At 42.1% G+C, this 64,562-nt stretch overlaps 2 protein-coding genes and 1 long non-coding RNA gene across 5 annotated transcripts; 1 reads left to right on the forward strand and 2 right to left on the reverse strand.

Moving 5' to 3' along the window:
* Positions 1 to 14,458: 14,458 nt before the first annotated feature.
* Positions 14,459 to 19,909, reverse strand: LOC114565085 (uncharacterized). The gene is made up of 3 exons (XR_003693879.1): positions 19,768 to 19,909; positions 18,223 to 18,503; positions 14,459 to 14,554 (listed from the first exon to the last, which is right to left on the reverse strand). It is a non-coding gene; the product is annotated as an uncharacterized LOC114565085 (long non-coding RNA).
* Positions 18,398 to 21,721, forward strand: gadd45aa (growth arrest and DNA-damage-inducible, alpha, a). 3 transcript variants are annotated; one of them, XM_028592916.1, is made up of 5 exons: positions 18,429 to 18,490; positions 18,976 to 19,129; positions 20,008 to 20,109; positions 20,370 to 20,589; positions 20,908 to 21,721. In XM_028592916.1, exons 2-5 carry the CDS (start codon positions 19,080 to 19,082, stop codon positions 21,019 to 21,021), a joined length of 486 nt encoding a protein of 161 aa, XP_028448717.1. In that variant the 5' UTR covers positions 18,429 to 18,490; positions 18,976 to 19,079; the 3' UTR covers positions 21,022 to 21,721. The 3 variants fall into 3 exon arrangements, with proteins under 3 accessions (XP_028448719.1, XP_028448717.1, XP_028448718.1); XM_028592918.1 differs by lacking the exon at positions 18,976 to 19,129 and having other exon boundaries at positions 18,398 to 18,490; XM_028592917.1 differs by lacking the exons at positions 18,429 to 18,490; positions 18,976 to 19,129 and adding an exon at positions 19,433 to 19,707.
* A 6,924-nt stretch (positions 21,722 to 28,645) lies between these two features.
* gng12a (guanine nucleotide binding protein (G protein), gamma 12a) lies at positions 28,646 to 60,186 on the reverse strand. The gene is made up of 3 exons (XM_028593140.1): positions 60,022 to 60,186; positions 30,288 to 30,396; positions 28,646 to 29,574 (listed from the first exon to the last, which is right to left on the reverse strand). Exons 2-3 carry the CDS (start codon positions 30,378 to 30,380, stop codon positions 29,449 to 29,451), a joined length of 219 nt encoding a protein of 72 aa, XP_028448941.1. The 5' UTR covers positions 30,381 to 30,396; positions 60,022 to 60,186; the 3' UTR covers positions 28,646 to 29,448.
* Positions 60,187 to 64,562: the final 4,376 nt, after the last annotated feature.

Here is a 64,562-nt window from a genome sequence, read left to right on the forward strand (position 1 = left end):
GGCATCAGATTGGTACATTCATCACGGGAGAAATAGATCATGTCACTGTTGTCTGTTCTGCGGAGGCCTGTGTGCTGCTGCTGCTGCTGCTGCTGTGGGCCTACGGACGGGGCGGCCCGAGCACTACATCAAACACAACTGTAGGAAATGAGGCCTTCATGACAAGTAATAGGTTTTATTGAGTGGATGATGAGTGTGTTTGAAATATATCAGGACGGTGTCAGTGTGGCACACTTTGTACTTTTCTCACAGAACACATAAAGTTCAGCTTTTTTCCTCTGGAAGGCTGATGGATGACTGATCACTGAGGTGAGCAGGAAGATTGATTAGTGGTTATCCAGTCACCTGCGGTACTGAAACCTCACAAAGAAAAAAGTTTGAGCGTGCATAATGTGTTTTAATTGGCCTCTAAAATGAAATCTTTCAGTGTGTCGAAGCATGTAAGCGAAACCAAACCAGCTATCAGCATTCTCAAATCAAAGCCCATTATGGAGGGCGTGTGATTGCTTGTGTCTCAATGTCCCGATATCCTTTTGTAAAACAGGACTGATAAATTCCCTTTTTGTAACCTCTGCGGGGTTCAGTGGCCACGTTCAATGACTGTGAGAGAGAAAGAGACAGGGAGAGGAAGAGCGACAGGCAATCATTTCTCTGTGCGAGCGGCAGAGCGGGTAGGCGAGCAGATGAAAGCCCATTTTCCTCTGATTAAGTCCTCTGAAAATATTCCATTTGTCAGTGCCACTGCAGCTGAGACAGGCCCCGGCCTGCACAGCCAGCCGACTGTATCTGTTGACTATGTAGCCGCCGCGATTTACATCGCTCACTGGCAACATCATCATTTCCTCCTTTAATGTCCTCTTTCACTTCAGTCTCCACCTCCCTTCCCATCCCTCCATCCCTCCACCTTTGCCACTGCTTTCCCTCCTTCATTCCCCTCTCTCAGCCCATCCACAGTGCCCCCCAACAGCCTATTTTTGTTTGATCTGCCCTCATTGCAAGGTTGACTGCTACCAAAGAGGGGGAGAGCAAAGCGGGACCCGGCTCTGTCTTCGTCATAGTCATTTTCAATGTCATAAATTTCAATTTCCAATCTTTCTGCCCTCCCCCTCCTCCCCCTTATCTCATGGCATACCCATCATGGGAATTTGTCAATTCTGTTTCTCTCTTGTCTTTCCTTCTCATTCATTCTGACTCCCCTGTCTCCAAACACCTATTGGCTATTATCCTGTCTCATGTCCTCCCCCAGACTTCTGCCGCACAGAATGCAATTTTCCCCCGGCCGCATCTGTGATGAGATCCAAATGAAAGATCATTAATATTTTTGCTCAAAAAGAAATGGATTCGTGTCTCCTATTTTAAATATTGTCATTTTCCCTCCCCGCGCTCGTCTGCCGTTGTGAGATGCTCTCTCTCACCTCCACCGACATAAGGGGGGATGCAGATGATCAACTTTTTTTTCTGCTTCTGCACCATCTCCGTCTCCACCCCAGCTCTGATGAATGCACACACGTGCACGTGTTGGCCTGTAAAAGCTGTGGAAAACCCGACAGGCACATAAAAAGATATTTTGCCCTTTGTCTCTTCAGAAGGTCTTTAACGTGGAGACAGTGACAGGAGCAGATGAAGCCGCTGTGAGTGTTGTTGTGTCAGGAAAGACGGAGTGGCGCCATTACCAGAGCCCCGGCCCAGTCCCTCTGACTCACTGACTGACTCAAGTATGAAGAGAATAACTGTTGGAGGCGAGTTTATTTATCGACGGCATTGACGAACAGGGGAGGCTTTGTTTAGTTGTGTGGGTGAAATGAAATACACTCTAAAATATAAAAAAGACTCGTGGTTGTCAGGGTATCTCAACAATGCACAGACACAATGAAGAAAAAAAAGCATTATGTGTCACTATTCTGTGGTGTGTAAAGCATGGGCCACTTTAATTCCTTTGGTTTAGGAGATTGGTTTAGGAGCTTTGCAGCAGTAATTTGTCTTTATTAGGAAAATGAAAGTGAACCGCTGGAAGTCTTTGAATAAGTAAAAACTCCACGCACAACAATAGAAGAAAAATGAGCACACAAGGTAATAATAACGTGTCTGAATCCGATTATGAATGACTCTCTTGTTTCATAAATGCTGAATATGAGGCATTGTGGTAACACTTTATTTTACCCTATTTAGCATTTGTAAGCACTATATAAACATGTAATAAATAGTTTATAATACGCTATAAACAGATACAAGGACAAGATACAAGTGTTTAAACTTCTATGAACATTCATAACTGGTTAATATAGAAAATACTGGATAACACATTTGTAATAACCAATCGTATTCAGTACGTAGTTGTACATCCGATAAATAGTTTTGAAACTGGTGTACAGGTGTGTGAACTGGGAATAAAAGTGACACACATTGCTAGACAACCCATTCTCACTCCGAACTCGTAAAATACCGACGTCTGGACGGTGGCTGTCAGCGTCTGAAGCGACGAAAAAAACGCCCTTCGGCGCGTTTCTATAACGTACCAGGGAGAAAAGCAGCTACACGCGGTTTAGCGAGTAGTGTGTAAGGGGGAAATATCGCATAGGGAGGTTGGATCTTATCCCACGTGTGTCTTTAACCGTCCCGCTATTGCCGCGTGTCACGGAAGCCGCTTTCTTCTTTAACCGGCCCGTTATTCCCGCGAGTCACGGGAACGTAAGTCCACCCACGACCTTTCCCTAAACTCAACCGGCAAGGTTGAGTTTAGGGAAAGCCCACCCACGAGCTTTTCCTGAACCTTACTGCGTGAAAAGGGACACCAATAGTCCTGACCCAGCGTGTTCAGTTAAAGCGCGTTATATGACGTTAAAGGAGACTTTTAACGCCAATAACAACGGCGAAGGCCCAAGCATCCATATTTTACGAGATGGGAGTGAGAAGCCAGTTGCATTTTTAACACCTTTTGATGCAGATAGATAGATAGTAGGGGTGTAACGATTCGTTTTAACAACGATTCGATTTGTATCCCGATTCGTGGTTGTCAATACGATTCAAGGACGATATTTGTTCATTTAGAACGATACGATCCGAAACGATTCAGTGACTTGAAATCGATTCAGTAACTTTTTAGCCAAAAATTCAACCAGTGTGACTGAAATAAATACCTGGATACTGGACAGCGCAGGTGAAGTTTCCTAGATTCCTGTTGTTTCTTGTAATGGAATCAGGTATCAATTAATTATGAATATAAATAAACACGTAAACAACAATGAATGGCAAATACATTCACATTTTATTTGAATAAAGTGCAAACAACACTTTAGGTTGAATTAACAGGAAGTTAAAATGTTCTGCTCTCATTTTCAATATTCAATACATTTTCAATAAAAGTACAGTACATTTCAACAGTAGGTTTACCTGCTACTTCTGCTTTTCTTTTTCAACATTAACTTGCTTACAATAAATCTGATTAGGCAGTGGTAACATGGTTGGCTATGCAAATTAATAGAATAGTTGTCTTTGGCCAGCCTGTTAAAGAATAATGATTGAACATACAGCATGCAAATTCTCCACGTACTGTATACAACCATGATTTTCAACCGCAGAGTAACTTCAGGCAATGTGCTTCCTGTTTACACCGGCATGCGCAGGTCATGTGATATGCGTCGTCAGACGTGTTAATAAGGACGGAGATTAATTCTCCTACAGAGCTAAAATGCAAAAAGAGATCATTTTTGTTTCAATACGCCGTTTAAAAATGAAAGCCTAGTGGTTATGGATGTAGCCTAAGACTGCAGCTTTCCGGGGCCCTGGAGTTCTGAAATCTCAGAGAAGTTGCCCCACTTTGTCTGGTTGAAAATCCAGCCTTGCACCCAACATTCAAGTCCGTGTTAAACATGAGGAACACTAGCCAGCTTTCCAAATATAGTAATACAGTTGTGAGGAACCTGAGGATTTACTTTGCTGAATAGTTGTTGCTGCAGACTAGTGCTTCAGGTGGCATTGAACCTACATTTAATGGAGCTTTAAAATACAAATTAACGAGCAAAGAATATGATTTAACAGACAATGTGCACCACAGGAAAAAGACACAATAAAGTTGTGAAATGTAATTTGAGAATTAATCAGCATTCATTAGCCCACAGGGCCTTTCCTCCAAGTCTCTCTCTCCATCTCTCGGTCCTTCTATCGCTTAATGTTCCCTTTCATATCGAGGCATCATTGGTAGCCCGCTCACTGCTCACCCGAGCGTTGCACATTTGCCTGCTTTCTCGCCAGCTCGCTCTCTAACCAAACTTTACCTCCTACCTGACAATCCCCCCTCCTCCCTCCTTGCCTCCCTCCCTCCCTCCCTCTGCTCATTAGCATCACATTACCATTTTATTTGCATGGCCTCCAATCTGATTCAATTCATTCTATTCTGTTTCTCACTTTCTTTTTGGTTGATTTTTAACTTCTTGGCCCTCAGTAGAATTTGTACCTTCTTGTGTTCTGCATTGTGATGCTAAACTTGTGTTATTGTGACTTTTAGTTTTGGAAATTTGAAATATATTCAGAGGGAACAATGTCTTTACTGCTGCCATTTTTTCAATGCACAAAGTTTAAAGGGCCATACCAGTGTTTCTGCATGTTTGTCAACCACTTATACTTTACTTAACCCTACAATTCATAAACAGCAATAGGTTAGTCAATATAACCCTCACCATCATAATACCAACAATTCCACAAGAATGAAAGTATAATACATTGTCCTCGGGTCAAATTTGACCCCCTTTCAAAACGTTTCTATAGTAGAAATTTGGTTTTCTTTCAACCGAAATGTCCCAAAAAATGATAGAAGAACATTGAAAAAAGCTTCAAAAATTATGGAAAAAGTTTCAAAAAGTGTTGGAAAAGGCGTGGAAAAAAATCATAGGAAAAAGTGACCAAAAAAATGAAAAAGAAACGGACAAAAACATTGCAAAAAATGACAAAAGCTTAAAAAAACATCTGGAAAAGTGACAAAAACGTTTAACCCAGGAAAACACAAAGTTGCATGGTCCACGGGACGACAACACAAAGGTTACAAAAACCATTTCAAACGAAATGGTGAAATGTGGATGATGACAGCAGATCGGCGTATCAGTTTAACAAGACTTGTCTTTCAACGTCAGCATTTGTTAGCCAGACAGCGATGAAGCTCTCGTAGTAAATTATCACTGGAAGGACAAACCCACTGTACTGTACTGTACTGTACTGTACTTTATTATGACAATGTCAGTAACCTCACTTTTCATGCCACTGAAGCTTGAATGGAGTCAAATTCATTTCAATCTCTTGGCTGGAAAGACACAGTAATTAGCCAGGTGAGTAGAGTGGGGCGGGGTCACGCTCAGGCAATTAACAAAGTGACAGCCCATCCAGCACAGTGACAGGCTGAGGCCTCACACACACACACACACACACACACACACACACACACACAGACATGCAGAAATACAAATGTACGCAAAACCTACAGCCTCACAATAATTTGATATATTTTATAATATATGACTATCAGCGAGCAACCTAATTAACTTGTTATTACCAGTCACGTGGAGCCTAGTTTCATTATTTGACTGATTCTTTTAACATGTAGAAACAAAAGCTTTTGCCACATTGAGGTCTGCAAAGTGAGAAGAAGTTGATCATAATCGTCACTGGAAATTGTGGATGCCAGCTCACTAGAGGCAGTTAGATCTGAGCTTTCAATCCTATGACAAGACTTAAGATGTGATTCCAAACAGGTTTGGAGTTTTGCCACAAGAACAGTTCCTTACCGACTTCTTCTTCCCCTTTCAATCATGTCTCATGGCTGGATGATACGTTCTTAATGTTAAGATTATGTCATATAATTGAAAGCTTCAGAACGGATTGAATGAGATTGTACGGAAGAGGATTAGGACCAATGTGAAAAGATGTTTTTGGGTTCTGAGTTTAAAGTCAGAATTCCCAGTTTTATGTGTTTGGGGAAAAAGTCAGAATTCAGAAAATAAAGTTCTGATTTTCATCTCACAATTCTGACTTTAAACTCAGAACTCAAATACATTTTTCACGTGTGGCCCTAATCCTCTTCAGTAAGATTGTTTTGTCCACAACTGTATTGTTTTTTGACATGATCAGAAAGAATAAAAAGTTATAAAATGTGCTCCAACTGATTCCATTTCCTCAGTTCTGTTAACCAATCAGAAGACAAACTATGCACAAAGGAAAATGAATAGCCAGAGTTAACTGAACAGTGATGTGGTATTTATTTATTGTTATCAAATTAAATATTTCCCTCATTTCGCGTATGAGGGACACACCTGCTCCGGTACTGCATGCTCTCTCTCACACACACACACACACACACACACACATATTACACAGTCATCTAAGAAACACACTGTTTGGATGTGATGCGACATGTTTGTACAGTGCTCATCTGTGCAGTTAAGTGTTAAACGTGTGTGTGTGTGTGTGTGTGTGTGTGTGTGTGTGTGTGTGACATTAGCCAGGAGAAGGGTGCTTTCGCCCTTTGTCTCCCATCTCTCCTTTGCCACCCCAGCACCAAACTCTGTGTGTGTGTGTGTGTGTGTGTGTGTGTGTGTGTGTGTGTGTGTGTGTGTGTGTGTGTGTGTGTGTGTGTGTGTGTGTGTGTGTGAGATACAGCGTCAGGCAGTTATAAATGGCCATCATTTCCCAAACCACTCTGTTCTCCATTGTGGAGCGCATGTCGCCGCGGGGCAGGAGGGAGGTGATGTGTGTGTGTGTGTGTGTGTGTGTGTGTGTGTGTGTGTGTGTGTGTGCGTAGGAGGATGTAAGGGTGTGTGAGGGGGTAATAGAGGAAGTGAAGGGGCTGTTAGTCCCAGAGGGAAACTGTGACGGTAGAGAGTAGCGGAGACGCACCACTTCTGGAAAGCTGTACTGGAATCAGTGAGAGACAATTGTCTAAATATAAAGACATGATATGTCTATATATATATATATATATATATATATATATATATATATATATATATATATATATGCCAATGGGATATATATCCCATTGGCATTTGTAACAATTCTAATAACTGAAATATTGCCTTGGAACAGAGCCGTTTTATATATATATATTGTGCCACTCCATATGTAATATAAGATAAGGACAGTGTTTTTTTGTTTATCAAAATAAAATATAGATTTTTTTTTTCTATTTCATGTTTTAATATTTTTTAGCAGCTTCTATTCCCCATAATTCCCCGTAATCACTAGCCTAAAAATCTAGACGCACTCTAGTGGCAGCAAATGTAACTTGCAACTCTCCGTTGGCTTGCGAGCTGGAAAAAACCAAGTTCTGGTCAGGCCAATCACATCGTGTATAGAGTCGGTGGGCGGGCTTAACATAAGGACGGCAGAGTTGCGACGGTTCTGCGTGAATTCCCTGCTACTTGAAAACAAAGAAGAGGCTGCTGCTGCTGCTGCTGCTGCTGGCAAACGACTCTGGAAGACTTGGAGATAAGCTTTTCTTTGAGAAAAAGAATTCTTAAAAAAGGAAGATGTGTTCGGAGTTTTGCTGACCGGATAAAGCAAAAGTTGAATCTATCAACTAGCATTGCTCTGGTTGGCTGTAGTGCTATCTACTGCGTGCAGAGGAAACTTGAAAGACAACCGTTTATCCCGCCCCTCGGATTGAGCCCTGCCAATGGTGAGTTCCCAGACCCAACATCTTGATGTGGGTCTGGCTTGTCAGGCTACGTAATCACAGTTTAACAGTTCAAATCAAGGTGAAGGTGTCAAATTCTAATAGAAAGTGTTGCAATGGATGCCAATTCTTCTTAGAATATGGACAGCAAACCCCAAGAACACGGTTCCTTTTTTCAGAAAGACCAATGAAAGAAATGCCAAATGAGCGATTGCATTGAGTTATCAGAAGATAACAGAACCGAGGCCAGCGTGGATATAGTCTTGAATTGCACATACAATCATTCCCAGAGAGAGCCAGGCAGGCCTGCCTTGTTGCACAATCCAAATGCTCTTCAAAACTTGCCATTTTCAGCGTGTAGCTTGCTAGCTCGAAATTTGGTGTTTTGAAGCAAACCGAGTTTAAGAACGGCAACACACAGAGAGCGGAAGGTGAGGGAGAATTATCCTGTGAATGTACTTCCGTTGATCCAGACTAGCCCCATTATTATGTCGGCTCTCATGCTACTGTAGCGGTTGTGTACGCTTCTGTGCGTTGTGTACCCCTTTTTATCTTTGTCTCCGACCAGCTGTGAGTAACACAGGATAACAGTTACAGTAGTTCTCCACAGTTCAGCCAGTCTCACATGGAATGCATGTAAATACATTTCGGGGTGCACCAGCACTTGACCCACTACACTTCTTTTAATTTTTTTATACTATCGGGTACCAGGGATGTAACGTTACTCACATGAGCAGAGGCTCTCGCTTGTTCTTTTGCTTCTAGGCTGAAAACACTTCACTGGATAAAACCCATCGGGTACGATAACGTTACATGTGTTGTGGAACAGAGCTAAGCTAGCTAGCTAGCGAGCAAGTTGAGCATCAAGCTAGGTGACGTAGATTGTGTGAGACGAGAGATGTAGTTCACTGAGCGGTTTCACACAAAACTAAGTGGTCACATGACAAACCTACGTCTAACTGAGACTTTCTTCAGCTGAAAAGTGTTCTTTTAAATTGACGAACATCATATGTTGTAATCCATGGCTCAATTCAAACGGGATAAGAAAATAATTTGCCTCTCCCCGTTCACTACCGTTCATATTTTTTTCCGAATTAAGGTCCCATGAGGTCCACCAGAAGGGGCGTGACCCCGGCTCTCTATTCCACCCCTGGTTGGGCGTCACTGGATTATGTTAATAAACATTAAGAGATGTTGGAAAAACATTCTGAGTGTTTTCATTTGTGTGATTCATTTCATTGCTTAATATCTGTGCCGCAGTGCTGAGTCTTCTATTTTCGACTTTTGTCCAAGGTTCATTGAAAGTGTTACTTTTTTAATACTGCGGAGGCCATTTTTGGCGCCAGCTAAACCTTAGGATATCATCGTCTTTTGTTTTATTCTTATATCCCTCTTTTCCATCTCCATCTCTCCAAGCATTTAATTCACTCATTCTTATAACTTAAGAATCTTTTGTTAATGGTATTGTGCTTTCTTTTTGGCAGTCGTCAAATTTGGGATTTAAAACTGTTAATGACGTTTGGCTGTGGTTGCCCACTGTGATCTTATATTATCCTCTTTTCTTTTAAACAGTTAAAGCAGTTGGGTTGCACCGCGAGTCCAACCATCGGGATTAAATTGAAAGCAACTCTTGGCCAGGTTCATCTAGTGATTTGGATTGGCGTCAGTGGATGTAATCTCAAGAGTTATTGTCCTCTTCTGCATAGAAACAATAAAGCAGTTCTGTGAAATATATTATTTCCTCAATGCTGCACTTTGTTTCATAAAGTAAGTAACTTTCTTTTCCTTCCTCTCTTCCTCTCTCACACTCGCCATATGTGTGTGCTATCTTTCCTTAGACAGATAGCCTTTATTGTCATTCTATATGGTAACATACACTGACATTTGGAGAGCTCTTCGTTTAGTGAAGACAGTTTTAACAATAAAAAAACATAATAAGATGTTCCATATATTCAGACATTACATATAAATAAATAGATGAAGAAAAAAAATAAGTTGCACTTGAGAGGGGGGCAGCAACATAAGACGGCAAGTGCATTTCATATTTCATATTAAATTCTATTGTTTAAACACATTCACAAATCACAAATACCAACTGAGACTCCTGCTAGTGGTCTCATTTCTCCACGGACCAGTGTCACAGGACAGCATATGAATATGATGTGACCACTACACCGCTCTCGTTCTCAGACAACCCCCCCATCTTTCCTTCTCTCCTTTAAAAGAGGTTAGAAATTAAATGGCAAAAACAGCAGGGGACACTCTTGAGTATGTGTGTACACCCACTTCGATATATTACAAATGTCTTCCACTTAGGCCTATTTCAACCAGGGGCCTGATATGGTTTTGATACAAGAGACAAGTGAGGAAAAGGAGGGCCGGTTAAGGAGGGGAAAGGGCCGGTGTTTGACAGGAGGCCTTTCTAAATCCCACACTCATCCATCATAAGTGGCATTTGTGCACTCTGAAGGCCTGATAATAGCCTTTTGCATTTTCACACTGCGCTTTGCCTTCTGGATTTGATCGGGGAGCGAGAGAACGATGGAGGGAAAAAGGGTGTGGGATGGACACACACACACACACACACACACATATAAATATACTGCGGTTTCATTCATTCCCTTCTCTTTTTTTCTCTTCTAACTCCTCATCACCCTCGCTCCTTCAAGGCTGCTTCTCTTCTCTTCCCTTCTCTTCCCTTCTACATTTTGGGCAAATCACTCTCTGAATTGGAAAAGGGACCCTGGGGCTACAAGCGCAGGGTCCATGTTTCGTTTTTTTTCCTTTGGATAATTGACTCTGGTTGCCTGGTAATTCATCGCTTGCATATGCCAGCTAATTCATCAGGAGAAGAGAAGCTGCCGACCTCACAACCTTGCATGCCCCACCACCCCACAAGCCCCCAAACACACACACACACACACCCCTCCATTCCCCCACCCGCCCCAGAAGAGCCAAGAGCTTGGAATGAGAGTAGGGAGCAAGCGGCAAGTTAGTGGATGAAAAACCTGAGATGATAGATGGGGCACATTGTGGCATTATGAATGAATTATACCTCCCAAATACCTTGAGCAGTGCAGACTGTCAGCCTGTATCTATACTAATCTGGGAGAAAATATAGCTGTTTCCACATTAAAGGGGGCCGGCAAAGAACGGGCCGCAGAATTAATTGAGCAATCAGGCCATTAGAGAGAAACATCATACTGAGCCCTGTTTCTGATGTGGCAACATTTATCACTGCTGACCACAAATCTGCATCATTCCTATCTGCTTTTTTCCCCCTCTCTCTCTCTCTCTCTCTCTCGTTCTCTCTAATGTGGCCCCATCTTCAAACAGATTAGGATTATTGTGACAAGACAAAGGTATCTTTTGTCTTTTTCCGTAGCCGTGTCAGAGCCGGCTGCATTTATCACGGTTGTCACACAGTCTTAAGGCTTTCAGCTTGCACACCTTGTCCCATTTTTCTCCCAGCGGTGGGTCCATGTTAAATCTGCAAAGAAAAGTACATTATTGGAAAATGTCTCCTGATAAATTCTAGGCCTGTCGGATACATGAGCATTTGTTTGCTTTTTTTTTTTTTTTTTTTTTTTTTTTTTTTTTTATCAGGTGGATCTTAAAGAAATGTGATTCCGATTTTTCTTCCTCAAAATCGCTGTGACATTTTAACTTAGATTTTGGTAAATGTTGGTATTATAGGTGCTCAGTGGTATTTGAAATATAACGTCAAGGCCGAGAAACAGATAAAGAAAAGTAAAAAAAGAGAGACAATTTACTGAGTCAAATACACAGTGTGTAACAAATACAGTAATCTCAACTTTTATAATGTATTACATTATTTAATACATAATAAAAGTTGAGATTACTGTATTGTACTGTAATGTATTACATTATTTAATACATAATAAAAGTTGAGATTACTGTATTATACTGTGTATTAAATGATTTAATACATAATACAAGTTGAGATTACTGGTTTCAGTGACTGATACAAGTCAGTTTTTTGGGGACTTTTTTTATTCCTATATGAGAAATCCACATTTCAGATTAATATCACATTTTACAGATTTATACAGCAAATGTTATATTTACTTAATTACATATTTTGTCACCATCATGATGAATAATTATGTATTTGAATTCACGGAAACGGAGTTTAGGTGCATCAGTTGTTACTCTATTATTATTATTATAATAATAATAATAATAATATTATTATTATAGCATTATGGTAAACTATATTGATCAGTGCCAGATGTTGGCCAGATGCAGTCGATGCAGATATGGAAACCATTGGTGTAGTCTACGTGATATACGTGATATACCCACTAAGAAAGCTCCAGGATTTCCATATACCCACTTAAAAATGCCCAATGACACGCAACAACATACTTTCCATTATAATTTTGATATATTTTGAATTGTCATCTGTTATTTTCTTCTTCACATAGGCTAAATAAAGGTATTTTTCCACCGTAAATTGGTGCATAAAAGTGTATCCAAATACAGGAAATGAAGTCGATGCTGAAAACTTCCTTGGGGGAGGACACCCAGACCCAGTTACATCCTCATTACTGTATCATGCACGCCGGAGTACTTCAAAGTACTGCAAAGCACTCTGGCACAGTGAAGACAAATCACCAACAGTCTATCAATATCTGGATTTACAGCCAGGCCATGTGTGTTACTTTGTGTGCGTCGCTCTGTGTGCTACAGGTGCATGTTCATAAAGTAGACAGTTTGAAAGGAATTCAATTAAATGAGAAGCAAATAAAGATGTTGCAAGCCTTTTGAACTTTCACAGACAGGTGCATATCATAGTGGGGGGTCTGGGTGTCCTCCCCCCGGAAGATTTGAGCGTTAAAGACTTCATTTCTTGTATTCTGATAAACTTTTATGCACCAATTACGGGGGAAATACCTTTATTTAGCCTATGCGAAGAAAAAAACACAGATGACAATTCAAAATTATAATGGAAAGTATATTGTTGCATGTTATTGCACATTTTTAAGTGGGTATATGGAAATCCTGCAGTTTTCTTTTTTTAGGGGGCTTTTCCGCCTTTAATTTTTTTGACAGCTAGGTGAGAAAGGGGGAAGACATGCAGGAAATCGTCACAGGTCGGATTCCAACCCTGGACCTCTGCGTCGAGGCATAAACCTCTTAGTATATGTGCGCCTGCTCTACCCACTGATCCAACCGGGCCACATCCTGGAGCTTTACCTGCGTATCACGTAGACTACACCACTGTGCGCATGTGCCAGTAAAAGTGTGACACCTGCAGTGAATGAACCCTACAACATGTCTGGTAAGCATGCGCCTTCAATCCAAAATAAACACTCACTGATAAACCCATTATAACTAAAGATCCGTAATGAATATGTGCATAATAAAAACGAGTCTCCTCACAGCTACGGACCAGACGGAACAGTTGCCTTGGTGATCCAATACCTAACATCTATCCCCCTCTGCTGGACAAATCTGAGAACTGTACCAAGCTCAGTGTTCAGGCTGCAGAAGAAGAATTCACAACTTTCACTCTGTTAGTACAACTGTACACAGGCCTGAATTACAAACATGCTAATGTTAAACAATCACACTAATGGAGAGATGTCAGAGTGAGGGGGTCAGAGTGAGGGGGATGCTCCTTGGAGGAGCGCCCTGAGCAGTTGGGGGGGTGGAGGGAGGGGGGGGAGATTCAGTACCTTGCTCAAGAGCACCTTGGCAGTGCCCAGGAGGTGAACTGGCACCTCTCCAGCTACCAGTCCACACTCCGTACTTCGGTCCGTACGGGGACTTGAACCGGCGACCCTCCGGTTCCTAACCCAACGGGCCTGGAGGTGAGGCTGAGGGCCCTGGAGGTCAAGGCCCCGCCATAGAGGCACTAACTTGGGCTTGGGAGGGAGCACGAGGGGCATGGAGCATGTTAACCCAGGCTAAGAGCCACTTACTGGGGCCTGGAGGTGAGGCTGAGGGCCCTGGAGGTCAAGGCCCAGCCATAGAGGCTCTAACTTGGGCTTGGGATGGAGCATGAGGAACTCCCTACGGACTGAGCTACTGCCACCCCCATCAGTGACATCAGTGATTGTATCTCCCTTTTTTATAAACACCTCAAATCTGCACTTAAAAAAGCTTGAAGTATACATAGCTTGGATTAGCCTGGATGGATTATTTATTTATTCAATTCATTCTTACTTGAATGTACAGCGCTCGACTTTAACTCTTAACTCTTAACTTAAATTAATGTATTTATTTACTGTGCTGTTTCTAATGTTTTTAGCTTCTGGTTCAGCGTGGCAGGCGTACCTTGTTTTCATTTGTGATGTGGAATTTTTTATGTATTTTTGCTGTTGCCACTATTTTATGTTTGTCCACCTTATTGTGATTTGATGCTTGCTGCAGATCAAGCTTAAAGAAAGTTAAATTTCGCCCACACTGAAAATGAAGTTAATACTTTACTTACTTGATTGGTTCACGTACTCGCTAGAGGTTAAGTAAAACACTCTCTCTCACACACACACACACACACACACACACACACACACACACACACACACACACGAGCACTGTAAATGCATGCATTTGACCATGTGCAATAAGGTTAAATAAATACATTTGTTACATGTGTTTAAAAGTGGATGTTAATCACCTTAGTCACCTCAAAGTCATCAAGCTGTCAGAAGAAAAACATGTTTGCATTATATAATGTCGACATGCTGTTATATTTCAGACCATTTTTAAATAATATTATAAAATTAATAAAATTAATATTTTTTCAGTCGTGATCAAGCACACCGTTCATGTTCTTTTTAGGAAGGACTTGTTTCAGGGTTTAGAGTTTTCTTCGGTTGGTACTCTGAACAGGTCCTCTTCTGGAGTGGTCATCACTTTCAGTCTCTGCGAGGAGAAAAGGAAAGTTAGTTCTCATCCCTTACAGGCTGAATTTCAGATGTTGCCATCTGGATCACGCTTTAAACTCCCAAAATTCAGAACCAACAAATGTAAACACTCTATCGTACCTGCAGCCACTCTACTTCTTAATTCTATAAAGAACCATAGATAACTTATTGCAGAGGGGTGGGGTGCGCCAAATTGTTGTATTGATACCTATTTTTTTTTTTTATTCCCCCCAAAATGAAAATATGTCTGAAAATATAAATTAACATGAATCCAACATATTATTAGCAAAGATAAATCAGCCCTATCTGTAAAAGAACCAACAACAACCTCAACAACATTGACGATAGGCTTACCGGCCTAAAGGTAAGGTAGTTACTATGGTAGCCATCCATAGATACAGTTAAGATGCCTTCCACATTAAAACATGAATATATATGAATATGTAAATACTAGCTAGTATGGCACCATAAAAAAAAGTATGTGTCAAGGCTTTAGGCCACCGTACACGCCCTTAGGCCCAGTTTATTATGCAACTCAATTTTATACAATACATGTACAGTAGTAGGTTAGGCGTCCTTGGCCTAAAACACGTTGAAGACCCCTGGCTTAGAGTAACAATATTTCAATGCATTTACTTCTTTTTTTTTTATCAATTTTTCACTGTATGTAGTGATGAACCTCCAGCAATATTTCATAGAGCATGGGGTGATAGCCAGTCATGTCTGTAACATTATTGTAGTAGCGATCAGCACCTTGGAGACAGACATTCATGTTACTGTCAGGTCATTCATACTAAAAATGTAAGCATGGTTACATGCAAATGGGGAAATAAAGTTTAATTTTGAATCTCAGGAGTAAAAACATCAATCAAATCGACAGGTGCCGGTAGCTGATGTGAAACTGGTGTGGAACTGGACATAGGTGCATCAATCCCTGGGGTGGTGTGTTTATGGACAGGAGGAGAGAAGATAAAAGGTTCTTGTGGTTCATGTGTATGGTTTGAGGTGTTCTAGTGCTGCCCCCTGCTGCAGGCTCCTGGAACACATTCGTTTATTCAGTTCCTATATTAGAAATTCTTTGGTTCCATCAACTGCCACCATGAGGTAAATATGTAAATGAAATGTTATAAAAACAAAGTAATTTATACAAAAACCAAATAAAATAATAATAACATATGGTTAGTATGTAAGTAAAATCAGTTATGCATTGTGTAACAGTGAGTTATGAAAAGTGATTTGAAGGATTTAATCGAGCCAACTAGTGAAAGAAGTATTCACAGTATCAAGTGTTGCATTTGAAATCTCACTTATGTACAAGTACAGAAGTAATAGTAGCAAAATGTACTTTAAGTATTAAAATAAAAGTACTGATTAGGCAGCAGAATGTGTCATATTATTGGATTCTTATTACATATACATTACTGCGATAAGCAGCATTTTATGTGGTAGGTCAAAAGGAAGCTATTTCTAACTACCTTTTATTCGTTTGTGTAAGGCAAGGCAAGGCAGCTTTATTTGTATAGCACATATCAGCAGCAAGGCAATTCAAAGTGCTTTACGTAAAACATTAAAGAGCAGTTAAAAACAGTTACAAAATAAAGTTAAATCTATAACAATAAATCTATAATTAATCTGGTGATTCTTTGTCCATATAGTGCTGGCCTTCAACAGTTACTAAGGGTCTGCTCCCAATGTGGCTAAGTACAATTCTAAGAAGAGTAATATTATGATTGCTAGAGGACAATAAACTGTCATTTCCTGCTTTCTCTCTGACTGGTACTGTCCTTAAAGTGTGTGTGATGAGGTCAAATACTTAGGGCACTATATAACTGATGACCTGTCTGATGATACGGACATTCATAGACAGTACTATATGATGTATGCACGAGCTAATATGCTGAATCGCAAATTTAGTATGTGTTCATTGTCTGTGAAGGCCACACTTTTTAAAGCTTTTCGCACCCCAATGTATACTGCCCACTTGTGGTGACGCTATAAAAAAAAGCAGTATGCAGAAACTTAATGTGGCATATAATGATGGCATGAGGCTGCTGCTTAAAATGCCACGATGGAGCAAATGTTTGTACTGTAAGTGTTGATGTATCCACCTGTCCTGCTGTACTCAGGGATCTCATGTACAGATCTGAGTCATTCAACAGCACCATTGCAACACTAGTGAACCCTGCAATGAGTGCGGTTGGGTTCCCTTCGAGATTGTGGAACCATTGGCGTTTTATTCTATATGCTAATATCTGAACACTCTTTTTGTGTATTGTGGAACTCAGACTGTTGTAGTAATTTTTTTATTGTATGTGTTTTGTCTTGTATTTGTCTGTCTTTTGCTATGTTTGGTATTGTGCTACGGACCGTTTTTTTTTTTGTGTCCTGAATAAAAAATATGATGATGATGAATCTATAACGCATCAAAATGTAACTAACAGCCTAACTTCAGCTGTCAGATTGATGTAATGTAGTGAAAAGTATTAAGTAGCATAAAATGGTAACATAAAAGTACCTCAAATTGAAACTTAAGTACCTGCTTGAGTAAATGTGCTAGGCTGCTCTGTACAATGCTTCACTGATATACTGTGTTTGAGTGTGCAGCCATGCCTTTTTACTGTGAGTTTTGGCTTCAGCCACCAGGGGGCAGCATAACATCCCATAACATCCACAGCATGGCTTCATTTCACTTCCCCCGAGGCATTTCTTTGCATCAGAGTGTATGAATTGCCTTCTCTGAAGTGATTCATTGTTTTAAGCTATTTCACAAGCAAAAGTGCCACAAAAAAAATCAATGTTGTAGAAATAATTTTGAAAGAACGAGGTCTGTTACATCACATTGAAAAGGATGAACTACAACAAAACTGTCTTAAGAGAAATATGGATTTTTATTTCACCAGTTACTGTGGATAAATAATTATTTCTAGTAAGGTGGGTGGGTGGTTTGATTATCACTGTATTACTATGTTATACCACTTATACTACACTTTTATATAACTGAGATTTAAACAATTTGTTGTTCATAATTGTCTTTTTATTGGCAAAAATCAATGAAATGTGTTTAAAAAAGAAAGAAAAAGAAGAAGAAAAATTTATTTTTTATTTAAATATTTATCAATCTGCTATGTTGAAATTCAAAAGCACGTAAAACGGATTAAATGTTAATTGTGCAAGGGCTCTGTCATAATGTGAGTGTCAGAAACTAGTGGTCTAATAAAAATGTATATTTCAACTTGTCCCCATTCACTTTATTTGGGATTGTTCTTTGCCTCAATACATTTGACTGTTTATGTATATAGTATATTTCATACCATGTACGTTTTAAGCTTATAAACATGATAATGATAATGTATATAGTATAACATATTTGGCTGTTTAAAACTAATCTATGCATCTGTTCTTTGCTGTGACACTTCAATGCCCCTGTGTGGAATCAGTTTATTATCTGTTATCTCATTTTTTCTTATTTCACATTATTTGATTAAATCAATGAGCCCCCCACCCCTCACCCCCCATTCCCCAATGTGACCCCCCACATCTGGACATCATCATACCCAGAAGTATGTGTATGTTATTATAGTGTTATATGAACTTTACTTCTGTATTCAAATGTAGACCTGAATTAAAACAGAAACCAATCAAGTAGAAGCAAGGAATGCTACTGACCTAGTTTTTAAGCAGTGCCAGGCAGGTGTATAATAATTGTCTTGGTCGGTGTTGGCTCCATGATCCTGTCTTTCTCGCGCCAGTCCTTTGGATCTCGCGCGGAGTTTCACTGGGTTTTCGCACGCTTCACAGCGGACCAATCAGAGAGCAGTGTTTCTTCAGAAGCGTCCCGTTGCCATGCAGTTGTCCTGAAAACCTGTCCCAAAGATCCTTTGTAGTTTACTATTTGTTCTAAACCGTCTCTGTCTGTCCCTGTCCGGCAGAGAGGGTGAGTTCCGCATCTGTGTAAACAGAAATTAATTTACTTTGAGCAAATATATTTCAAATATTTATGTTCAGGTTGTTCTTGCATTGACAGAAAAAACTTTTACGTTCAGGTTGTTCTTACATTGCCAGAAATCATTATTGTAGTGTCTTTGTGCAATGTTTTGGGGATGCTAGATGTTCACCAGTAAAACTAACGTTTCAGCTGTGCAAAAGTTATTAGAACAGGACTGGCTAGCGATGTTTTGCAGCGAAGCTACTGAATAGATTTTTTCATTGTAACGTTAGCCTAAATGTTAGAAGACAGCAGGCAGCTGCAGTTAACCCGGTTGGAGACAGGCACGCCTGTTGCTGTGTGTCTGTCCAATCCCACTTGAGAGCACACTCGAAGAATTAGCATACGACCAATGATCACAGCTATGCAAATATTCGACTGACTAGCATTGTCTCGGACAGTTTTAATGTGAAGCTGCCAGATTTATCTCTCAGTTGCAGCACAGCGGACAACAGATAAAGTGTGTGTGTTTAGTCGAGAAGATACCCGGATAACTCGCCAGTACTACACTCTTTGCTCTAACGTGGATTAGGATTTTATGTACAACATGACATTTGAGGAACTAAGTGGGGATTACTCTCAAGAAAGGTAAATAATATAGATTTTTGACTAATTCCATGTATTCTAGTCGATGCATAACGTTAATGTTATTTTAGCGGACGTCGACCGGCTAAAGTTACGCTGATTATCGCCACCATACAATTGTGTGTGTGCAGCAACATTGCATGCATTAAACAGATGTATGCACAATAAAGGCGATTTCAAAGAAATGTGTGTTCTAACTAACGTTAACGTTACTTACGGGCACCGCCTACGGATATTAAAATACGGTAGCCTCTTTGATCGGTTAGCTTAGTGGCTTCCAAAGTGGGGTCCGGGGACCCCCAGGGGCCCTTGAGGGGGGTTCCACGAGGTCCCCAACAAAAAGGGGAATATTTCATGTTCAGTATAGTTTCATCCATAAGTAACGCAATGACAGAATGGCTATCTTATCCGATGGGATACCCTGACAAAATCGTTATCAAATGAGGGTCCTGAAGTTAACCTAATTTAGCTAAGTTAGCTAACCCAACTTAGCTAAGTTAGGTTAACTGTTTTTCTGTTAAGACCATGTCGCGAGACAGTCTTCGATAACCAGCTAACACAACGCTGCACACTGGTTAAAGGTGAACAAAAACTATCAGGATACTTGACACGTTAAGTCTTCAATACGCCGGTTTACTTACCCGCAGCTGTCAAAACGATTTGAACCGTAAAATTGATAACGCTTAGCTTGTAACGTCGCGAAACTAAACTTGTGCACATCTGTCAGTTGTGTTTGAGACGACGCCGGGTGGTTAGCTAGCAGTCCGGCTAACGTTAGCCAGAAAAAAAAAAAAATGGGACACGGTGGAAAGTTTTTGTTTGTTTGTTGTTGGTACAGTTGTAACGACGTTAACGTCAAGTTATTTGTCTCTGTGTTGCAGAATGGATTCAGTGGCGAAAGCTTTGGAAGAAGTCCTCACCTCTGCGTTGCCACAGGGCTGCATCACAGTCGGAGTCTACGAGGCTGCCAAATCACTCAATGTGTAAGTACAAGGTTATGTCGGCTAACACTAAGTTATTGTTCTACTGACAGTTGTTAAGACATCTGGTCCACTGAAACCACCTCGTTAAGTACACGTTGATTGACGTATGACTAGCTGGAAATGTACTGTACTACTTGATGTTACTTTGGCAACATTGTTATTGAAACTTCCCAGCCGATAAAGCCCCTTTCAACTGGATTGGATTGAACAATATACAGTAAATGGACTAAGAGCATCTATTTTCTTTTCCTCCTCTTCAGGGACCCTGATAATGTGGTCTTGTGCATCCTCGCCACTGACGACGAAGATGTGAAAGATGTGGCACTGCAGATCCACTTTACCCTAATTCAGGCTTTCTGCTGTGAGAATGACATCAACATCCTGAGAGTCAACAACACCCGGCGCCTGGCAGAAATACTGGAGGGAGAAGGGAAACAGAGTGGGGGTGAACCTATGGACCTCCACTGTGTCCTGGTCACTGTAAGTACCTTTTCTCATCAATCTACGTCTTTTATAGGGTTATGTGAATCTTGTAATGTTGCGATATCGTACACGGTGTTGACCCCATGTGCAGAACTTGTCAGTACTTGTTCCTGTGCATTAGATAAGCATATATTTGACTCCTCCCTAGTGTGACTTCCTTGGAATTTCAGTAGAGGGAAATAACTTGGTAGGAGTATCTGCACACAAACCGGGACTGTAACAGGGAATCTGTGACTTTATGTAACCTGTAACTATATATATTGAACTATATGCATTTGAATCATGTATTTTCTTTTTTTTAATTCATATTTTCAGAGCCCACATTCCACATCGTGGAAGGACCCCGCTTTGAGCAAAGTGAACCGATTCTGCAGGGAGAGCCGCTGTATGGACCAGTGGGTACCCATCATCAACCTGCCCGAACGATGAACTTTTTAGCTGCTGAAACCTGTGGAAGGACTTGTATCTGCACATTAAGAGTGGTGTGAACCCTGATGGACACATTACCACCCAGAGATCAAATTCCAAAAGTACTGCTGATGGGGAAAGAACATTTTGGAGAGAGAGAAAAAAAAAAAAAGACCCCACTGTCTTACGTGGGATGTATTTAAAAGAAGACACAAAAAGAGCTGAAGGGGGGAAGGATTTCCACTTTGGACAGGACTGTTTGGAGTTGCGTCTGTCAGCCTTGGCAACGGAGATGAGATGGGCGAGGCATGTGAAGTTGGACACTGTACAGAAGGATTATATCATGTATGTTTGGTAAAAGCCTCTGTGACGAGTCGGAGAAGTGGGGAGAAACCAGATGTTGAGTGGACCAAGGCCTCGGCCTCTCTCCGCAGAAACAAAGCACTTGTTGAAACACTGGACCTTTTGCAATTTCACTTATTTGATTCCAAATTGTTAATGTTGACGTTGCTATTGTCCTAATTTAAAAAGGGAAAGGGCTACACATCCAGTGCAGACATTCTGTGTATTTCGTGTTTCCTATTGCCAGCTGGTTTTCTGCCACGTGTAAAATAATTTTGTTACAGTTTAAGTTATTTCTAATGATATTTAAGTGTATTTATGTTTATTTCTTTTTTTTTTTTTACCTTTAAATATTTGCAAAAATCTGAATACTTATGTATTGCTGTCAATAAAAAGTTTTTTTTTTTTTTTTTTTTTTTTTTGAAACCAAAACTGCAAGTGTTCTCTTTTCTTCCATTTCTGGAAATGTTGGCAAAGCCAATTCTAACCTTTAGCCGTTGCAGTTGTAAAGAGGAGTCACGTGCGGATCACAGGGGTCATGTTGGCCTCTGTGGCCTCGCTGCCATCTCTGAGCTGAAGAGAACAATAATCCTCAGCGCTCTCTCTGCACGGGCTTCTGCCTCGGTCAGCAGGACCCTGTTCATTCATCCACACAGGTTCCCCTTTTCACCGATTCTCACTGATTTGTTGGGACAGTTTGGTTTGCATTCTCACCAGCTGATTTCCTAGAAAAGAGCATGTGACATCTGCACACATGCTGCACAGTTAAGGGGAAGGAGTATATGGACACGCAATACCAAAATTTCACACATTTCATTACACTGAGAATTCATAATGGAACAGTTGCATGTGTATCAATAAGACAGTGGGGTAACATCAGGTGATTTCATGCTATTTGTGTCACCGGCTGCCTCTGCCCTTGGGACCAGAAAATGTGGTGTAGCTTACAGCAGAGCACATGACTATTTCATAAGGGAGGCATTGCCATGCAGGCCGTTCTTAACTGCTCCACTCCCCCGCTCCTTTTTGTTTTTCCAACTGTCTCATGCATGCGCACACACACACACACACACACACACACACACACAGGTGATCTCTCTGTAATTGAATGACGGTGATGTCACTGGGCTGCTGTGAAAGGCAGGCAATCCCCTCTTGAAAGTGCCGAGTCATGATCACGAGAAGAGGGAATGTCAGAGGCTGTCCTTGAGTTGCACAACCCAGTTTTCGTGTGAGAGAGAGAGAGATCATGTGACAATATTTAATATCGCTAAATAAAATGTTAAATGACATTACATGTCATTTAGCTGACACTAATCCAAAGCGACTTACAATTGCTATATATGTCAGAGGTCGCACGCCTCTAGAGCAACCCGAGTCTCCCACACCAAAGGCATGTGTCATATATATTAGATATATTAGATTTTATACTGTGCCCCTGTTGTCATTTAATGTAGTCTGCTTGATTGCATGGGTTTTCTTTAGGTGCTCTTGTTTCCTCCAAATACGTGCAGGTTAGGTGAACCAGAAACTCAAAACCCCCAACAGGATAAAGAATGGATGGATGGATGGATGGATGGCTGGATGGTGTCAGTGACTTCAGACAGTTGGTTACTCTCACTACATTATGCGGAAGCCCCCACTACAGACATTAATGATAATAATGGTGAACTTAAAGGCAAACTAAATGCACTAAAACCAGTGATGGACTGGGATAAAAAAAAAAAATGGCATGTGCAACACAGCTTTATTTTTGTCAATAGCTAGCTTGGAGTGACTCATTCCACCCACTCCACTGCAGTAACATCTTGAATATGTGTGGCTGCATGCATCAAATAACTTCAAAATTAACCAAAGACAAATTATCAGTAGTGGCCTATAGGGAGGCGGCCTTTCTGGCATTTGCCCGAAATTCCAGATGGCCAGTCCGTCACTGACTAAAACTGTCTATTTTCCTCCCACAACTACTATTAAACATAACCAGGTTCACTGGGTATACTGATATACTGTATGAGGTCAACATGCAGGCCTTCATGTACATGCAGGCAGTACTAATGAAGTCTAATGGCAAAGGATACCAGACGCACAGTAGGTCAAATAAACAGTAATACATTATAAGATGATGTAAACATGCTCTTGGAGCAGCTAATGACCATGTTAGCACTGTGTGAACGGTTGCCAGGCATGCGTGTGACTGCAGGGCGTGTCACTGACGATGTTGTTGGGATCGAAGGTAAAAAGGTTTTTTAAGGAGCAGTGTAGGGCTGATGTAAGTGTTAATATGCCACTTTGGCCTTCGGTAAAGTCCAAGACAGATTTCTGGTTTGCATACAGTCATTCATACTGGCTGTGCTGCATTGTGGGTTAAAGTTCAGGTGCAGCATTATCAATGTGTTTCTAAAAATAGAGCAGATTTCACCATCTTGACAAGTCATAGTTTACTTTGACTTGTTTGAGCCATTACCTTCATCAAGGAGGGAGCTAGGCCGTTCTCAACCAAAATACCAAAGCCAAAAATATAATGGAAAGTATGTTGTTGCGTGTCATTGGGCATTTTTAAGTGGGTATATGGAAATCCTGGAGCTTTCTTAGTGGCTATACTGCGTATCACGTAGACTACACCGCTGCGTGGGAAGGAGGCTGCAGGTCCCAGAGGTGGTGCACGCAACATGGGAAATACTCAAGTTAAGTACAAGTACCTCAACATTGCACTTACAGTATGTACAACACTTAGATGTGACAATGAGAATGTATGGGAGGGTTGGCGGCAAAGGCAGTTACAGAGTCCAAATGGGCTCAAATGTCTCCTTTGTGTATTTCTATACACAGCTGAGCTTACCAGAGGAACAGAGGTGCCACTGCAGTCAGCCCACACCCTCCCCCCTCCACCCTCACCCTCAGGTCCTCTGTCCCTCCCCTTCCTCTCCCCCTCATCAGCACATTCCAACACACTGACACTGTAACTGCCAGTGCAGATTTCCACATTGAGGCACATGGTCAGTGAGCCGGCCTGCCAGACCCCCCCTCCATGATTCTCACATTGTTGCACAATGACAAACTAGGATTACTGCAGAGGCTGTGCTCATGCATCAGGCCTTCAGGGGCACATAAAGAGAGCATCCAGGCAGTCTGTGCACAGCTCTTTCTGCTTAAAAAGTGAGCTTCAGAGCACGCGTTAGGATTTCTTCCACCGTGTGTGCACTATATTTGGCATTCAATGAAGGTGTTCTGCAGCCTACACAATGCTGACGCACCTGGCCTTTCCTGCGGTCACATTTGAGCTTTCAAGTGAAAACGGCACAATCTGTGAGAAAGGGACGAGAGGGAAGCAAAGTCCTTAACAATGAATAATAGGTGACAATGATATTTCATCATCGGGCCAGTTTTAAGTGTGAGAGCTGTAATGTGCAATTCAGTATTTCTGCAGTTGTTACAATGGGTGACAATGAGTATTATTCCTGTGTGATCTTCCCATTGTGTGCAGGGGAAAATTAAACACGCTGTTTATCCACCAGCTGGCCGGAAACAAGGTCAGAGAGACCCGAGTGGCCACCAACGCAGAGCGAAAAACACACGCTCTCAGGCTAAGCAGACATTTTCCCAAAATAGTTACTAGACTCTCCAAGAGCGGAAATAAGGGTTGGGTACTTTCTATATTTAGCTCTCTTCTCTTGTGCTTTCTGGTTTCTGACAGCCATGGCGAGAGGCCCGAGGTCTCTCCCATCTTGACTGAGGTATAAATAACGGCTAATGAGAGGAAATGGGCCTCAGATACACCGTGGGCAGATCTCTCTGGCTAGGCTCCATCTGAACAATAGGAGTTTTTTTTTCCTACCATTATAAGGCTTAGGCGCAGCAACTAAGCCAAATGTAAAATCCACGCAAGCATCAAAACTAACCAAGTAACGCTTCTCGGATCTAATGATTGTAGTCGGTCCCTAAATGGACTTCTTTAGCAAGTTTTGTCTTTAGGCGTCTAACCCTTATCCTCTCTAGTTTTTTTTTTTCCAATGGTCAAATTAAAAATCAATTGCTGACATTAGGAGAAACTCATAAGAGGTAAAAACAGGAGGGTATACATCAAAAAGGGCAACGGTGGTCCAAAATGATGTAAAATTGTATTTTTGTTTATTGAAAAATGTAAATAAATTCTTGATGGACTCCTCTTGTGGCCCTATTTTAATGGTCTAAGCGCACAGCGTGAAGCGCATGGCGCAGGTGCGTTCAGGGCGTGTCCAAATCCACTTTTGCTAGTTTGACAGCGGAAAAAAGGGTCTGCGCGCCGGGCGCATTGGTTCCAAAGGGTTGTACTTCATTGTCTTCATTAATTCATAGGTGTGTTTTGGGCGTAACATGCAAGAGTGTCCTCTCCCATTCCCTTTAAAAGCCAGGCGCGTTTGGACTTTGGCACATTGCTATTATGATGGCAGATTTGCACCGTAATATTTTTATTTGTAATCTTTTGCATGTTTGTGTGCTGCTGCGGGTCCCTGTGTGTTTAACAAGCAGTGTGTGCGTGCTGTGCGTGAGCCTAGCTGCATTTTACTAATGCGCTGTGAAAATAACAATGAAATGCTGCGCTGTTGACTTTAGACCAGGTTTTTGTTGGTCGATGGCGCGATCACTTCCTGCTGCCTCAAGACAGCAATGCGCCAAGAATGCACCTGAACACACCTCCCTGTAAGACCAAGACTATCATGGGCGCCCAGATAGGCGCAGGTGCATTTGCTGTTTAAACGACGCAGGCGCTGGACGGGAAACTGACAACTGCGTCGGTCCTAAACTAGCAAAGACACTTGCGCCGGGCTTTGCGCTGCGCCCGGGTACGAGATAGGGCCCTCAAACTCCCCGCCAAGTACATGCGCCCAAGTCTTCAAAAAACCTCGGGGGGGAAAACACCGACCCATATCAGGTTTCTATTACATGAAATACGGTAAATCTGAGGATGCGTAAGAGGTATCAAGACAGCAATTGTCATCACAAGCTCAAATCTTCTGACTGTGCAGCACAACACATCTTTATTGAGATATTTGGACAGTGTTGGACCGTAGGAATGCTTCACTTTATTAATCTTAGTTAAGTCTTCATACAAAGGTTGGTATATTAATAAAGACATTTATCAAAATGCAGATTTTTGACAGTTAAATGAATCTTTCGATGGAACAATAAAGGATGTTACGGAGTTGCTGAATGGACAGAAATCATGACATGGCAGTAGCATTCTCTACATTTCCTTAAGAGGCATACAGGAGTGATTTATTGCAAGTAAGAAGAAACCGACTGGAAAAAAAATACAACTGGATAACAAACACCGGATCTCGCTGATTTGAAGACCTGAAAGTATCCTTTGGAGAAGGCAACTGAAAAGCAGAGCACCAGGTAAGTGAAACACGATCTAACATGTTTTGCTCGTGACACGTAGACAGAAACAGATGGCACAATATTGTTACAAATCACTTTCATCCCACAGATAAAAACATTTGATTGAAACATCTTTCTTTCTTTTAGTTTTTTTAATAGCCGAGACACACCAACCAGACGGCCGACCGTCGACAGAAAAGCCAGTCGGACTGATCGGTCGGGTCCCCGAGGTTGAAAAAACTGCCTCGGAACACACTGACGCGACACCGACTTGAGAAACGTAATACGTCTCCATAGCAGCAGCAGGCGGCGCTAACTCTGTATTGTTGCCCAAAGAAATGAAAACCGGCAGCTGATTGGCCGAACGAGTCACGTGGATTTGTTGGAAATTCAAAGCCAGACTATCATGGCAGCCGTTCAGAATACGATCTCATATTGTACTAAAATAGTTCACCGAAACGTGTTTCTGAGAACATTTTAAGCGAGAAAAAGCAGTTGCTTGTTTTCATTTCAGATCAACAAAAGGTCAGTTTAAAAGATTTTCGCCAGATTTTGAGAGACTCTAGTCACGCTCATCCCGCTCGCCATTTCCAGGTGAGTCCCGACTGTCCTGCCTCCGACTAAACATGTCAGGTCGGCCAAAACGAACGCCGACAGCCCCCCCCCAAGACTGACGACGGCACGGGACACACCAAACAGAATCGAGTCACCGACCTCGCCAGACTGTCCCAACGGCTGATTGTCGGCTCGGTGTGTCTCGGGCTTTAAGGTACTCCCAAGTTAGAATATTCTTCATGATACAAGGCAAACATAAGTAAGGCTTTAGATTGTAAAATTTAAAAAAAAAAAGTCTTCATTTATGCTATCTATTCAGTTCCCCCAGAGAATCAAAACATGAAGGACATGTTAGACTGGAGATTGAAAACCCCCCCACCGACACAAATGTTTTAGTTTAAATTAACACGAAAGATTTAAGAGAGTGGTTTTATCATCAATGCGCACTACTGTTTGCGCCTGTACCTACAACACTTGGGCCAAGAACACTTTTAAGACAACAATGTGCACAATTTGCCGGACTAAGACACTTGTGAGGAGCAAGTAGGCGTGGCTCACGGTGCGTTGCGTAACACTGGCTGACGTGCTCCGTGGCGTCACCGTGTTGAACGTATCGTACCACAGAACGTTTTCAGATGCAAATGGCTACAGTCTCATTCAGACGCTTATTTCGATGCTTTTTAAATGCAGTACCATTGGTTTGGCTTGGTCCCCCGGGTCTTCATTACACAGTTGTTGCCCTGCAAAGAAATTCAGCAATGCATAAAGCATTTTCATTTATGCTCCACTCACTCTGTTTTTTTTTTTTTTTTTTTACATATACAGCTGACAAAAGCATCACAGCACCGGGGTCACATTTATCCCAATGGCTTGAAATCTGAGCATAGATGATGGTGGATTAGAGATGTTTCTATGGAATGTATCTCCAAATGATGGTTCATTAAAATCAGATACAGACAACAATGCATCACAGTAATCATACTGCCAATACCAGACAGGAAAACGATGGATTTAAACAGCAATGAGGATTGTCCTGAACCAGTCAGAGCTGGGTTGCAGAATACTTTGAGCATCTGAATTTCACACCCGATATAGGGACATTACTGCCCCCCCACCCCCCCCTCCATCCCCCAAATCGAAGATACATCATGGTAACATTCAATTAGAGGCTCCATGTAAACCCTGACCACTGAATTCAAGCAGTGTTGTAGTCAAGACCACCTAAACCAAGACCAAGTAATCACCAAGACCAGAGTTTATCGAGACCAAGACCAAGATCAAGGAATGGCGAGAAAGAGTCAAGACCAAGACCAGACCAGTGCCAGACTGCCTGTCTCTCGCATTCACTTTCTTGGGAGTGCATGATAGAAGGAGGGGGGGGCTTAACAGTAACACATTTTCAAATTAGAAATGAGATTGGTTGCATTTGAAGCTTTGTGATTGGAAGTTTTACATCCAATCATAACGACAATTAGGCCACTTAGTGATATCCCTGCAGTTGTGGTCCTGACCGGTCTTGAAATACATTCCCAAGTCCACTTTATCCGAGTCAGAGACCAGCCCGAGTAAATATGAGGTCGATTCCGAGACGAGACAGAGACATTCAAAAAGTGGTCTTGAGACCAAGACCGATCTTGAGTACTACAACACTGGAATTCAGTGATCGAAACTGGTGGGAAGACTGAAGCCACATGATAAGAGCCATTATTATCCATCTTAAAACTAATATGCTTTTTAAGGACTGAAAGGAAACTTCGGCTGTAGGGATCCATTTAAGGCAAACCAGAGAGACAGCAACAGTCATCTCCCAATGGACATGAGACTGTTTACATACAGTAGGGTATGGACCAAATCCATCACGGAGGAGTGCCAGTGCTATTACAATATTCTGCTGTTGATTACTATTTAAGCAACATTATGTACCTGATGCCCATTGCAACTCACACAGCCCAAGTCTTAAGAGTTAATGGTCAGAGCTCAAACTGAACAGTGGCATTAGTGTGGCCTTCTTTTGCTCACTATAAACTGCTGTTTTTGAGAAACTCCTGGTTGAATTGCTGACTTGTTAACAGAACCGGTGAACACATGGTAATGATACGATCGCAGTCCACCCTTCACTCCTCCCAGCAAAAAGAATACAGCAACATTAATAAGCAAACAAATAAACGCATAAAGGCTACGTGGCATCCACTACAATATAGTGCAGTGCTTTTTGTCCTTGAAGGGATTTTCTGAGGCAGGGATGCCCATAAGGAGAGGGTCGTTTCTGGCGTGTTCACTGCAGTAGTTCATAAGGTCTGCAGAGGCCTTGGATACCTGCAGAAACGATGGAAGACAGAGACACAACTTTAGTTATTAAGAAGTACGACGTGGCTTTCGAAGGGTAGCACTCACGTGATCACATGATTAGTCATCATGCCAACTGCTATAAGTATTATGAATCATATTTCTGTATATCTGTATAATATCTGTTTCAGTGCGTCTGTGTCCGGCAGCGTCAGATGGACCAAGAGTCTGGTTCTGTCTGAGATTTTGGCCTGTTTAAAGGATGTTTTTTCTCGTTGCTGTTGCACCAAATGCTTGCTCTTTTGGGGAATTGTTGGGTCTCTGTAAATCATAGAGTATGGTCTAAACCTACTGGGTTGATATCTGTAAAGTGTCCTGAGATAACTCCTGTTATGATTTGACACTATAAATAAAATTGAAATCCAACCAGCCAATCAGATGCAAAGTTGTTCCCTTCAGTGCATTTTGCCACATTGTCCATTCTTATAAATAGCTCCTTAAATTATAAGTACACATGATTTTATCTCATTAAATAAAAATATTTTTTTGACCCTCTTTGATATCCCCGGTAGCATTTAACGTGTGAAATTTACAACAATTTGATATATTTATAATACATAAGTAGGGATGGAATCATAGAAAATTGGCTAAAATGGAAACAAAAACAGAACAGGGATGGGGATGGGGAAACAAAAAAGGGAAAAATAAGATGCCCTTGAAAGTGCTTTATTGTTGCACTGTACCTTTATCCTCTCAATGCTGGCCTCTATTCTCAGCTGCTGCACCGTCCGCCGAGCATGGGCGATGTTATTGGAACCGTGAGCCTTGGAAGACATCCTGGGCAGTACAGCGCTGTAACAAAGGACAACAAAGAACAGCTTGAATAACGCTGAAGAGAATGAGACGTTGGTGTACGATTCATTGTGCTTGTTGTGTCTAAGAAAAAGTCGTATTTCTGGTCAAGTCGGGAGGCAGAAAATGACAGTTGTCAACTTGTCACATTGGGAATGCACTTCCTACACCGTCTCGACAGCAGGAAAGGTCCACACTTGTTTCAGTAATAACTTGGTTGCGATGACGACAGCTGCTACGTGCAAAAACCATCTTGTGCATCAGATAAAATCAACAGGACGATAAGCGGAGAATAAAGAAGCATTAAGCCAGTAACACGATGCTGGGTCAGAGTGTTACATGAATATTTAGTCGGTACTGCAGGGGTGTACGTACAGATGTTCTGCTCTTCCTCTTCTCCTGCCGGGTTGTTCATCACCAACAAGGTTTGTTTTATTTTTTTTTTATCAAAAAGTACACACACAAAGTTGAGGCACACACATGCACCCATGGGCATATGCATGCTCTTTGTTTTAGGTTTCTATGCAATTCTGCTGAAAACTCCAGTGGATTTATATTTCTTTTTGCCTTTTTTTTTTCTGTTGGGTTTAAGAGTCCCTTTTTGCAAGCAGCGCAGTCCCCCTGCTGCCAGACATGGCACAACAATGCCACTTTGTTTCAGTGAGTGCACAGTGTGAAATATGAGCCCGGCTGATAGGTGCTAATCTACAACAATGACTTACAAATCTGACATTGCAGGGTATCTAGATTTAAACAAAATGTTGCAGCAACGTAAAGATTTCCGCGTGTCAGAGAGTGTGTGACTGAGGGGGCTGATGTCTGGGAGCGGAGCGCTTGGAGCGCTGCAGTGGGCCTTCCTGCTAATCATTTACAGACTGGATGAGAACAGGCCCGGACACATCCTGCAGTCCATGTGGGAGCCCTGGCTCCCATGTCTCTCCACTGCACTTTTATTGCCATTTGTTTGTGTTTCTCATAGAAACACGCGTGCACACGCACACACACACACACACACACACACACACACACACACACACACACACACACACACACACACACACACATTTACTTTAGCATTTTGCAAAACACATTCTTTCACCGAAATGGGGGGAAACAGGAAGCTTCCAGTACAGTTTCTCAGAAGTTTATTGTGAAATTTACAAGAAAAGCTTCTGCAGGCTCAAGTTTTTTTTTTTTTTTTTAATAATAAAATGAAAATAAAGTTGCAAGTTAACATGCCATAGCAATTAAATAGGCCTTTTGTTCCATCTGCATATTGTCATAATGTTTTCAATTTTTTTTGTTGATTTCATTTACTTCATTCAGGTTCTATGGTCACAGCAACTGTAAATAAAAGGGTAACACAGGGGCAGTGAATGCAACAGTTGAGCATGAAGTCCCTTTTTATAGCAAACCATAACATTTGCCTCTATTTTGGTTTTGTCCAGCCTGTCTGCATCCCGTTTTCCCTGCAGGATGTAGTCCTTCCAGACACCCTCTGATGCCTGCAGCTCTTCCTTGTTTCAGGAACAAAGAAGGAGGGAGGAATGAAGGCACACGCAAAAAAAACGGAAATAGGGAAGGGAAGGACAATCTTCCGACTTGTGCAAGGGCTGATTAGAGAGTTTTATTTCTAGATAAGCAATCACTGCGAAGGCAACGCAGCCAGAGACGACTCCGAGAGCTAACATGTTATTGATAACATGAAAGTGAGACATGAAAAGGCTCATGCTGTACAATGCAGAGTGAACAATCCTCCACAGGAAATATTAGCTTAGTCATAAAGGCGAGGCACCACAGCAGGTGAAGATGGCGAAAAAAAAAAAATCATTTTATCCATACATGATGAGTGAGGGTGTTAATTTCTATAGTCTGGATGAGTCTTTAGATGGATCTGAGCCCCACATATTTGCTTCTCTGAAAAACATCGGTTCGGTCTGAGATGACATGGTGCAGCCAATGACTTTTTTTTTTTTGCTCACTGGAAATCAGTTTCGAGGCAGTCTTTCAACTGGGGAACAGGTTAGTCACCAACTTCTTAGTACTCCTCTTCAAACACTTTTTATGAACACATAATTTACTGTTGCCAGGCAAGAACTTGGATTTCCTGGCTCTACTGAGCAAACCAGTTTGCATAGTTGTATAAATTGTGCAATATGCAAACACAAAAAAAAAAGAAGCTGCTGATCAAGTACAACAATGAATACAGAGATAACATGAGAACTGTAAACAGCCTTCGCACGGCAGGGCTGCAGGGAATGTTACACACGTTTGGAGAACTGCTTCCTGCTTGGAGAGGGAGAAGTGAGAGAGTGATGGCGATTAGCTTGGAGCGAGCCTCTAGAGTCATAGTGACGTGTAGTTACATTTTGCGAGAGGTGCACGTCAGGCTACGGCGTAGGGCCCGCGTAGACGCAAAGGGGTCTGTGGGGGTACGCCGTCGATTCGACGCAGGACCATAAAAAGGCCTTTACTCCACAACTCTGTGGAGACAGGTCTGGCAATGCAAGACTACAGGGCACACTGTTTGGGGATTTGCCAATGTTGTTATATGAGCGAACAGAATTATTGGTCTACTCTCTTTCTGTAGTCTCGCATTGCCAGACCTTCCTCCACAGCGCTGCGGAGGAGGGTCTGGCTAGTCCACACAGCATTCTGGGATGGGAGTAAAACGTGCTCTGGTTTATTGGCATTTCTTTAAACCAATCACAATCGTCTTGGGCGGTTCTAAGCTCCGGACGGAACAAAGAGGGACATCCGGCGGAATTTCCGGCGGCACCGGAGCAATCCCGGAAGTGGAACATCAAGGATATAAACTACTCTCTCTGTAATGCCAAAATACCAGTTGGACCAGCATGTGGAGTAGAAGAAGAGGCAATTAAATCATGAAGAGGTGGGAAGAGAAACCTCAATCCCACCGGCACTTAGAAGTGATTCTCGCACGCAAACCATGCCTACTGAGTCACCTCAGTCAAACTGTGCAGCCCCTGTGATGTGATGCCAGCTACTACCAGCAGCACCGGTCTGACTCTGCAACTCTATGGGAGGGCACTATGGGTGTGTGTGTGTGTGTGTGTGTGTGTGTGTGTGTGTGTGGCATTAAGCACCACCATGTACTTATAGGAGCCTTGCAAAAACGTTACCTCCAAGGATCAGAAAAGACCACCCCCCTTCACAGCCCACCCTATCACAATACACACACACACACACACACACACACACACACACACACACACACACACACACACACACACACACACACACACAGGACCACCTACTGCACAGAGAAGCACAGCCCCTCCCACTCTGCTCTACCTTACACACACAAATCCACCCGCACACATGCGATTCATTAGCACAGTGTACAAAGTGCCAAGAACAGGGAGCCATTATGACTCAGTGTGCATTAACACCAACACTCAGAAATGAAAATGTGTGTGTGTGTGTGTGTGTGTGTGTGTGTGTGTTATGCTGCTACTACACTGCTGCAGCTCAGATGCAAAGAAAACTCTTAAATGTGCTGCTGACGAACCCAAACGACAGCCATTAAAGGCTAAAAGAAGAGTCGGTCCTGTTAAGTGTACAGTATGTGTGGTCCCGTCACAGAGTATCTGAGGCTTTTCACACTGGAGGAGCTTTTGTAATAAAGTAACAACCACTGGAAATAAACTGCTTTAGGGCTTTAAGAATTGCCGGCTGCCCTTTAAGCGTGACATGTATGAGGTGATGAGAGGTAGGCAGAGATCACATCCAAATACTTGCATTTAGTTCACCCCGAAATCACAAGCAGGTCATTATCGACCCTCTGTTGTGGCTTGGAAGACTTTGAAAACACAGTACGTTCGCAAACATAGTTCAGTTTTTAAAAGAAAAATGGTAATAGACATTGTCGGGTATAAATTTCTGTCAGCTTCATTAACTTCAATAACTTGAAGCGGTCTTGGGTAAGAACTTATGTAGACCGAGGCTGGAATTATGCTTCTGTGAAGACAAGGGCTGGGTAATATGTCGACATTATATCGATATCATGATTAGGGTTGGGTGCCGAAACACGGTTCCACTATGTGTGTCGCGCTATTCTCCGACACGCACTGCTGATAGACGGCTTTTCGTACACGCTCCGAAACGGATGTAAAAATATCACACTTACCTAGCTAGCTACCGTAAACGTAGGCTACTTTTAAAATGGCATATTTTCCCTCTGGGCTCCCCAAAACGGACGTAAAAGCATATTAACCATTCGCAGACAGCACGTGATCGCTAGTAAACATATTGCACTTGCTCTGCTAGTCTATCGTTCAGGACAAGACCCTGTAGCCTGGTGGTGGGGGAGGCAGGACAGCCTCCCCAAATTGTCTGCCCTTTCAAACTCCTACCTGGGTGCGTACAGGCCTCTTGGACACCGTCTGAGAGAGTTTTGTCCTGTGCAGGACATGCCATAAGCCAGGAGAGGTGTCCTATCTTGCCAGAGAAGGCAAATATGGTAATTTTCCTGCAAAAGAACTGCTAAAGTTTGAAGCTGGTTGGCATACCAACTCAACATTTATTTTGTTGTTACTTGTTGACAGTGTAACTGTTATTTGGTCAATAATATTGTGATATTTAATATTCTATATATGGCCCAGCCCTATAGGAGACACTTCAACGTCTCTGCGGAGTGCGGACCTACACAGAGAAGGGCGTTATTGCTAACAGCAGGTCGCCTCCCAAATCCCCCCCCAAAAAACGGGTCCGGGTAACCAGCAAGCAGAACAAGCTGCAAACACGCATGGTAAACACAGTTGCCTCTCAGCATGTTAGCAAAAAAAAAAAACACCGCTGTTTTTTCCAAGTACAGCCTCACAGAGCTGCTAGCATGGCTGTACACACAGGCTGGTCGTCCTGCACATACTGCAGGGAGAACTGATTGTGCACAAGAACTTTACTTTCTTATCTGCTAAAATCCCAAAATCAAAGCCGACATATAACTGCCAGTAACACTTATGGCGACGATGCTAAAAACTCCCGGATCTACTGCCTGCGGTCTGTCTGGCTTTTTATATCAGCTGAGAGGTGAAGAACAGTGAATTGTGGAAAGGCGATATTTGGAGTCTAGACAGATGTCTGCTGCTGCTTTGAACAAAAGAGAGTTCAAAGACTTGGGACCAAGCCACAAGCCAGTATATTGGTTGTTCTCCCTTGTGTGCAAACACAAACACACACACAAGCGCATGCACGTGCGCACGCACGCACACACACACACACACACACACACACACACACACAAAATCATTGCCAGGGGTGGAGCGGGGGGTGGCTTCTGGGCCTCCAGCCCCAAATCCTTCAGGCAACTTGACTGTCTTTCAGAGGCTGTAGTAGTCTATTATGAAATTGCTTGAAAAAAAAAATATATATATATAGCTGTAAAAAAAATGACTCCCCTAGGTTTGCGCTGAGCCCCGAATGTTTATAGCCAGCAGAGATGGGGACTCAAGTCTGAGACTCGGACTCGAGTCCCACTTAAGTCGCACAAACAGCTGACTTCAGACTTGACTTGCGACTCGACCCAAAAGACTTCAGACTTGACTCGGACTCGAGCTTCAAGACTCGTCAACAACCTGTTTCCATGCAATTATTGCTTTTTAAATCTAAATGTATTCATGTATTTCTATTTCTTTTATTGGCGTTGGGGAAACGTATGACGAGCTGCATGTGCTGCAAAACAGACTAAAAACTGACTGAAAACGGACTAAAAACGGACTGAAAACGGACTAAAAACGGACTGTAAACATACTAAAAATGGACTGAAAACTGACTAACAACGGACTGAAAACTGACGATTCAGCTTCACCAAAATGAAGACTGATAAACGTAGTCCTTAACTATTTTGGTACAAACATTTACCCACCATGTGGCAGATAGCCCTCTCAGAATTATTCGATAAATGGAATATTTACCCACATTTGGCACTTGGTGAGTGTTAATTTTGGACTTGTTTACAACATCTGGCTCCTCCCCCTGCAAGCAGGAGTTTCCAAGTCTGCAAGCTAAAAGTAGCCTTCTCATACTATGTGCTGCCAGTCAGCACTTTTCCAGCTGAATGAAAAACCGTATCTCGCTACACCTAAAACATGACCCCCGCGCTGGAGTTTGTTGCCGAGCAGATCAGATTAGTGCTTCTGTGTGCACTCCCCTCCTGCTTTACTATAAACAGCGGCCTGTTCTCACTTGGTTACCGTGCTTACCAAACAAAATAACACTCAAGTCATCAGTCCTGTTGCTGAGTAAAGTGGGATTGTGTTTATGGGCCAGAGGGAGAGACTGGGGCTGCTGAGTGTGTGGGTCTTTTAGAGAGAACGGGTGAGGCAGGGAGGAGATGGTGTGGGCACTTGTTCATACTGTGAGAACCACCAGAGTGACATCACTACTTTCCCACCAGAAATAAAGGCAGCCACTGTAACGTAGTTGACGTTGACAACATCGCAATGATTGTTTTTTTTTTAAAAGATACATTTTTTGGGGGCATTTTAGGCCTTTATTTGTATAGGACAGCTGAAGCTGTGAAGGGGGAGAAAGGGGGGGAACGACATGCGGCGTAGGGCCGCAGCCCAAAGTGGAACCCGTGGCCGCTGCGTCGAGGAGTAAACCTCTATATATGGGTGCGCGCTCTACCAGTTGAGCTACCCAGGCGCACGCAATGATTGCTGTTGATGTGGATGCTTACCAGGATAAATAGAAACCATAGAGACAGGAGGACCTTGAATGTAGGGCATCGCAAGTAGGAATGCAAAGGGGCTAAACTTTCCATGGAAAGTTTCCGGGAAGTTCCTGAAAATTTTCTGGTAAATTTCTGGAAACTTTCTGGAAACTTTTCATGGAAAGTTTAGCTGGGGAATTTTGGAAACATTCCAATTTGGAAACTTTCATGGGAATTAACGGGAATTAACAGGAATAAACAGGAATCAATGGGAATAAACTGGATATTTTTAATATTGTATATATGTATATATATATATATATATATATATATAAAGTTTAGTTGGGGAATTTTGGAAACATTCCAATTTTGATTTACTATGGTTAGTGGGCTATACAATTAACACACACAGGTTAATAATAGCAATGGGTTATGTATCCCCCCCCCCCAAAAAAAACCTCCTGTATTTTAAATACGAAATGTTGGCAAGTATGTAGTAGCCTATGCTGATTACTGCGTGTGTGCATGTCATTTACGAATATAGGGAGGGCATTCAACTGAAGTTGCCTTAAATCAGGTTGTCTTAACCAAGGTTATTATTTTTTGCAACTACATTTAAGTTCCCTCTTATAGACTAACCATATTATAACAAGCAATATTAAAAACATCCAGTTTATTCCCGTTAATTCCCATGGAAAGTTTCCAACTTAGAAAATTCCCGGAATTTTGCAACCCTAATCGCAAGTCATGTACAGTTTTAAGCGGAGCTGAAGCAACTAATCGGTCAACAGAAAATGAACGGAAACTATTCAGATAATTTGATTAATCACTTCGGCTGTTTAATCAAGCAAACAGACCCAAATACTTGCTGGCTGCAGTTTCTCCAATGTGAGGAGTTGCTGCTTTTCTCCATTTGATTTCATTGTAAACGGAACATCTTTGGGTTTTAGACTGTTGGTTGGACAAAACATTTAAAAACGTCCCCTCTCGGACCCTCAAACCTCATGATGAGTATTCCCCACTATTTAGTCAGACTAATCAATTCATCAGAAACAATCCTCACATTGAACAATAATGAAAAAGAATGTTATTTGCGGCCCTAACCCTTACAGTAAGAGTAGTAAAAGCAATGTATCAGCTGAATGCAAGTACAGCCCACAGTGAAGACCATACAGCTGAGAGGACACGGAGTTGCAGCACCACCCCAGAGAGGCAGGTATGGCCGCTGAGATAAGTGAAGCTGTCAGGACCCCACCCAGGCCACTGGCTGCACACTCAGTACAAAGGGAATACTGGGAAATTCACTGTCCTCTACGCCGGTCTGCAAGACTGCATGATTGTGATTGGCCGAAAGGGTATTCATCATTCCCAATGCAAGCAGACGTTTCCAGGAAAAGCTGCAGGCTTTTGCGAAGCTTAATGGAAAGTTGTGTCGCTTGAACATGTGGTGCTACAAATGACACAACTGTGTGTGTTTTCTTTTTCTGTATCACCATGAAAACGTTTCAGTTCAACTTCAATATAGTCGGTTCTCGGAATCTGGCAAACTGCACAATCCTGTAAGTACTGTGGCTCGACAGGATAAAAAACTAAACAATCCAGCATACTGTCAAACAGTCACACATTGTCTAGACAGAAGACTAGACTGGACTCATTTCTGCAGGGTTTCTAAACCCTAAATTCATGCGCAATTACTAGAGGCTCATTCCTGTCCAAATAAACTATGAATGATTCCTTGTTTCAAGCACAGACTAGATGGCTGACAAGTTCTGCTGCAGGAATGACAAGGCTACCCAGTGAACTCAATTCAAAAGCACTTAGCTATTAAAAAGCTGCATGTCAGGTTAGATAAGGTAAGCACATCCATGAGATAGCAAGCCAAGAAAGTTAATCAGTGTTCTTAAACATGATGATACAGCAGGATAGTGTGAACACAGTGGACTGCACATACAGTGGCTCTTACTGAAGAGGAGCAGGGACTCCGACTGCCTGACATAATGACAGATAACGGTGATAACAGAGGGGGTGGGGGCAAGTAACACTCTGCTATGTAAGGATTTAGCAGAAAACATAAAACAATCCCTAGCCGGGCCACCTGTGATTAGCCTCCGCTCTACACAGAGCACAGTTCACACACTCATCCACTTGACTAAATGTTGCCTAATTTAGACGTGCAGAGTAATGGTGCAGCAGAGATTCATTGCACATACAAAATAAATAACTTGAAGGCTGTCCTTTTATCCTTTTCCCAAGTTAATAATTTGTTTAATTTATGGATGAATACACATGGAAGGTCACACGCTTTTGGCAGAAGAGTTATGGGCGTTATTTCACATCGTTAAAACAACGGCCAAAACTCTGTCCTTGACTTTTTTGGCCTCTCTCTCTTTGCACACCAGTGAGTCGGGCGGTGAAATATGGCTCCTGGGGCTGCTGAGTAGGCCATTTTAAGCTAGCACTGTCAGCCATCCTGTTAGCCCATTGTTGAGATGGCTAATTATCAGCTGTGTAATCCGAAATGTGGGTGCAGTGCGGTTTTAATGTTATGGGGAATGTAGTGTAAGTGTAGCGTATAGCCAAGTGAAGGTTATAATGTATACCTGCAGCAGGTGTAAGGTGGGGGGGGGGGGGTCAGCTGGCCTGGGTGCACCAGAATATGACACTGAACACCTTGAGCTTTATTTTGAAAAATATATGCAAGGTGCCCATTTCATGCAGACCCCTTGGTGGTCTTTGGGTTTAAGGCACTGCCAACAACCGCAATGTCTACCGTTCGATTCCAGCAAATGACCTTGTGCACAAAAAATTATAAATATGTAAATAAAGTGTTCAAATCCAACCCCCAATAAGGCTTACAACATGCAACAATAATAAGTAACAACAGAGTAAGGCTGGGCAATATATCAATACTACTGTTTATCGATATTGTGATACAAGATTAGATATCTTCTTAGATTTTGGATCTCGTAATATGGCATAAGTGTTTTCTTTTCCTGGTTTGACAGGCTGTATCACAGTAAAGCGATGTAATTTTCTAAACTTTCCTTACTTCTAGCTGTTCTATTATTTGCCTTTAACCACTTAGTCATTATATCCATGGTATTTATGATTATTGGTAAAAAATTGTCAAGCCTATTATACCGTTGCGATATCATTATCGAGATATTTAGTCCAAAATATCGTGATAATAGATTTTCATCCATATCGCCCGGCTCTACAACAGAGACAGCCTTGGCCTGGGTTTACCTGAAGTTTTCATATCAACAGTCTAATTACTGTAATAGCGTAGTGCAGGTAGTGAAGACACAAGCTAAAAACGCACTACACAACAAGGGCCTAATTCACACCTCTACAATGCAAGAGACACATCATGAGAAAGAAGACAAGGAGAAACTGCAAAAATGCACATAAGAAAGAATGAAGGGTAACAACAATAACTGGAATGTGTTGTTTCCATTGATGTAACTGCCAAATGGGCTTTTTGCATTCCTTCCACAGGAAGGTCCGGAGGTATGAGACAATTATGTAAAAGTCTGGTGCTCAACGAGTATTAAGACGCAACCCCTGGCTTTACACGTCACACACAGCATGCCAGACATTTGGGAGCAACACAAAAACAGACACAAAGGGCAGCCAGTGGCTCGGTGATATCATTAGCAGCTGGAGTATGCACTAAAAATAACCAACAGGTCTGTGTTGTTTCTGGCTACAGTGGAGCTGCTTTCAGCTAAAAACTCCCCCAAGAGTGACAAAGTGTTACTAACTGACAGCTGGGTGTCATCCAGATTAGCAAGGTCTCTCTGCAGTTTCCACTGAGGTGTCTGTGAGACTCTGGTTCTCCCAGTAATGGGCCATTATCAAGCCCAGAGCAGCCCAAAACAAACAGAGGCCTTTGGCAGATAATGCCCTTCAGACGTCACTGCAGACGCACAGAGTGTGACATGCAGGAGACACAGGCGACCTGCCAGGCAGCGTCTCTCTGCTCTCCCCTCGGAAAACAAACAGCATTGTTGTAAAAAAAAAAAATGAACAAAAGAAAGCTTAGTGAGAGCCGAGTGGAGTTTGCTGGAATGGATGCAGGGAGTGGGGAAGAAAGTTGTAGGAAAAGATGTGTGCTTTGCAACTGAGACTGAGATAAGAGAGTGTGTGTGTGTGTGTGTGTGTGTGTGTGTGTGTGTGTGTGTGTGTGTGTGTGTGTGTGTGTGTGTGAGAGAGAGCTGGAGAATGCAAGCCGTGCAGCTGTGTGTATGTTGCATTTGGTCGCACGCCAAAAAAAATCGGCTGCCGGCGACAGGAACGCCGTAAAACTTAAAGCTATTGTGAGCGCTTTTGCCTTTTTTCGCCTCCGTCTCGCTTCTCTTCTGAAAGCTACTATTCATGACGAAAGCAGGGGAGATACTACACAATGGATCTGCGTCTCTCGCCCCAACACGGCCCTGCCTATATGGAACAATAAACAAACATGTTCAGTCTTTCCAGTCTCCACCCCTGAGCTGGTCCAACTGCGTGTTACTACTCCGGCGAGGGTGGAATAGATAGAGAAGGCCAAAGGTCCATCGTAGAGCCCCTCCTCCATGCTGGAGCTGGAGCAGGAAGGGTTAAACAACAGCGTGCATGGATGGAATCATTGATAAAGACCTGGACGTCACACAGCTCATTAGACAACAATGTAAAGGTCGTAAAGGAGTTCGTTTTTCAAATAAAGAGGATTAGTCAGAGGGTGACATAAATGGGGATGGACTGTGTGTGTGTGTGCACGTGTGTGAGTCAGAATGTAAGTGGATATTGGTGATATTTAGGTATAGAATAAACATTGTTAATGAGTTAATGAAATATAATGACAATTTTTGTCTGCTCACTATGCTTAAGGTTATTCCACAGAATCAATAGATTAAGTCCTGTAATAGTCCGGCAATACCTTGCGGTAAAGACAGTACTAAGAAAAATACTCGGAAATCAGTCTGCTGTGAAATCAATAGCAGCTACCAATCCTGGTAAACAGGACAAAGGGATTAGGGGTGGAAAAATGCAGGCTGTATGACTTCCTCTGTCAGGATTGTTGGGGGGAGAGAGAGAGAGAGAGAAAGAGTGTGTGTGTGTGAGTGAGAGAGAGAGCAAACAGAGCTTTCTATACCTTAAGAAAAGTTAAACACACATTCACTTTTCATTTTATATAGTGTTAAAGTTGATTAACTAAAATCCCTGCATGTACAGCTGCACTAGGAGGATCTCTGTTCTACTGCCAAGAGAAAACACACCAAACTATGTAGTTCCTAGACTCACACTATTGTAAAGCATTTCTATAAAAACATCGCAATATTAATAGGAACGACCGCTCGTATGGCACCAGAATGCCTAAAAAGGATGGATATACAGCTCCGCAATAAGGGATTGCAGCATATCTTTGTAGCCTACGCGTAGCTGCTGTAGCTGATGTGACGTGTGCCTCTTCAAATACATCTCAACACATGTCAGCAGCTACACAATCACCCAAGAACTACAGTATGATTGGTCAGCTTGTGTCTGCTCCTATAAGTTCCGGATGCCAGTGGAGAACATTAAGCACATTGAAGAAGAAGAGTCTCAGTAATCTTCTCCTTTTCAGCACCACCAGGACTAGAAAAGCCGTTTCCACTGTTTAACTGTTGATTGCACAAAAGAAGCAATCAGAAGATGCCATCAATTCGGGCAGAACACAGCTCACTTAGTGGTTTACACAGGTTTGCAGAGGACTTTGGTGCACATATTTGGCAGGAGGTTTAGGAGTCCTCCTTCAAGAAAATGTTAATTTTTTCAATAAAAAAAAAGAAATTTCACATCATTTAGGACCGTTATTATTTCCATATCTGTGTCTAAAACATTGTAAAAACCAGAGCAGATAATAAATAAACAAGTCCTCATTGATTTTACATTCATTCGGCTTAGGTGGTCCCCAAAACGGCTTGGGTGCTGCACCTAAAGGTCGTGACACACTGACCAGACGGCCAAACGTCAGCAGAAAAGGCAGTTGGGCTGATCAGTCTCCCCGAGTCGGTCAAAAAAGTGCCTCGGAACACACCGAAGAGACGAGACGTAATGCATCTCTATAACAGCAGGCGGCGCTAATCTGTATTGTTGCCCAAAAATGAAAACCGGCAGCTGATTGGACGAACGCGTCACGTAGGTCTGGTTTCTCCGGAAATTCAAAGCCAGGCTGTCATGGCGGCTTGCTCAGAATACGATCTCATATTGTGCTAAAATAGTTCACTGAAACATGTTTCTGAAAACATTTTAAGCGAGAAATAGGCCGTGCAGTTGCTGAATCTGTCTTCATTTCAGATCGACAAAGGTCAGTTTAAAAGATTTTTGTCAGATTTTGAGAGACTCTAGTCACCTCATTCCGCTCCCCGTTTCCGGGTTAGCACTCTACCAATCAGATGAGTCATTTGAGTCTGACTGCCGGCAGTGCCCGCCCCCGCCGATTATACATGTCAAATCGGCCAAAATGAAGGCCAACGGCCCCTCGGACGAACGACGGCACGGAACACACCGAACAGACTCGAGTCAATGACCTCACCAGACTGTTCAACGGCCGATTATCGGCTCGGTGTGTCAGCGCCTTAAGCCTTATAATAATGGGGAAAACCCTGCTCTCTCATGACATCCTCATAAAACCTTGTATTTATACAAATAATACATGTAGCTGAATGTGTTTAAATGTGTAGGTGTAGGTGCCCATGTGTGTGTGAGAGTAGATTTGTGAATACACATATTTTTACATATTGTTCCTTTGCTTCTGCAGTGCATGTTATTTAACCCTTGTGTCGTCTTCCCGTAACTTTTTGGTTTTCTGGGTCAAAATGTAAAATTTTAATTCTTTTTCCAGTATTTTTGGCCATCTTTTTCGACACTTTTGTCACTTTTCCCGATGTTTTTGTCGATTTCTTTCCTGTGCTTTTTTTTTTTTTTTTTTTTTTTTTTTTTTACCAAATGCTATAAAATTGAATAAAACACCCAAATTTAATTAAAGTAGTGAACTGATCATTTATTTTTACTTTTGACAGCTTGGTTGAAAGAAACCCAAATGTCTGACATAGAAACTTTTTGAAAATGGGTCAAATTTGACCCCGAGGACAACAGGAGGGTTAAATATTCATTATCTTTACTTTAATCATTGTCTAGTTTTTCATGTTTTCTATTTTAGTGTTATGTTACTGTATGTCATCTATTTGGCATTGCAACAAAAGCTATGACCCATTAATGCAAAAGAAGCATGATTGAAACGGAAATTTGGGACAGGAAGGGAAAAGCAAGTCTGCACCTGCATCCCCATTTTCAGAGCGCTCATATACCTCCTGTTGCACGAGACATTAGTCAATGTTTTGCCAGCGCCTCACGAAATCAGCGGACAATCCAGAAGCTGTGCTAATGTGCTTACTCCAGTGTGTCGGCTCTGAGGGTGACATTTATTTGTCTACAAGCTGCTGACCTCTGTCTCTGCAGGTCAGAGTTCAACAGGCAGGCTGGGACAGTGTAAGTATCGTTTTCTCTCTCAAATTCCGAGTGTGAGCAGTTTCTCTTACTTGTGTATCGTCTCTGTACTGAACTTAGATAAGGGAAAGAACAAAGGGCTTGATATGTGAGAGTTGCACCTGAAAGTTAGTTTTAATAGTTTCAATAGTCTAAAATAAACTACCCCTAACACAGAGCACCTGTCTATTTAGAACAATAGACAAAGAGGATGGTAGGGCTGCACAATATATCTTTTTTTTTTTTTTCGTATCGTCATCGCTGCAAAAGAGTTAGTTAGTTAGTTGAAAGAAAATATCAGTAGAAAAACTGCACTTTAAAATGTCTGGGTGCCTGGGTGAGGCTAGGTAGAGTAGAGCAGTATATATATATATATATATATATATATATATATATATATATATATATATATATATATATATATATATATATATATATATATATATATATATAGAGAGAGAGAGAGAGAGAGAGAGAGAGAGAGAGAGAGAGAGGCTCAGTCCTTGATGCAGAGGTCGCGGGTTCGGTTCCAACCTGCGGCACTTTCCTGTATGGCATCCTCCCTCTCTCTTCCCTTTCACATCTAAGTTGTCACAATAAAGGCCTAAATGCCACAAAACCAATTATCTTTTTTTTTTAGTGGTGCCTTTTAAATTCAATTCAATGTTCAATTTGTTCAATAAAAGAATGTTGGAAATGATTTCCTTTCATTTGTTTTATATTCAACAAACAATTTGTTGCATTTTAGCAGAATACTGAAATCAGCAGAAATGCAGAACTGAGTACACTTTAATATCCGTTTATTTGTGATATTCAACGACGTTGTTGCATATTTTCCTTATATTGTACAGCCTCTCAAATGTGGCACTATCCTTGTACCTGAACCTGTCGCCTGCAGGAAAACGGGTGATAACTTCAGGAGTGATGAACGACGAGTCACATGCTGTCTACTAGTGTCTTTATCTATAGCACTTAGTGCGTACAGTTCAGAACCCAGTGATCCACACATTATCTGCAGGAAAAGAGGGACATGTCTGAATAAACAAACAGGACAGGAATGACCGGCATGAGATTACTGCATGTGACACCTCGAGAGCTGTTGCATGAGGAGTGAGCCATGCACAAACCCACGCACATACGCATTCAAAAAACAGGAACAAATTAGTGCAAAGTGTCTATTATAGGACTGATGCCTAATTCCTCGAGTTATACTTGGAAAAATGCAACAGTCACTGTGACAAAAGCACATTCATGACATTACTGGAGTACTGGCACAAGTGGAAACAGTATTATCGAGTTAATATTAACTGATGAATAGCCACTTGCAAACTGATAAGTTCATGACTACATTATCACGAGCATTTACTGTGCTACTGTAGGCCGGGTGACTGATTATTGATGGCTTTATGAGCGAGTTGAAGACCTTGGTCATTGCCGAGCAGAAAGAAGGACGAGGTCAGAACTAAAGGCCAAGAGCAGAGAGAATAAGGGCCCTATTTTAACGATCCAAGAGCATGGCGTGAAGTGCCTGGCTCAGGTGCGTTTAGGGCGTGTCCGAATCCACTTTTGCTAGATTAACGGCGGAATAAAAGAGTCTGTGCGCCAGGCGCGTGGTTCAAAAGGGTTATATTAGTGTCTTCATTAATTCATAGGTGTGTTTTGGGCGTAACATGCAATAAACCAATCAGAGTGTCATCTCCCATTCCCTTTAAAAGCCAGGCGCGTTTGGACCTTGGCGCATTGCTATTATGATGGCGGATTTGCACCGTAATATTTTTATTTTTAATCTTTTGCCTCTTTGTGTGCTGCTGCGTGTCCGTGTGTGTGTAACAAGCATAGTGTGCGCGTGCTGTGCGTGAGCCTAGGTGCATTTTATTAATGCGCTGTTAAAATAACAATGAAATGCTGTGCTACAGACTTTTTTGTTGTTGGTCAATGGCAAAATCACTTTCCGCTGCCTCAAGATAGCAATACGCCAAGAATGCACCTGAACACACCTCCCTGTAAGACCAGCACGCCCATGGGCGCCCAGTTAGGCGCAGGTGCATTTGCTATTTAAACGACGCGGGTGCTGGACGGGAAATTAAAAACGCGTCGGTCTTAAACTAGCAAAGACACTTGTGTCGGGCTTTGCGCTGCGCTGCACCGGGTGCGAGATAGGGCCCTGAGACTCAAAACAGAAGACTGAACGCATAGAAATGTTTAGAGAAAAAAATTATTGGTCATTTACTGGTGCATTATTATTTGCTCTTATCCATAGAAGATCCAATTAAAGGAGTCCAGATCTACAAGGATCAATCGATTAGTTGTCATCTTTTAAAATATCGCCAACTATTTTTTTCCGGTTGAAAGAATTCTCTGATTGCAGCTTCCTAAATGTGAATATTGTTCTAGTTTCTTCACTCCTCTGTGACACTAAACTGAATATCTTTGAGTTGTGGACAAAACAAGATATTTGATGACGTCATCTTGGGTTTTGGGAAACACTGATCGGCATATTTCATTATTTTACGTCACATTTTAAAGACCAAACATCTAAACGATTAATTGAGAAAATATTCTACAGATTAATTGACAATGAAAATAATCATTATTAGAAAAAAGGAAAAAAGAAAGGGCAACATTGAAGCAGCAGAGGCTAAAATATCTGGACTTTTAGTTCCTAGTAAGGGTCAAGGTCAGACAAAATGACTGGATCCTATGTTTCCCATAATGCAACTGGTATCTTTCATTAGACACGTCCTGCCTATTAAATGTCCGCTTCTTTCACATTCCACACCTGCAGTTAACCATGAATGTCTGTACAAAAGTTTGTGCCAATCGGTTAGATGTGTTATTATTATTATTATATTATCATATTTCTCAGGATAACTGATAACTTTGACGTGCTGTTGGCACTACAGGAAGTCAGAGGATCACCATAATCATTAGGGTTTATCATCTGTGGAAAATGAATGTCTGAGTAAAAGATATTCCTGGACCAACAGACCGACAGACGGACATCGCCAACATAGAGTCATGCCGCTAGCATGGGTACATATTTTAGTCAAGTCCCAGCTGTGATAACCAATAACTAATGATGACATCATCAGGGTTATTTTTTTCAAACTTTGGAAAGCTCCGTGTACAAGTCAAAGATTACACTAAACAACTGTTTGCACATGCTGTGTAGTACTCTTTGTGAACTGAACTTCATGTTTAAAATAGGTGCATCCCTTTAAGAAGGGAAGCACATAAAAGGATAAATGAAAGAATGCCATCGCTGCATACAATCCAAACAAAATCCCCCCCAAAAAGAACCCTGAAGTCACTCAAGATGTTGCATTATGGGGCATTTCATGTGACTCCAGGATTACATTCCAGTCATGCCACTGAAAGTACTTTTGGTTTTTAAACATCTGCAGAGATACAGAGGCAGAGGAAGCAGAGAGGGAAAGTGGAGACAAACGGAAATTCCCCAAACCCATCTTGCATCACTTTAAAAAATAAACGTCTAGAAAAACTAATCAAATTAAAGCAAGTCAGATAAATCAAATAGATTCAGTATGTTTAACCGATATTTAGGAAAGGGAGGCATGAAATTTGTAGTTAAAATACATTAAGAATAAAGGCAGACAGACTCTCAGACAGATGCATTGACTTACATACAGCCAGATTGACTTACACCCCCCCACACACACACACACACACACACACACACAGACACACTGACACCCACACACACACAGGGGCCTGAGATACTATTAATCAGAAACCACATGAATAGCCGCTCCTCCCTCCAACCACTGTGACTCCGTTCATCTCACAGTTTCAAAGACCTGCCGGGCGGAGGAAGAGGCTCACTCTGTGGGTCACACTGAGGCCACTTCCTCTGCCGCCCACCCGGAATCCCTTAAAAAATTAGGTTTGCCTCCTCCTCCTCCTCTTCATCCTCCCTTCGTCTCCCTTTACTTCCTCTGCCTTCATGCTCTATCCATTTCTCAAGCACACAAAGGTCCACTCCGAGGTCACTAGGTCCACCTTGTGTCAGTCAAACAAGTGGCTTTGTTTGTTTTAATTAAGTAACTGTGAACACTGCTTTGGAGTTCAATTCAAGTTTGGTTCCATTTGGTCTGCGGGAGGCGTAACAAAACGGTCAATTCCGGATAATCCACAGAATGCTGCTTGGCTAAAGTAGGAAACTTCAAACCCAACTCTACTGTGGTAACGTCTTCTACATATAGGGTAGGGTACCGGTGATAGAGTACTAGAGTCCTGGACACGGACTTAAATCTGTCTCCAGTCGCTATTCTCTAGACTCTTGACTTGGACTCGCGCACTGATGACTTGGACTCGATTTAATGAAATCAGACTTGGACATTCCTGAAATAGGACTCGGAAGTTGGATGAAATATCTACTTTTGTGTGCAATAGGTTATTAAAATTTGATATAAGATATTGATATATATTTAGTCTGTAACCCCCTTTATGCAGGGGCAGGAAATGTGTCCTCCTGCAACTGTAGTTCATGATGCATGCGCGCCCCCTTACTAATGCTGCGTTCCAGGCAGCCCGTAACCCGTGTTTACAAAACTTTTTGCCCGTCAAAGTGCCCTGGAACGGCAGTCAAACCCGTAACTTACTACCCGTGAACTCGTACCAGTCCGTTGTACTCCCAGTTACAGTTTTTGACGTCACAAACACATAAACAACAATGGCGACCCCTGTTGGTGCTGTACAGACGCCGGTGATTAACGGTGAGAAATAGAAATAAATAGACATAAATAAGCAACATAAAGTAATTCCGCACATTGTAATCAAAACAATACACATACAATTGTGTACTACTACAGGTTATGGTTCTTAAATGAAGCCCAAAATATGTCGCCGACTAGAAATCCTTAGTATCAGCTAGTGCTAGCTAACGTTAACGTTGGGTAGCCGCTAGCTAACGTTAACGTTAGGTAGCCTAACCTGAACCCTGCCAACGGCAAAATGTTTAGCTAGCCAGCTTTGACGTGTACCAAATGCAGTGTTTCCTTTAGGATTTTTTTTAGCAGTGGGGGCAGGTCCGAACACCCCCCCCATGAAACGGAACTGACACTTTGCTGCAACACAAACATATATATTTATTCACATCTACACACAATGAGGCATATTTTCAGTTGTGATTGAACTGTAGTTTTTGAGTTACTATATAGGCCAACTTTGATCTTGACATATAGGCTAAGCATTCTGTAGCAAATAACAATAAACCCACTATTAATTACATTATATTAATGCAGTGTCACTACTTCAGCATGGAAATAATGCACCTAAAATACAAACGTTCTCCAACATGCACTCTAACAATATTTCTGATACCGTGGGGGGCAGAAATGTTGCCGTGTGGGGGCGCCACGCAAATCAACATAGAGGAAACACTGAAATGTCATTATTTTAATCATCAGACGCACAAATCTGCTGTACATGAACGTAACTAAACCGACTTTCACTCGCGCAAGTGAAGTGAGCAACCACTTGTGCGAAGATCATCAGACCAGAGCCGCAGAAGGGTTTGTCGTGACTTGGCCTGGAACGCTACAGAGTCGTGAGTCGCGACTTGAAGTCGTAACTTACGGGCTAAAAATTGTGTCTGGAACGCAGCATTAGTGTTCACATTTGAAGGATGTAGAGGGAACGCGCCCCGGGTCACCGTTCACCTTCACGGATTTTACATCCCCTGCTGGAAAGAGCACCGCTAAATGTTACATTTGTGAACGCTGGTAACAGAGACTCGACTTGGACTCTGACTCTTCTTTAGTGACTCGAACTTGGGCTCGGACACCGGCGACTCTGGACTCGACTCGGATTCGAACTCAGATAATGGTGACTCGACTCGGACGTGGACTCAGACTGGAACCCTGGGGACTTGAGACTTGACTTGGACTCGACAGTTGGTGACTTGACTACAACACTGGTGTGTACAGAGACTAAATCATCCCCCCCCCCTTGATTGGAGTCAGTGTGGAATGTCTGAGTTGCAGATTCTGAGGCTGATTGCTCCCGGTCATTTTTTTTCTTGTTCACACAATCAGATAAGTGTCTAGCTTTGCAATAAGAAGCCGGCCCGTGCAGAGGGAACATTGCCTTTTTGTTACAGTCCGGAGAGGTAAGAGCACAAGGAGCCACTGTACGAGAACCATTCCTGAACAACATGTGAGGCCTTGTTCCACCGTGCACCAGAACGGAGCCAATGACTTGATGAATCATACTCAGACAAAGCCTTGGAGCTCTTCAGATGTGGGCCCATTTGACAGAGTGTGAAGGAGGCACCTGATTTTAGCAACTGAGACTGTGGACAAGGGAGACAGGCAGTGGCTGTGCATCTCTCAGGGCACCTGTTTCTGCTCGCCTTAAACACAGTAACATAGTGTGGCATCGGACAAAAACTTTGGGGCCCCGAGGACTTTGAGGCAACAAAAGGGGGTGCAGTCTCTCCTCACAGACACTTGTGAGTCGCTGATGCGAGCCCCTATTACACAGGTGTCCAGCTCCTTTCCAGAGTCCCGACTAGGCCTCAGTGAGGAAGTGCGCACACACACACACACACACACACACACACACACACAAACACACACACCTTTGTTTGGGATACCAGTAAACTTCCCCATAGACTCATTAAGGAACTCATAAAAGGCACTAAAAAAATGAAAGAATCCATCAAAGTGTCACTGTTTCTCCATTCTGCACACACACACACACACTCACACACACACACACACACACACACACACACACACACACACACACACACACACACACACACACACACACACACACACACACACACACACACACACACACACACACACACAGCTGAATTTGCATGCTGATTCCACTGTAAGTGTTATGAATGACTCCATTTATGTTGAAAAGCCCACTCTGCCGAAAAAAATACTGTCAACATATGTATTCACAACCATTCCTGGTCTTCATTACACGTCTGACAGGAAGCGTGTTCTAGCCGGCCGGACTCTCTCCGCCTGAGACAGGATGTGCCCATATTTGGGCTATGGAAATGCGGTGTACTGTATGTCAGAGGAAATAACATAAGCGAGGAGAGTTTTTGTCCTCACATAAGGTGCGTCTTCCTGTGAGTGGGAGTCCTTCAAAGCACTTTACCCGGTCCAAACAGACAGAAGGATTGGCATTACATTACAAGCCTACAAACTGGGACTATACAGGAAACTTTGGACTACAATGTAATCACATGTGCAAAGTCTCTCACAGACATTAGGTTTCATTTATCCTCAAATGCACGCATGGACAAAGGTATACATGCAGGGTGCATTGTATCACAAAATTAAGAGGTAATTTATAGGGAAAACATTTTTAGAAAATAATGATTTCCAAAATGTAGACTGTTACACGTGTTAATTTCTTTTTTAATTTGTCAACCGAGACAAACCTAACCCTATTAACATTATTTTGAGGGCTTTTTCTTTTTTTATAGATAGTAGAGACATAGAAAAGAGGGGAGACAGAGGGGATGACATGCAGCAAAGGGCCACAGGTCGGATTCACACACACACACACACACACACACGCGCCATTCATGTGGTTCAGAAACCACATGAATGGCTGCTCCTCCCTAGTACCACTGTGACAGCGTTCAACAGTTTCAAAGGCACATAAAAAAGAAAGAAACCACTGCTGTGAGAGAACTGACGACGGCCATCCTGTCCGAGGCCGACATGGAGCTCATGTGCATGCTCGCTCCGTTCAGTGAGGAAAAATGTCTGACCATCTCCATGACTGCCCCAATCCAGGCCAAATAACAGACGTCAGATGAGAGTGACCTGCGAGTTCTTGGGGGGGGAGGGATTTTGATGGCTGGTACACAGCCCTCACACATCTTCACTTGGCCTCTGCCCAGAACCTATGCTGCAAAGAACTGTGTTTCCTGGACAAAAATGACAGTGAGATTTAACTATCTAACTTATTATTTTTTTTTATTAAATAGGTTTTAACATGAAGTCATAACTTTCAATTTTCATTATTTAAACCACAAAATGGGCGATTTGCTTTGACAGACAATACAGTAAAGCATGTAATATAATATTTAGTCAAAGAGTATAGAAAGAATCACAAGAAGCATGGACAAGTGAAGGTCTTGTTAAACAAATGGGGATTTACTGTATATTAATGAAAACTGTACCTAATAAATTGGCATCCAAGCTAAACTAAACCACGCGCACGCTAGCTTTTTAAATAGGTTTACCCTGACACACACACACACACACACACACACACACACACACACACACACACACACACACACACATTCTATCTCTCTCATAAGAATAAACAGAAAAGACTAAGTGTAATAGACACGTTTAATAAAAAGCTTAGAGTATGTTTGGACCACCTGGCAGTGACAGATGGGGTGTGTGTGTGTGTGTGTGTGTGTGTGTGTGTGTGTGTGTGTGTGTGTGTGTGCGTGTGTGTGTGTGTGTGCGTGTTAACTATCCATGGTGTTAACTAATAGCCAGTCAGAGGGCACCACCATGTGGCAGAAACAAGGTACTGCAGATTGGTGGATGATAACTACTAGGGCAGCTTGATTAAGGAAAAAAAAAATCATAATCACAATTATTTTGGGCAATACTGAAATCACAATTATTTAACATGATTACTCATTGACTTTTGGAAAGGTGTTGCATTTATTGAACTGAATACTTTTCCCCATTGAACCCTTTTACATTCAGAACACAAGACAAAATAAGAGTTTACTTCCAAAATGCAATGTGCAAGATAATAGTTCTTCTCGATTACACTGTTTTTGTGATCGTTGGGAGCCGAAAGCCCAATCAAAGTTGGATTCATTGCACAGCCCTTATGCTGTAACTAGGCTACCGTGTTATTCTATGACTGTGCCAACCATTGTGGTGATATAACAGCATTTAGTAGTTTGCTTTCTTCTACTTAAACCTGGTAAAAACAGCTCGTTTCACACATAAAATATGTAAACACCAAACGGCGTTTTCATGCTGAAGATATTGAGAACGTATCACATAGAGCCCCATTTTGTTCCTCTCTACTACTCGAGGGGCTGGCTTCAAATGATGTACAGTATTACACACTATATATATGTACTCACTCGCCCTTTTCATTCCGGTCTGTCCCCACACACACACAGATTGCATTTGGAAGGTTGAAGATGACAATAAATAATAATAATAATTTAAAAAAAGTTAAAATAGGCTTAAAAATAGGAGTATATTATTGTCAACAGTACTGATCTATATATATATATTCACTCTCCTTTTTCATAGGAGACATTCATCTTGGTTCTACTGTCTACAAACACTACATTACCTATTGTTTACATTTGTGTGAAATAGTGAAACATTGTATTATATTATCAGGCTATATTACCAACTCATCTGCCTGTAAATTTCACGCCTTGAACCCCACACAGATCCGCCTGGCATTTAGAAACATGTACCAAGCATTCATGAACAACATTCATGAACAACTTCTCAGCCCCGTTGACTAACCTTGACAGTTTGCAAATCTAACCTCAGATCAGTGTCTACGAGGAACTTACACCTTGGACAGAGTTTACACTCTAAACACACCTGCCTTCACTGCTTCCTGCTCTCCGTCCAATCACAGTTGAGGATGCTTCTTTCCTGCGGCTGTCACCCTACTGAACTCTTGCTCTGCTTCCCGGTGACAATTCACCCCCCTGCACACCCACCCGCCCCCCACCCTGTTCTATTTATTTATTTACAAATGTACATACTGTAATTACACCGATACATAGCCATATTCTACTGCTCTTCATACTATTCATGCTGCACATACAGGTTTTCTTATTACTCTTATAATGTTACCACACTGCACATAGCTGTACATACTGTACATATCTGTCTATATGGTTCATTCAGAATATCCATATTTATTCTGTTTTTCTTATTATATATTCTGCTAATACACTGCATATATCTATATTATTCTTACTACTAGTATAATGTCACTGCTACTACATTGCACATATCTGTAGATGTTGTTCATATTACATAGCCCTATTTATTCTGCTCTTTAACATTGCAATATATTTCTTGTCCTGCCTATGCTCCACCTGTCTATACTATGTATATCACATTGCACTTTTCTGCTTTTTTGGACTTCTGGTTAGACGCAAACTGCATTTCGTTGTCTTTGTACTTGTACACTGCACAATGACACTAAAGTTGAATCCAATCTAATCTAATCTAAAGAGTCGTGTGCAGCGTTGGCAGCAAACTGAAGCCCTCTGAACAACCTGAACCTGAAGCGTTTGTAATCAATCATGGAGCTGGTTTTAAGCTACTATTCGGTAATGGAAGGAGTTCGTTTAAACCGATTTTTTTTTTGTAAATATGCATGCACAATTAAATGTGTTATGTGTTAAATGTAGTTATTTTATGCAGTATTACAAAACAGGTCACAAAATTATGACATATGATTGGTCGATAGCTGTCAGTAGGGCTGGGCAATATATCAATATTTTATCAATATCAATATATGAGGGCTAGATATCGTAATATGACATCAGTGTTGTCTTTTCCTGGTTTTAAAAGGCTGCGTTATAGTAAAGTGATGTCATTTTCTGAACTCCCAGACTTAGCTATTCTATTATTTGCCTTTACCCACTCAGTCTTTATATGTACATTTCGTTACTGATGATTATTTATCTCAAATGTAATTGTGTAAATATTTTGTGAAAGCACCAATAGTCAACCCTACAATATCATCACAATCAATATCGAGGTATTTGGTTAAAAATATCATGATATCTGTTTTATCTTCATATCGCCCAGCCCTCGTTGTGGTATAATAATAAAATGAAAAAAACGCAGCTAAGATGGATCATTAATAATGTATAATGCTCAATATCACTCCACGGCTTAAAAAACAACAACTACTTCATTCGAAAACAATTGAAAAGGAAATTCACGTGCTAAAAAACTACAAATAAAATGCCGTTGTTGCTCAATCAGGTTTCACTCTAGTCTCTAGAAAAAGATTCCTCCAAAAGCGTGTTTTCCTTTAGAGAGGAATTTTGGATTTCTGTGTCAGATCATAACATGCTATCACAGGCCCCCAGCGCTTGGTTGGCGACGGCAAGTCCCAACAGACCCTGGGCTGTCATGAGTTATAGCTTAAAAGGGGCTGTAGTCAAAAAACTGGAGAAAAAAACCTTTCCCCAATTCGTGAAACTAGCCATGTTTTTTTTTCATGGCCGGACCGGCTATCTAAACAAAGAAGAAGGTCAGATTACAACACACACCGAGGGAGTTGGATTCATTCTCTGCTCAGGATGCCATTACTCCACTATATCTTTAGCAAATATATGTTTGTTGCTATATTAACGTTCTAAATGTCGAGTACAGTCCCCTTTAGATATCGTCCCCCCAAAAGGCAGTGAACACGTCACAACAGATATTTAAAAAAAAGTTGTCATTAAGGATAAGAAAAAAATACAGAAATCCTCAATCATAACTGGCATAATTTGAACTGGAAAGCCTCCACTCAGCATGTGAATGATAAAAAGGAGCTGGTGTCAGTCAAAGGGAGTCTGGATGGCACTTACCATCTTCAACAGAAAACACTGTTCACCAACTGCTCCAAACAGCTCTATTGTAGTCCAGCCTTTACTTCAGAGACAAACGCTCGTCACTTTGTAACACACGTTATAATGCTCGCCTAGCTGCTAGCGTGGCACGCCCTCATACTCTGCTTCTGACTGGCTAGTAGTCCTTACCTAGCTACTGCGCATGTGTGACTCCAAACAAAGATGGAACAGAAGTGAGATGCCTCACTCTGTAGCTAAAACAGAGAACTCAACACATAGGGTGGAAAGAGGAGCTGCAGCAATGTGTAGTATGACAAAAATATGGTGTTTATTGAAAATGTAACCATGTAAACCTATTCTGGTACAACCTCTAAATATAATTATGAACCTGAAAATGAGCATAATATGAGCACTTTAAACATTCATTGACTCCAAATTTTGGAGATTTGCTGCTTTTCTGTCCATAATATTGATAGAACATGTTTGGCTTTGGGCTGCTTGTTTTAAACAAAAGAAGCTATTTTAAAGCTATAGTGCGTAGTTTCTGTCTCCCCATGAGGAATTCTTTTTATTCTAAGTAATGACAACAACACTGTCGGAGCAACCAGATGTAGCGAGCCTTCGGTGATCTCGCACCACCCCCACCCCAGGCCCGTCGCCAGGGTAAAATGACTAAGGGTGCAGGTAAACATTACGACGGGGCAATTACTTTTTTTTATATAAAGTAGGCTAAATTTAACCAATTTACCCAGGCTTGTTGTCCATTTTTATCTATTTTTTCAAACAACAACAATTAAAAGTCAGTTTATGGGCATTAGGCTTACATTAACGTAACAGATCGAACACACACACACACACGCACACACACGCACACGCACACACACACACACACACACACACACACACACACACACACACACACACACACACACACACACACACACACACACACACACACGGCTGTGACTGCGCTCTCCCAGTGCGTGCTCCTGGTTGTAGACATTTCTAGTAATGGTTGAGCCCACACTTAAGAATAATATATTTCTAATAAGTCTAGCTAGTGCAGTAAGGTTAAGCTAACGTTAGCCTAATAGCTGGTTTGATTTGCATTGAGAGATGATCTTATGGAAAGTACCGGATGCCAATTTGTAGATATGGTGAAGGGTATGTGATGATGTGGGGCTATTTTAATTCCAAAGGCCAAGGGAACTTTAACAGGATGCATAGTATCCTGGATCCATCAAATAACTGGCCTTTAAAAATAAACATCTTTTTTAAGGACACATTTATTTATTCACGATACATTATTCGTTCACAAAGAAAATTTGTGTCCTTAAAGGTTGGATTTTTCCTAATTGTTTTTAATTAAGGCATTAAGATCAATTTCTAAAATATTTTTTTATTCCTCTTTGTATTCAACTTTAGCATGGGTTCATAAACTTATGAACACCACTGTATATTAACTTTAAAATTTTAAAAGTTATAGGAAATCGCATCAAAACAGATTCAAAGCAAATACAACACAAGGTTAATTTCAACTGACAGTCATATTGGACTGGTCCAACATGAATAAATAAATAAATAAATAAGGACCATGTCTACAGAACAGGACATGTTTTACTGATTGGACAGTATAAAATATATAAATAAAAAAAGAACAGGACACAACTTTTCTTTGCTTCTCTGATTCGTTCCGTTTGGTTGTCTCTATCTAGTTCTTCACTCACACTGTCACTCTCTCGAAATATTCACCCATGTGGTACGCTCCATAGGGTTGGTCACATAGTGGACCCGTGCGCTGACAGCTCTGAGAAGCTATACATACATAAAAATAGAAAGATAAATACGGTTTGTATACAGTGATATACGCAGTGTGAAATAATTATATTACACAGTAATGAAATTGCACAGAATTATCAGTGTTATCAAAACTATTAAATATTAAATATTGCACAGGAGGTGGGTAGAAGAAAGTCCGGGGGTTGGGGGGAAAGACTGTGAAGTGAAGTCGGTGCGTGTGTGTGTCAATCAAAAACACCTGACCTATTTACGGGTATGAGGGGAAATAAGGTCCGTCCTTTCCTAGACCTTTCTTACCTATCTGAGATGGTTGCCGTGACTACACATCCTGCTTGGCTTTGCGTAAGTGTACCTCTGAGTTTGATGTTAACCTGATTAGTACATGAGCACTAACAGCGCATTGTACTTCCTGAAGCAGCCGGCAGCTCAAAATCTACCATCTCTCCTCACCTTCGTGCTTAGAACAGATATTATCATTTGTCTACCGTTGGTTTTTAAGAGAAATTAAATAAAAAGGCTATTTTGAAAACATTTTATTGAGCCATTTTTCTCAAACGAAGTCAGACAAAATCACCTCTTCACTGACACATGAGAGACAGATGTTAAGAGTGAACAATAGCATTGATTTATGGAGTAAAAAATAATAATCAAATGTAAGGTTTTTGCCTGACGAGTGAAGATATGTTGCTGAGTTGGTCTATTGTAAAGCCAATACAAAAGGATTTAGTAAGCAAGCATGAAAGCAAGTCATTCTGCTGCTAAACCAACAGATGGATGGGCGTCACTAGTCCTCTCAGTACATCTGCTCCTGGGTATGGTGGAATTCACTGTGGGCTAGGCTGTGTGACTACCAACGCTCACAATGCAGTGCGTGCACAGACACACACACACACACACACACACACACGCCACAAACACCAACTCCAACGCCTCTCAACTACAGAGCCGTGTAGTTACGTTTATCGATAATAATACAAATAATGTCTGTTTTTGGCTGGTCGGGATCAACAGAAGTACATTTCCAGTTTACTTAGCCTGGATGCCAGTCAAACTCGGCCCCGCCCACAACATTTGAGGTCGGGAAGTTCGGTCTGGACTTGATCCGTTGTGGAGCGGCTATGCTCGAGCCAGAGCTGTTTTGGACCAATCACATTGCCAGGGCGGGCTTTATATATGATGACGGACAGATGATCAACAGCAACGTAATCAACCACGTCACCAAAGAGCGCTCGGGTTGAATTCGTGTACAACAACGATGGCTGCCATCGCGTCTGTTGTAGAAGATATCGACAGCGCATTCATTTGAAAAAAGGAACAGAGAACCGCGATCACGTATAGTATACACATCGCCACACCCGTCCGCACGACACGGAAACTGCCGCCTCTGCCTTTGCTCTGTCGAAGCCATAGACAGTACATAAACTGGACCAACAGATCCCGTTGGTCTGGACGGAGACCAGTGTAGGATATTAGAAGCACTTTTCCGGTGAGCGCTGAGCGTTACTGCGCAACTTCCAACTGAGAGAGACGACGTAGATGTGACGTGAACAACCTGTCTGAAAGTTGGAAGTCTTCTGGTAGCTGTGCCAAGAGAAATCTCAATCATTCCCAATCTTACAGAGATGGAGAGCGTAGGTATATGTAAGGAGATAACATAGGCACAGGCTAATTATTGCTAACTAAAATGCTAGTTAACATTAGTAATTAAACTAAAACAGCTAATGTAAGTCGAGCTTCTCCTGTACTGTACGGTAATTCCTCTACTATGCGACAGTAAGTTGCGTGGTTATGACACAATCGTTAGCCTATTTTTACAAAAACGTCCGCTATGGAGCCATAACGTGAGGTACAAGGTAATGGAGCCTTTTATACATACATCGTGTTTCTTTAGAAATAAAAGATGGACAAATAGTCTTTAAACGCTTCAGATGTGAAGTTATTCGCTGCCAAAGTGACGTCAAAATGAATGGCAGTCAATGGAATGCTAACGGCGTGTGAGCGTTTGGTAGCATCAAAATGGCGCCATAGGAGGTTCGAGTTCTGAAGAGAGGCTTACCCCCTTGGTCGAAGCCTGCCTTTGATTCGCAGCTTCTATGGAGTCTGTCTCCGTTGCTCCGATTGGTTGGAGGTCTATCCAATTGAGTGCAGAGGCATTTTCTTTCCTGGTTCGATTGAAACACGCCCCTATAATCACAGCCCAGTGGAGCAGCGTCAGACTCACATTCTGACTAAAATCAGAGTATGACCACGTCAGCCTACAGTTTATCTATGACCCCCCCCGAAAAAAATGCATCAAGTCATCTCATTTGACAGGCTGGAACCAACAAGTGTTTGGATTTTTTTCCAATATAAATTAATACAGTGACTTAGCTAAATAGTTGTTAAGCAACTTAGCAACGAACCAGGTTCCAGCTTCTTAAATGGGAGGATTGGCTTTACTCCATGGGCCTTTTTCACAGCAGATATTTTGACTTGTCATAGCAGGACAAGCCCAGGCTGTTATTAAAAACATTAACGATGGCTCTTCTATCCAAGTAAAAGGGCCGACTGTGAGACAGTGAGTCAGCATGCACAACACCAGCACCCTGAATCTGAAGCAGCCGAAAAACTTTAACCGTCATAACTTTTATTATTTACGCCTGTGCTTCTCCTACTGTGATTACTCAAAAATGTTTCTATGAAGAAAAAAAAAGGCCCATTTCATAGCCTGGATGGCAGCCAAACTTGGGCCCGCCCACAACATTTGAGGTCGGGAAGTTCGGTCTGGACTTGATCCGTTGTGGAGCGACTATGCTCGAAACTAGAGCTGTTTCGGACCAATCACATTGCCAGGGCGGGCTTTATATATGATGATGGACAGATGATCAACAGCAACGTAATCAACCACGTCACCAAAGAGCGCTCGGGTTGAATTTGTTTACAACAAAGATGGCTGCCATCGCGTCTGTTGTAGAAGATATCGACAGCGCATTCATTTTAAAAGAGGAACAGAGAACCGCGATCAAGGCATCTGTCGATCGGAAAGATGTTCGTCCTTCCTACGAGATTCGGCAAAAGTTTAATTTATCAGCTGGCCCCGAATGTCGCTAAGAAGATGGGGGGGGCGGGGCTCTGATTGGTTGAAGGTCTACCCAATTGACTGCAGAGGCATTTTCTTTCCTGGTTCGGTTGAAACACGCCCCCATAATCCCAGCCCAGTGGAGCAATGTCGGACTCAGATTCTGACTAGAATCGGAGTATGACCACGTCAGGCTACCCATTTCATATTTTAATTGTAGATTTAATCAGTTTTTAGTTTTGGACTGTTGCTCGAACAAAACAAGCCATTTGAAGGCATTGGGTTTGGTGTTTTCTGATGATTTGTAGATTAAATAATTCATCAAAAAATATCTTCAACAAAAACTTCATTGACAGATAAAGTTAATGAAAATAATCAGCTGCAGCCCAATTTCCAACTTAAACTCAAACTTTTTGATGATGAATATAAATAAATGTATATTTCAAAACTGTTATAGATTGGCTTGATATACATTTAGAAGTGAAAGAGAAAACATTCAGTCAAGCTTCACAGGGCTCGTGTGTGTGTGTGTGTGTGTGTGTGTGTGTGTGTGTGTGTGTGTGTGCGTGCGTTCGTTTCACATGTTGAGGAAATATGTGAGCCACTCAGTCAGGGAAACTACCTTGCACTCCGTAAGGAAGTAGTGAGTTCACTTTAAAAGACGCTGAAGCGAGCGTGCACAGGCACGTTCGTCCACACCAGCTCCTACTTCACCAAGCTGTGTGTACGATCAAAGGGCTGCGGGGGAATCCACAGGCAGCTCAAAGAGGAAACAGATCCTGGATGACACAGTAGCCAGCGCCACGTCTTCATCCTGCACCAAACTGTTCATCAAAGAGTCGCCAGCAGAGCTGCCGATCGAGTCGGGTGGCATTCTGCGTCTGTGTCGGAGGAGATGCACGCCGCTCGCATGTGCCCCATATCATCCCAACAGATCCTCCATTGTCCAAAGAGTTCAAATTCATATATAGGGTTGGGAATCGTTTTGATTCGAACTATTCCGACTCCAATTCCGATTCGTCCTTTCTATTCCGCTTCTTATCGATTCCGATTCTTTGAGCGGTGGAGCTGAAGCGGGTCACATGCTTATTTCACAGATAAGAGGGACATTTTGTATTGATTTTACAGTTTTACCGGGCTTATTTCAATGTGAAATAAAGCCACACTTTCGAGCGCCGCAAGTCTTGCATTGCCAGACCTTCCTCCGCAGGTCTGGCTAGTCCACACAGCATTCCGGGACGGGAGAAAAACGTGCTCTGGTGGAACGTGCTCGTTCAAAAGTCGTGCAACAGAAACCTCGGATTGGACAGATAGTTTGGCTAGCTGTCTGGATTTACCCTGCAGAGATCTGAGGACCAGTTAACCGTAGTCCTCAGAAATCCAATGGATTTTAAAATTCGCGGAAGGTGACCGAAAATGAGGGACATCCAGCGGATCTTCCGGCGGCACCTGAACAATCCCGAAAAATGAGACTTAGTCGATATAGACTAGAGCGCTGCTTACTGTGCTCCATGGCTGAAACACAACACGCGTATACAATTTGGAACCGATGATCAGAAATCAAAACCAAATTTTCCAAACGGTTCATGGACAGTTCATTTCTAAAAGGGGCGTCGCCAACGGACGCCGCTCAAATGCCTCTGGGCGCAATTGGATAGTCCTTCAACCAATCAGAGCAACAATCAGGGTGATGCTGCGCTTCGGTAGCCATCACGTTGAATGTAAACAAAAAGCTGCTCGCCGTCGCTGCGCTATCGTTGATGCGCTATCGTCGATGCGCTATCGTCGATGCGTAAAGCCCACCTCAATGGTTGTGATTGGTGTAAAGCCCGCCTCAACGGTTGCGATTGGTGTAAAGCCCGCCTCAGCGCTTGTGATTGGTGCCTGGATTTTGGGGACATTGGAAATGGGTTTGAATGGGATCTTTGCCAGACTGACTTTCAGAGCAAATCTCAAATTTGGCGGAAGTTCGTCAGGGTTTACCCAGGCTAAATAAAAATAGAGTTCCATTGGAATCGTAATTCTTTTTTTCCCCAAGCTGGAACCGGTTATCGGTGCCCAATCCTACATGGAGACAGAGGAAGGAGATTCAAATCCATCCTCCCCTCTATCTCAAACTGTACAGGGAGTCCCGCTGCCCTCTTTTTTGTATCTAATCCTTGCATTAAGCAAGACATTGTTTCCAGCTCGACCACCGAGCCCCCTCTTCCTGTTACTAATCAATTTACATGCATCACATGTCACGTTAAGTCCTGCCAGCAATCGGGGATGACCAACTCCAAATGCAGCCCGTGCCACCAAAGCTGCTGGAGAGAGTTTTCAAAAAGGAGGACTTTTGAGTCAAAAGGTCACATTTCTACCTCTACGTCAAACACACACCTCAATAAGTATTATTTCAGGATGTGTGCCGTGCCATCCATTCAAAACGAGGGGAAGGAAATGAAAAATTCTTGTGAGTACAGATTTTGCCAACACAGGGGGGTTAGTGTTTTGTTTCGAAGAATTGCAGCAGACAGGCTCATGACCAGACCTGACAGCACTAGACAAGGCAGCTGTTCATGGGCGTCACCATCTCCATTTCTAATAAAAACAACAGCGTATTCCTGCTTTTACTTTTCCTAGTTCTGCCAGTGCACGTAGGGTCATACATACGTGCTTGGACACGCGTTCATGCGTCAAATAGTAACGCAGTAGGTGCTTTCATAGAGAAAGACACGGACGGATTTTGTTCATACACGTGTTCATATCTGCATGTTCATCTGAATTCCGAGGCGCTTCCCTTTTGGCTAATGTCTGTCATGAGGCTGTTCACTGCTTCATAATAAAATGTTAATAAGTGTCACACCAAAAACCAAACCCTTGTCATCAGCGTGAAGGCAAGGGAGTGTGTGTGTGTGTGTGTGTGTGTGTGTGTGTGATCCTCAGCATCCACTTCCAGCGTGCGATGTGACCATGTTGATGGGCGTTGAGAGGAGGCTTTGATGGCGGTTGAATGGGGTACTAATGAGTAGGCCTTATCAATGGCCGGTCTGTATTCTGCCCTCCTAATGGCCAGGGGAGCACAGACAGAGCTGTCGATGCTCCCATGTAAACATCTCAGCCACTTTCCCTGTGTGTGTGTGTGTGGCCTCCACTTCAACCATTACACCAGGTTCATAATCTAATTGGTTCATGGACTACAATGGCAAACGTCAGAAGCGATTACCCATTGCGTAATCGACTAATGTGAAGGAAGTGGCTGGTTTTTATGTCTATAAAAAAAGTGCTTTTTCTTTCTCTGGAATAATCTATTTTGCTTTCCAAAAGAAGTCATTATGTGGCAAACACCACTGTAGGTGGGGCCTGTAGGGAATAATCAGGGCAGAAGGCCCCAGACAGCACTGTGCTGAGTAAACCTTGAGCTTAAAGCTATCACCTGTTGAATACTATATCCATGAAGCAATGAGTCTCATATATGTGTGTATTTTTTTTTTTTGCTGGTGTCCCAGATAAGGAACATTAAACCATGTTAGGTTAGGCTATACATTCGCTGTGTTGCC

The sequence above is a fragment of the Perca flavescens genome, chromosome 12 (assembly GCF_004354835.1).
Source record: "Perca flavescens isolate YP-PL-M2 chromosome 12, PFLA_1.0, whole genome shotgun sequence".
Classification (NCBI taxonomy): Eukaryota; Metazoa; Chordata; class Actinopteri; order Perciformes; family Percidae; genus Perca; species Perca flavescens.

Excerpts from the sequence above, each read along its gene's own strand:
- gadd45aa (XM_028592916.1), top strand. The coding sequence starts at position 19,080 with ATGTACAACATGACATTTGAGGAACTAAGTGGGGATTACTCTCAAGAA. Across the intron at positions 20,110-20,369 it reads GCTGCCAAATCACTCAATGT|GGACCCTGATAATGTGGTCT; the intron begins GTAAGTACAAGG and ends CCTCCTCTTCAG. Across the intron at positions 20,590-20,907 it reads TCCACTGTGTCCTGGTCACT|AGCCCACATTCCACATCGTG; the intron begins GTAAGTACCTTT and ends TCATATTTTCAG.
- gng12a (XM_028593140.1), bottom strand. The coding sequence starts at position 30,380 with ATGTCTTCCAAGGCTCACGGTTCCAATAACATCGCCCATGCTCGGCGG. Across the intron at positions 29,575-30,287 it reads CCAGCATTGAGAGGATAAAG|GTATCCAAGGCCTCTGCAGA; the intron begins GTACAGTGCAAC and ends TCGTTTCTGCAG.